The 72,089-nt window shown below is 37.6% G+C and overlaps 1 protein-coding gene across 1 annotated transcript; it reads left to right on the forward strand.

Annotated features, from left to right (window-relative positions):
- The first annotated feature begins 10,218 nt into the window (after nucleotides 1-10,218).
- On the forward strand, nucleotides 10,219-53,076 carry nsg2 (neuronal vesicle trafficking associated 2). Its single transcript, XM_082141479.1, has 5 exons — nucleotides 10,219-10,441; nucleotides 10,914-11,072; nucleotides 14,603-14,722; nucleotides 49,962-50,072; nucleotides 51,901-53,076. Exons 2-5 carry the CDS (start codon nucleotides 10,944-10,946, stop codon nucleotides 52,090-52,092), a joined length of 552 nt encoding a protein of 183 aa, XP_081997605.1. The 5' UTR covers nucleotides 10,219-10,441; nucleotides 10,914-10,943; the 3' UTR covers nucleotides 52,093-53,076.
- The last annotated feature ends 19,013 nt before the right edge of the window (nucleotides 53,077-72,089 follow it).

Here is a 72,089-nt window from a genome sequence, read left to right on the forward strand (position 1 = left end):
ACTCACCCTCAAGTCATCCTTGGTCTGCATGACAGGGTTCCCACGAGTCCTTGAAATCCTTGAAAGTTTGTGAATCTAAAAAAATTATTTCAAGGCCCTGGAAAGTTTTTGAAAATAAACATGCATAGATAAAACAGGCCACATATGTGTCCCCACATTAAGTCCTTGAATTTCAGGGTATTGGACCTGGAAAGTCCTTGAAAGGTCCTTGAATTTGAAGTTAACCAAGGTGTGGGAACCCTGGTCTGACTTTCTTCTTTCAGCGAAAAACACAATTGGACTTCTATTGAAACATGTCCTGGCTCTTCCCAGCTTTATAATGGGAGTGAACGGTACCATTTTTTTAAAGCCCCAAAAAAGTGCATTCATCCATCCATCATAAAAGTAATCATGGGTCAAGTAAAAAAATAATCAAGTAATCAAGTAAAAAATGCGATGGAATATGCGGGATTTTTATGTGATGAAATTGCGGGAACTTGCAAAAATTGCGGTTTGATGAAAAAGAGAAAAAAAAAAAAGATTCCCCCAACACCGTTCTCACTAGGCTACTACCTTAACGTAAAGAGTCATTTAGTATTACTTCCTATGATAAGCAAGCATATACATCACAGAGAGTGCAGGGAATATTTAAGTTCTCATCTTGTTTTATTTCAGACCTTAATAAACACATGGCTCAAACTTACAAAACATTGATGAGTCAAACAAGGTCTGTAGCTTAACAAAATGAATATGCTACAACTTCTGTAAAAATGAATAAATAAAATATAAAATGTGTGCTTCCTGTTTTACAGAGGTATCTATACAAACCAGACATCTTCTGGTAAAATAAGTACTTCCAATGCGTAAAGTGCAATCTCTTACTGTAACGTAAATTTACATACTACTAATATACTTACAATTGTAATAACGTCACTTCATGATGTTCCCATGGCAACAGGGGAAAATGGCTGCTCTTGTGTGAAGTAAACGCAACATTTTTCAACTTTCTGCTAAGATATATGTGACTTTTTTGCAACAAAAATGCGGGGATTATGAAATCATGCAAGCCCCGCATATTTTGCGCGCGGAAATTGGCAATTTACGCGGCGAAAGTGCGGCGTATTTGAAAAAATGCGGCCCCTGCATAAATATGCGGACTTTGGCTGATTATGCATTGAATTATGCGATCGCATAATCGCGTTTTTCTGAAGGGGCTGATAAAGGCCTTCTGCTGCAAGCCATGCGTTTGTGTACGAAAAATATTCATATTTATAACTTTATAAACCATAATCACTGGCTCCCGGTAACGGCCGTACGTGAGTCTAGCTCCGGCGGAGGAGTGACCTCTGACCCCTGACGCGATGTAGGAGTAGCGTTAGCTTTGACGCCTCTCACAGTTCAAACTCAAGCTCCTCCCACATTTCTCTTTACAAATTCTCCTTTTAGACTTTTCATTCGTGACCGGTGTTTTGTTTTGCTCAATCCTCTGCGCTTCTGCGTTCATCAATACGTCATGGGTCGGGTCAGGGGTCACTCGTCATGCGTCGGGTCAGGGGTCACTCTACCACCGGAACTAGACTCGTGTACGGCCGTTACCGGACGCTAGTGATTAATATGAGTATTTTTCTTACAATAATGCATGGCTTCGCTTCAGAAGGCCTTTATTAACCCCTGGAGTCGTATGGATTACTGTTATGATGCGCTTTTTTTGGGCTTCAAAAAATTGTACCATTCACTCCCATTACAAAGCTTGGAAGATCCAGGATATGTTTTAATATAACTGATTGTGTTCGGCTGAATGAAGAAAGTCATATACATCTAGGATGGCTTGAGGGCGAGTAAATCATGGGATCATTTTCATTTTGGGGTGAATTAACCCTTTAAAGGAGCTGCCCCTTAAAAACAGATCATTTCAGGCAAAGGGTCAAAATGAAGGTAGAAAATAATCGCTTTATGGATATATATATTTTTTTTTGTGCATTTTTTTAAAATGAACATTCAAGGAAGATATTAAAATAATGAAAAAAAAATCTTATAAATGTATATTGCTTTAGAAATGTGGGTGTAGTTCTAAGAGCATCAGTAAACTATGTCTTTTGTTCTATTATTAGATTGTGTTGTAATTGGTCGGGTTCTCAGTGGCTCCCTCTGCTGTCTCTGCGGTCACAAGCACAGCTCTTTGTCTCTTCAACTTATAAGCTTTGTATTTGTCCTTAGTCTCTTTGTCTTAGTCATTTTCTTGAGTCCATTTTCACATTTACATAAAACATATTTGACACTCATGTAGATTTGCCATTTTGCGTGTCTTATGTCTTCATTTATGTCAATTCTACAATATTCTCTAAACACAGTGTCTTCTAGATGAGCCAAATAAATTATTCAAATTTCATCAAATCAAAAGCAAATGTCAAGCAGGAGGAAAAATTACTGATATTTTATTATTGATAATTATTGATTGATATTATTATACATTTTTGATAATTAAACTATTGATAGCACACGTTTCTGTTGTCAAAATCAGTTTTTATTAACCATTATTTTAATTCTCAGCTTTTTTTCACTCAATACTCCACAGGAGATCAAGTCTCTCAACGCGTTGTCATTTTACCGGTGTCCATTTTACCATTTCATCAGTTTCAGTGAAGTTTCTTTGTCTAGGTTTCACGCAGGTTGTGCGGTCTCGCTGAGGTAATGAATATTCTGATCTGCTCTAATAAAACACTGAACATGCCTCACTTGTTCCCTGATATCTATCCAGCGACAGGATCAGTGGAATAATAGAAAGAGTGAGATGAGATCACCCTCCTCGTCTCTCTGGAACAGAGGTTAAGCACTGAGTGTAGTCGGGTCACAGTCGGATGATCTGCTCCCCGTGAGACTGTGGGACAGGAACCGAGAGGTTTCAATCACAGAACTCATCTGGAGTCATTTGGATGATAAACAGGTTGATGATCCGTTGAACATGTGCATCAATGCCACACCCTTCTGCAGGAGTTTCACTATGAATAAGGCTTTTTTCTGTGGAGTCCCTTGTGAAAAAGAAGTACACTTTAGCATACTTTAAAAAGAGTGCTTTTTACAGGAATAATAAATTATTTTTTTTACAAATGTTTTTGGACACTTAATTGCATGGTATTTGCAACTAAATAACAATGTATTGTAGTTTACATTTATAATAAATTAAATTAATTGAACTTAAGAGTGCTTTTTTTTCAACCCACTTACTGTAAGTAGGACTTAAGTTCATCTTTATGTGTAATTCCGTAATCATTTGTCATTGAAATGTTAAAGTGTACTGTTGAATGTACTTTGAAAATCGACTTTAATGCCATTTATATTGAAACTTGTACATGTAGTATATTAGATATTGTAATTACACATTCATATAGATGAAGTTGCAAAATATATTAACTTATTTAAATAATATATTATATTATATAATATATTAACTGATTTAAATGTAATATCAGAAAACTTAGAATCAAATATAGGCTACTTCACATGTGGTGGACTGGTAGTCAACACAGCTAAATAAGTGTAGCCTACTTTAAAGCACGACTAAAGATTATTTAAAGTCCCCCTGTGGTGAAAATCAAGTTTTTAATGTTGTTTATATGTCTATGTGGTGTTTTTACATTTACATTTAGCTTTTGTCCAAAGCGACTTACAAATTAGGACTAAATTAAGTGAGTCATCGTGAAGAGGCAAGAAACAACGCAAGAAGTGCTCAAAATACGAAGTTCAGGCGTTGTTCAGAGTAGCATAAGCCCGATAAGCGAGGATTTAAAGGAAAAAGGAGTTTTTTTTTTTATGAGGTTAAGTGCTCACGGAAGAGATGGGTTTTCAGCTGTCTTTTGAATGTTGCCAGGGTTTCTGCATTCTGGATGAGGGTGGGGAGAGCGTTCCACCAGCATGGAACTGTGAATGAGAATGTTCTGGAAAGTGATTTTGTGGCTTTCTGCGATGGAACCACGAGACGTCGCTCGTTGACCGATCGAAGGCTTCTGGTAGGGATGTAGGAGTGAGTGAAAGTAGGAGGGAGCGGAGCCTGTGATAGATCTGTAAGCTAGCGTCAATGCCTTGAACTTGATGCGAGCAGCGAGAGGTAGCCAGTGTAGAGAGGTGAACAGAGGAGTGACGTGGGCCCTCTTGGGCTCGTTCAAGACGAGCTGCAGCGTTCTGAATCATTTGTAGAGGTTTAGTTGCACATGATGGAAGTCCAGCCAGAAGAGCATTGCGGTAGTCAAGCCTAGATATGACAAGGGCCTGGATGAGAAGTTGTGTTGCATGCTCAGTTAGGAAAGGCCTGATCTTCCTGATGTTGTGCAGTGCAAACCTGCATGATCAAGCTGTCTTTGTAATGTGGTCTGTGAAGGTCAGCTGGTCATCCAATATTACTCCAAGATTTCTAACCGACCTTGATGGGGTGATTGAGGATGAATCTAGCTGGATAGTGAAGTCGTGTTGTAGAGACGGATTGGCAAGGAGGACGAGAAGCTCAGTCTTTGCCAGGTTGAGCTGCAGGTGATGTTCCTTCATCCATGTCGAGATGTCCGCCAGACAGCTTGAGATCCGTGCAGCTACTGTGGGATCATCTGGTTGAAATGAGAGGAAGAGCTGTGTGTCATCAGCATTGCAGTGGTAGGAGAAACCATGTGCCTGTATGATGTGTCCCAGTGATGTGGTGTAGATGGAGAAGAGGAGGGGTCCAAGCACTGAGCCCTGGGGAACCCCTGTGGTCATTTGATGTGCTTTGGATATCTCGCCTCTCCATGCGACCCTGAAGGACCTACCTGTGAGATAGGACTCGAACCAGTGTAGAGGAGTACCTGTGATGCCCAGTGATGAGAGGGTGGACAGAAGGATCTGATGATCCACAGTGTCGAAGGCAGCAGACAGATCCAGGAGAATAAGAACTGATGTTTTGGAAGCAGCTTTTGCGATCCGTAGGGCTTCTGTGACCGACAGTAATGCAGTCTCGGTTGAATGCCCTTTCTTGAAGCCGGATTGGTTGACATCCAGCTGCTTGTTCAGAGACAGGAAGGATGTTACTTGGTTGAAAACAGCTCTTTCAAGTGTCTTCACAGTGAATGGTAGGAGAGAGATAGGTCTGTAATTCTCTGCAAAAGATGTGTTTAGTGTTGGTTTTGTAAGCAGTGGAGTAACCCGAGCCTGCTTGAATGCTGTAGGGAAGGTGCCAGTATGGAGGGATGAGTTGATGATGTGTGTGAGTGCTGGAAGAAGTGTGGGAGAGATGGCTTGTAGAAGGTGTGAGGGGATGGGGTCTAGAGGGCAGGTGGCAGGATGACTGGAATATTTTAATATGCTTTATGACTAACCATGCGCAAATGTATAAAAAAAAAAAAACGTAGTGAACCAAAGACGGTCTCAAAAACGCGGTTTAAAATCACTGGTGTTTCTGACGTCACACACTAGGGGGGAGAGCGGGGCACAGAGTAACATTTTTCCCCAAATTAATTTCACACGTCTAGTACAATTTTGTGGTTTTGTTTTATTAATACAGTATATACTTTTTCCTTGATATACCACGAAAGAATGGAAGTGAAATGTGACAACATGCCCCATAGGAGGGGCACATTGTAACATGACCATATGACAGCTTAAAATGTTATCTGATCTAATCAAACAAACATACAAGACAAACTAAAATATTTTCTCAATAAAATACAATTATTAACTTTTTCATATAAAATAATGCCATTTTTTAATAATTAAATATAAACTCATTTTTGAGTTTTGACTACGAACACAGGAAAACACAGCTATACAACATAGTTCAAAACATATCAATAATTAGTCATTTCTGAACATTGACTCTCAGTCTTTATTCACCTTTTTCTCATGTTTTCTCAATATAATTCATAAAAGTATAGAATATAATAGCATATTTCTAATAGGGGCTCATTGTAACGCAGTGTGACAACATGCCCCCGCCTGCACAACTGGGATTTAAACCCTGGGCTAGTGTCTTTTGCTAGTTAGCGAATAATTAAAGAACTATATCAACTGTTAAATAACATATTGGAGATTCAAATAATATCAGATTTGTCTAATTTTAAATTAACACAAAAAATAGAGGTGAAAAATTAACTTAAGAAATTGCTATGGTTTAATAAATGTCTATAGATATGTATATTCATCGAACGCGTATACTAAATGAGGCAAGGGTGTAGTAGAGTTACATTCAAGATATTTGAAAGCATGAATAATGTTTTTTTTCACAGGAAAAACCTTTTAAATATGAGCTTTAAGGGATATAATTATTGACTACAGGGGGACTTTAAACATGATTTAAAATGTTCTTTGATTTACAACTTTTCATTTTAAATTACCGGTATTACAAAGTGTGTTAGGGAACATTGTCATGAAACTCTACACATGAGTGGTATATTTTATTTCATTAAAATTCTATACTTACAAGTGTACTGTGGTTCATTCATCTGTAATATATAACAAAGGAACATGTATGAATGTTGGTGTGTTGCACCCCATCCACCTTCAAGCATTTCTAAATATGAGTCATTTCAGTGCCACGCCATGACCGAAAGTATCACTATTAGTTCAAGGGCAGGTAGAGTATATTATATAATGCCCCCTCGTGGCTACAGATGTAATTGACATGGTATATAATTAAATTAAGGAGGCTACAAATATCCATGCAGACTGTGCTGAGTAGTAAAGATTACATTTAATCTGGATTGCATAATCCGATTCCAAAAATTAAGTACTTGTAATTAGATTATATTACATTCTAAAATACTCCATTATCAGACTATACTTTTTGATTGATCACATGATATTATTCACACAATGGCCAATACTATATTGATTCTCTCTTTTTTTTTTTTCCATCTTTTAAATTTTTCCTTTCTAAAACGTAGACTGTTTATTGGAATTGCACACACAGACCAGCCGCTTGTCGTGAGCCGATCACTGAAAACCTTTAAATCACTTTTTTAAATCAATTTAAATCACTTTTAAGAAGAGTTTTTTTCCACCTACAATTCAACATAGCATCTACCATAAACTACTGATGAACACATTATTAATTATCTCTCAATAATTGAATAATTGAGTCATTTTACCATGTGTATGGAACTTTCTTTGGAAGGCTTTTGTCTTTCAAATGCACAAATTCACATAATTTCTTGTTTTCATGAATGCAGTGATTTGCAAATTTTTTTTGTCAATCCTAAACTTTTTGACCTAATATATTTACTTGAAGATATGTTAAGATAAGTAAGTTAATGAATAGTTAAGTCAACAATCTAAATACATTTGCATGTTCACAGTTCTCTGGAGTCGGGTAATGGTCACATGACAAGGGTTCCATTTTGATTGTTTTTATATCAAAATTATTTATTTTAATTTTAATGTTTTATGATTTAATGAATTAGCTCTGGAAAACCCTGACTTAATGTTTAATACACTTCATGTTGTTGATAAATAATGAAATATATTTTCTTTCTCTTTCTATTTTTATATCAATATGGTACAAGATTATTAAAATCAATGTGATAAACGAGTTAGGTCAAAAGTAATCTAAAAGTAGTCCGATTATATTACCTAAAATGTGTAATGTAATGGATTACGTTACTAACTACAATTTTAGTCATGTAATCTCAGCACTGCCTGCAGAAAACGATCCGACAGCGTAATCTTAAAAAGGCAGTGGCTCCTTTTGGCCATCAAAGCCGAGAAGTGCTCAGATTTTAATAAGCGCTAATCATGAAACAAATTAAACACAAATAATATAAAAGAAAATTCTTTATTCACTTTACTGTTTATACTGTTATGCTTACGACTCAAGTTTAAATTGGTGAGTTTTCACAGCACATAGGGGACAACGGGGCAAAAGGCTCCTTTGATTTTATTTTCCTCTAAACCACTAGATGGCACTAGAACTTTCCGTAACTTTCCAAAACATCCGCTTTTCAAGATGCACGTGGACATTTGTCTGATCCTTGACGTGATCGCGGACAGCAGCAGCAAAGCTGATTCTGCACTAACTTTATCTAATGTTTGATGTTTTTTTTAAATGTTGTAGATTTAAGTAGCAAATGAGAATCGTTAAAATTATTGAATATAGTTTGAAGTAAAGTTTTTTAATTACAGAAGAGTATGTAAAAGTATGGGGGTAAAAGGCGCTCCTGCTGTCGGGGCGAAAGACACAATAATTAACATGATAATAAACTGATAATAAACTGGCTGACTTTTCCATTTTTGACATGAAATGGTAAATGTTATTATATTAAGTTGGGTGTCCACCTTAGAGATAATCACCATATTTATAATGAAACCATCATATTTAAAAATATGATATTAATAATATCATACAATAAAAATAATAATTTATTGCTGTAAATCTATATTCAATTATTGTGGGATCTCCTTCAATGCTTTCAGAATCTTTACTTTTTAAAATAGTTTTCTGTATTTTGTAAATATATTTTTTATATTAATATATTTTAATGACATTATATTTATTGAACAAATATGAATTATTTTATTTATCTAAATAAACAGAAAATAATACAAACTTTGCTAAAGTGGTTGTTTTGAACAAGTATTTACTAATGTGTGTCTTTATGCCCCATGCTGGTTTACCCCATGTGTCTTTGGGGTAAAAGGCCCACCTTGTCACCTCATATTTATAAGAAGTTTTAAACAAGATGAACCACTTTTATGATTTATTTTCACACAAGTTTTTTGCTCCATCAATGTTCATTACAAACACACACACACACACACACACACACACACACACACACACACACACACACACACACACACACACACACACACACACACACACACACACACACACACACACACACACACACACACACACACACACACACACACACACACACACACATACACACATATACAGTGTATATATATTCTGCAATCATACACTATGGGAGTAGTGAAAAGCCCATTTTTCTTAAGGGTATTTTTCTTATTGGTACAAAACACAGTAGCCTACGGTCTCTAAAATCTGATTGGATGATTAAAGGCCAGCTGTGTCTGCACATCAGTTCAATTCTGTATTAATGTGTCAGTTTTGCTTGGCAACAGTTAATGACCTACAATAATAGGCAAATAAACCAAATTACTCTGAATTTATTGCGATAAATAGTATTGTTAAGTAATACATGTAATTGTTTAATGAGTGTTTGTGTCTTTTATCATAATAAATATAAAAATATAAAAATTTAATAAAAAATAAATGGTAGGCTAATAATAATCATTTTAATTTAGTTAACAATTTTTAAAAAGTGTTAGTTCACCCAAAAATGAAAATTCTGTTATTAATTACTCGCCCTCATGTCGTTCCAAACCTGTAAGACTTTCGTTCATCTTCAGAACACAAATGAAGATCTTTTTGATGAAATCTGAGAGATTTCTGTCCCTCCACTGACAGCTTTGATGCTTCAAAAAAGTTCATAAAGAGATCGTAAAACTATGAATTGAGCGGTTTATTCCAAATGTTTTGAAGAGACTCGATCGTTTTATAAGATTTAATTTAGGCTTTGAACACACTTTGAACACACTACAATTGTGGTAAATAAGCTCAATCATGTTTGCCTGAGTGCGAGAACCAGTGAGGTTCATTCTCGTGTTACGCAGCAGGTTTGAGCTTCAGCAAGAGGTTTGTTCTCGCGTGTCAAGCAGGTTCGGTTGAGTTTATGTTTATGTTTGCTGATCAATGTTTATAAGCCTAAATTCAGCCTGTTATTAAAGCGATCGAGTCTCTTCAGGAAATTTGGACTAAACCGCTAAAGTTAGATTCGTTTTACAATCTCTTTGAACTTTTTGAAGCATCAAAGTGGTAGTTGCGTAGCTGTCAACGGAGGGATACAATTCTCTCAGATTTCATCAAAAAGATCTTCATTTGTGTTCTGAAGATGAACGAATTCTTATGGGTTTGGAACGACATGAGGCTGAGAAAGTTACAGAATTTCATTTTTGAGTGAACTAACAAAGTTTTAGCCTATTTAGTTATTATCATAAAGACCGTTTGTGTCCTCGGCCTTACTGCTTTTTGACAAACAAAATGTATTAGCCTACTTGAACCCTAAATGAAAATGCTTCATGCACTTCTCTCAGTTTTTCACTAGATGGCAAACAAGTCAGCTAAAGTGTGTAGGCATTGAGCTTCAGGGTTTCTAAGGGTCGGGCAAGACAAATGTAGGGTTTCTTTTAGATCCCCCCTAGTGGCTTGAGTGTAAGCGAGGGTTTGGATGCTGCGCGAGGCCGTCAGTATCTGCATCTCTCGCATCAGCGCCACACACACACTCACTCACACACACATACACACACTCACTCACTCACACACATACAGCATCTCCATCTCGACGCTCCACCTGCCCTCATCAACGACCCGTATTTGAACTGTCTTTGAGCCCGTAAAAAGCGTGAAAGTCGACCGCTTTCGGTGAGTACGCGTTTATAAAACATCTTTTCATCGAGCGCGTGTGTGTTTGGGTGCGAGATAAATTGTTGTGACTGGTAAACCAGCCATAAAAGGGGCGCGGAGGCTTTATTTGCGCTGTGTGGCTGATGTTCCGGCACCTGGATTTTAGACAATATAGTTAAACTGTGCTGTGTTTTCCCTTTTAATCTCAAAGATCAATGCACAACCCTTTACTTCTCTTTACCAGCGCGAGGTTTGTGTGTTTTAAAGCATTGGCGTGCGGGCTGCCGTCAGACAGACATGCGTGAGGTGTTTACCAAACGCTTTGATATATAACGTGTGCGCTGAAGCTCTGCGCGGTTTATTGATGTGCCAGAGGTGTATAGATTTTTTGTTTTATTATTAAAGGTGGTCGATATATGATTTAGAGCCAAGGCTGTGCTTTTCCAAATTGGTATTTCACAAGTGTTTTCAAAATCCTCTGCGTTTATAGGCTGGTGAAAAGTGCAATAATCCTTTAAAGATGGTTAAACTGGGGAGTAATCTACAAGACAAAGGAGCGAAAGCTGTTAGTGTTGAGGACGGCTTTCAAAACGTCCCCCTCATCACGCCCTTGGATGTTACTAATCTTCACTACCAAGCCCCAGACAAGGTAAGGACATCTTCTTTTCTTTTTTTAGGTATTATATATTATAGGTCATCAGACCTTGCCTTTCATCAGGTCATAAAAATATATCCTTCACCTAATGCAAAATGTCATTTAGACTTCCAAACAGGCGTCAGTGCCAAGAACAAATAATAATGTATTAACCCAATGTGCTGATTTTTAAAACATTTTTATGACGCTGTTGTTTAATTTGATCTTTTGAGTATGTACAACACAATTGTATAATTTAAAATCCCGATTGTGTGTGTGTGTTTTTCTACTCAATATTAAAAGCTTTCACTGTTTTCTCCAAACATGCCGGTACAATCCTCTGCTTTTCTGGTTGTGTTGCCAACCGGTGTGCATCAGGGCTCGAGATGTGACACTTTCTGTGAGTGGTGATTCGGCCCTCATTTGGGATTCTGCTGAGGATGGCGCGATCATTCTTTGCACCTGCTAAATGAAGGGACCTGTCACTCTGCCCAAAACCTGTGCACAAGCCAGTCATAAAAGCACAGACTGTTATATTTTAAGGATCGCACCCCATGCCAACCCCCAACCCCTTTGGGTGGTTTATTGGCTTGCATGACAAAGAGAAAAAGCCATTTTATCTTTTATCTCGGCTGTCATATGGAGGCTCTGTTTAATGCCGGCTTAGAGGTGAAGAGGATGTGTTGGATTACTAACATGTTTATGCCACCTGGTGAGCCTTTCCGTTTCTCCTTGCGGAAGCTAGTGGCTTTCAGAGAGACTATGCATTAGTAAACAGGCAGAAAATTGTGTATTTATGTATACTAGATCATTACTGTGGACAAAAATGTCATGCAAAATTAATTTTTCTCTTGTAAATAAATTAGTTATATTTGCAGCTTCATTTTTAGCTACAGTTGTGAATGTAAGGCGCTGAAATTAATTACTAGATGGAAAAAACAAACAAATATTGGTTTTAATCTTTTTTTTTCTAGACCACCATATTTCTAAAGGTTGCTGAAAGATCTTTGTAATTTTGTCAATGACCATATTTCAATATAGTTCATATGTAATTAACAAAATTGAGATTGCAATTATGAAGAGGAATAAATAAGAGGAATGAGAAGGGGTATTTTAACAGAATAATGGCCCTAAGCCTCAGTCAGAAGATGACTGATTTTGACTTAAACAAATTTTTCAAAGCGTTTTATCAACACCCAATAATATTTTTTTCGAAAAGAAGATCATTAACCAATAACCATAGTCTCCTGTATATATATATATATATATATATATATATATATATATTATAAATGGAGCCAAAATGGTTCTTAAATGACCAAAATAATACCTCTGAGACAGTAAGATTAATCGATTGGTAAAAATGGGAAAAAAGCATGGAATAATTTGTTCAGAAGGTCGAAAGCAAATTATAAGCATTGTAAGCAGAGAAGTTGCTGTATTGTATGCAATTGATGCAATTCTGTCACATAAACATAAACAATGTAAAAATCATTAATTTTTCATGCTGACATTAAAGTCTTAAAGCAGGACAAGGATCAGCCCTACGGGAAATCATTATCTTTCTCTAGAGGTCTGCAGATAGCAATCAGGCAGTAATGACTGCAAATTATTTGAAAGCTGTCTTAGCATTATTTATTTTAAATGAGCCAAGTTAAGAAGACACTCTTTGAAGAATTACATTTATTTACTGTAATGAGGTGTGTAGATTCATTAAATGGATACAATAGTGAGTTTTTCTCAGTTATCGGGCACCATAACCGAGGAACAAAAAATATGGATTTAATTTTCCGATATTTAATTTAGGATGTTTCGAGTATAAGGCAAACCGTGCATTTAGTTGTGGGACCACTGCAGATGCTTGTTTCCTTTCTTTTCTTAATTTTTTCAGCTTTTAAAATTGTTTCCCAAGGGGACTTATGTAAGGAAACATTTGGTCAGGATGTCTTCTTGTTATCCAGAATCTCGAAACCATTCCATTATAATCTGACCACCAAATTCATCATCTGATATTTGCATGCATAAATCACAAGCTGCATGCTGTCAGCATCTCATCATTATTCAAAGCATTTTTCATTCAAGGTTGTCATATCAGCATACCAGTACAGCACCCATGTTGGAGTGGATCAATCCATTCGGATCCGCAGTAGTCCCTGGTGTTGACACTATCGATGGCTTGAATCAGCAGCTAAAAAGACAATGCGCAACCTTGCCTGGAGGCAGAGGTTGCATTCTGGGGGAGTGCAAAAACCGAATAACAATCCTAGCGATAACAGAATGCCTCACATAGATCAGGAGAAGGAGAGAGAAATGGAAGCAGACAAGATGGTTATTCAGGGGGAAAATGAAATGTCAGAGGGTTTGGGAAGGAGACAGATAAGCAGTAATTGCAGAGTTCATGACAAGTGGTTCAGCTTCATCCAGTGGACATTAGACTTCATCAACTTCAGGGTTTTTAGAAAGTAAGGTGGCAGGAACGGAGGTCAGCGCTGAGACGTGTTATTCCTCCATCTGTCATCTCACATCAGACAGGGTTGCCTCCATTCATTAGTGGGAATTTAAATTGTAAGACCGAATGAGGAATTCACTGAACTGCAGTTAAAAAATATGCACATCCAAGTCAAATCCGCTTGAAATTTGAACACTTGAAATCCAACCCAGTTAGGGCACATATGACAGCACTATGTGACCCTGGACCACAAAACCAGTCACATGGGTAAATTTTTTGAAATTGAGATTTATACATCACCTGTAAGCTGAATAAATAAGCTTTCCATTGATGTATGGTTTGTTAGGATATGCCACTATTTGGTCGAGATACAAATATTTGAAAATTGAGGAATCTGAGGGTGCAAAAAAAAATCGAAACATTGAGAAACAAAATTGAAACTTTAAAATCATCTTTAAAGTTGTCCATTTATGTTCGCGATTGTGCTGCATTCACTTTTAAAAATAAATGTTTTATCTTTACGGTAGGAAATGTACAAAATATCTTCATTGAACATGATCTTTACTTAATATCCTAATGATTTTGGCATAAAAGAAAAATCTATAATTTTGACCCATACAATGTATTTTTTGCTATTGCCACTATCACCCGTGCGACTTCTGACTTTTTTGATCCAGGGTCACATATGTGGTTTAAAATCAGATACATTTTTTTTATTTTTTTATTTTTGTTGTTTAGTTTGGTCTGAATGGATTTTAAGCAGGTTTTTTCTTTTTTTCTTTTTTCATCATCTGGGATGCAAAATGATCTACCCAGTCTGACTGACTCTGCTGTTGTGGGAATAGGCTTTGATTTTGGAAAGGCCAATTGCGACTGCGTTATTGGAAGTCATTGCTATCTCAGAGTGTCTGTAGGATCAGAGATTAGGAGCGATTTAAGAACCAGCATGTAGTTTTATCATGAGGGAGGCCTAACATGATTATGGACATTATTGATTGGAAGGCACTGGCTTCGTGGTACAGTTATCAAACTTTGATCTTAAGGGAATTTACTGTTTGCATTAAGTGGTTTTGATGGTTACACCCTCTCTTCGCAGGTGGTGGTGAAGACACGAACTGAGTATCAGACGGAACAGAAGAACAAGGCCAAGCTGAAGGTGCCGAAGGTGGAGGAGTTCACTATCAGTGTGACTGATGGAGTTTCTGAAAGGCTGAAGGTACAGCTGAACTTCTTTTTCATTAATGCCTAGACAAAAAACCATTGACCAAGCAGTGTACAGTTGTATGCTCTATCAGTTCTCTGTCAGTTAAAATTGGCTTAGGTGGCTTTTTTTTTTTTTTTACTCATTTGCTGAAAAAAAGAAAGCATCATGGCTGGTCAGCAAGTGTTCTGGGTGCTGTACACTTGGATTCATTTGAAAACCAGATTCACCAGTTAGACCATGCTGATGAACCTGTGAATCCAGTAAAAAACCAGCATTGGAATTCATGCTGGTCTAAGTTAAACAATTTCCAGCGGGGCTGTGTCCAGGGTTAGCATGTTCAGAATATTCCCTCAGTAGAACATGGTTAATGTTCTAAAGATCGATTATTTCAAGCATCATTAAAGGGATAGTTACCCCAAAAAATAAAAATTCTGTCATTAATTACTCACCATCATGTCGTTTCAAACCCGTAAGACTTTCGTTCATCTTCAGAACACAAATGAAGATCTTTTTAATAAAATCTGTGTGATTTCTGTCCCTCCATTGACAGCTACGCAACTTCCACTTTGACGCTTCAAAAAGTTCGTAAGATCGTAAAACTAATCCAAATGAATTGAGCGGTTTAGTCCAAATTTTCTAACGAGACTCGATAGCTTTATATGCTGAACAGATTGAATTTAGGCTTTTATTCACATTTAAACATTCATCAGCGAACACATCAGTAACGGAAAAGCTCAGGTAAACGGAAGCTCAAGCATGTTCATTTGATGTGCGAGAACGAATTCAACGGTTCATTCTTGTGTTTCTTAGCAGGTTTGAGCTTCAGCAAAAGGTTTGTTCTCGCGCGTCAAGCAGGTTCGGTTAAGCTTCTGTTTATATTGGCTATATTGTGTATAAAAACCCTACATTCAATATGTTTGTCATAAAGTGATCGTGTCTCTTCAGAAAATTTTGACTAAACCGCTCAATTCATATGGATTAGTTTTAGGATCTCTTTATCTCTTTTTGAAGCGTCAAAGTGGTAGTTGCATAGCTGAATATCTATCCATGAAGGGATAGAAATCGCTCAGGTTTCATTAAAAATATCTTAATTTGTTTTCCAAAGATGAACGAAGGTCTTACGTGACTAATGACATTGAACTATCCCTTTAATGCTGTAAAAACAATGCAGTCTTTGTTCCAACACTCTTTGCTTCAACTGTTTGGAATGAATCCCAGAAGCACTTTAAGTGGCTGTTGGGTGAAAGAGAGTTGTCGGCAGTGTTAACTTCATGCAGAACTGGAGAGTGTGGAGGCACGTTTTATTGTAGCAGTGAAGGTCGTTGGAGAGGCAGATGAAGACGACAGCAAACACTGGTATAAAGACTGACTTCCTTTGTTAAATAACACTGAATGAAACTGTCAGCAGTCTTGGAATCACAATGCACTATGAAAACATTTACTTTGACATACCGTACACAGAATGTTTCCACAGACACAATCAAGATGTTCTTGTCTGAGATCCTTGCTCGCTATTTTTTGAGGCACCGAAGGAAAAATCCCGGAGCTTTCTTGTATGAGCTTGTTGTAGGAAACTCTTCTGGAGGTTGTTGTCTAGAACGAGTCATTGCGAGGACAGAAAGCTAACAGCGGGGGGATCTCTGCTGCGCAGACTCCCAGTTGGATTTTTATCATATCCCCTGCCGTCGCTCCACTAGCAAGTAAAGAAGGAATGTTCCCCCTCATTAAATGTTCAAAACAAAAGAGAATTGTGGTCTCTTGGTGTCGTATGCAGCCAAGTGGAACATATTAACATATCATGTTAAACTTTTTTTTACTATTAAGACAACTTAATTAAGCAGGGAGTTGGTCTTGTGATTTCTGTTTGTTCTTGGTTAATTTGGGTGGGAGGTTTGGCAGATGAAGTGTGGGGAAAAGAGTGATTTTGGCTTTGATTTCCCACAACACATTACTATGTATTTCATTGTTGTTAAAAAAACAAAAAACATTACTTATGTTGAATTTGTTGCACTGTTAGTTTTACATTATATCAGTGTTACATTGTGAAAAAGAGTATTCAGTGGGAAATAGTGCAGGACGGACTTTATTTTATCCATTAGGATTTGATTGAATCTTGGGAAATAGGTTGTGATAATTGTTACTAAGTACTAAGTGTAATCCCTAATCCTATGTATTTAATTTAACACTTTTTGATTTTGATATGTTGGATGATAAAACTGCTGAAAATACAATTACATTGAATACATTGTACCAATGCTATTCATTACATTGAAAGAGGGAGTCTTTTTAAAGACTTTTTTGGGCTCTTTTGACTTGGAGCAATAGGCAGCTCACTAGCAACCACTTAGGCTCCTAACAACCGACTTGCTATGTGGTTGCTAAGGTGTTCTGTGTGTTTTTAGCATATTGCAATGTGTTGGCAACCATCCCAAACACTGTAGTTATCAGGGCGGAGACTTTTGCATAAGTAAAAAAAAAAAATTAACCAGTAAAAATCTGTCTACTTAATATTATTTTTCCCTGTCTGTGTAGCATTGATTGCAAAATCAGAATTGTTGTTTCAGAGACCGAATGTTTTTGCATTCAGATCAGGTTAGAAATGATGCTATTCTTTCTTCAGAATAATGTCCGCTGATGAATTGAACTCAATAAGCTTGTAAAGGACTGATGTCACAGACAATAGCACACACACGTATTTTGAGGGGCCGTTTACACGACACCGTTTTCAATTAAATCGGAAAACTTTTTATGCGTTTCAGCCGTTCATTTACACGACAACTGCTTTCTGGGGGCCTGAAAACGCAAACTTTTGAAAACGGGTTTCAGAGTGCAAGTTTTTGAAAACGATACTGTTATCGTCTCCATGTAAAGTACAAACACGCAAATTTGTGAAAACTGTAGCTCAAACAGTAGAGCGTTGGCGCTTGCAACGCCAAGGTCATGGGATCGATTCCCAGGGAAAGCAAGAACTGAAAATAATGTAAATGTGTACCTTGTAATGCAATGTAAGTCACTTTGGATCAAAGCGTCTGCCAAATGCATAAATGCAAATGTAATGTGAATGTAAAACGGTGTAGTCATGCGTGTGCATATTACGTGTTGTCTATAGACGCATAGTTTTTCTTTACAAAGTCACATCGCCAACTACTGGCCTGGCAGCAGAATACACCGCTTTTTATCGTTTTTGCGGATCCGTGTGAAAAGGAATCGTTTTAAAAACATTGTCATCTGTACACAAGAGATAACTTGTCAATCCAGGAATACACCCCTGCAGATCCTCCAGTCAGTGCTGCAAACCAATTAATAATCTGCCAGGAAAATAATAACGCTTCCTAATGGAGAGCGTCTGCGCACACAAAGACGCATAAATTCTAATGCGCAGTGCAAAATAGATACCCAGCTAATCCTTAGACGTAGCTGCACAATCCTCAGTTCAGACACACATCCCATAGCTGAATGGATGTCAAGCCGACAGTAGACATGAGGGACGGGATGAGAGCGAGAGAGAGAGAGAGAGAAATAGAGGACATTGAGCTGAAATGCTGCCCCGTCAGCCTCGGCATCTCTGGGAGAGAATAAGCAGCAGAATAAGAATGAAGGAGACGTGCTCGCTTGAAGGACCACTCACACCCACACTGCTCTGCCTAGGCCCTTCGGCTCTTGTTTAGTCTACCATTTTAACATCTCTGGAGAGAAAATGAGAACAAGAAATAAAAAAAAAAGAGGGTAAAAAAGGACCGCTACACCAGAGGTAGCTAGTCAGACAGAGGGAGAAAAGCACCTTAAATGCACAGTTAAGTTATGAGACCAGAAATATAGAGAGATGGCGTATTTGAAATTGTGCAGTTTCCACTGTGTACCGTAGACAGACTACACACTTTAATCAAAGCTGTATGTCATCTTTTTTGCAGTTTTAACAACAGCTGTGTTCTTGTGTGAGCCATTCAGTGTATTTCCAAGTTACTTTAAAGGATACCAGTGTACTGCCATGGCACATAAGCCAAAATATGTAATACAATGGCATGTTTTGGTACTTTTTGTTAGTGTGAGGCCAGTTGATTGGCATATTCATATTAATGATATTTGCATGGCACTCCAAGAAACTTCAAATAATGCAGTGCTATTACTGTGGTATATGTCCAAAAGTCAGTGGTAAATTTGTTACTGTTTGACCAATTTGGCCAATTGATTACTGTATTTATTTACATGGTATTCCATGTTTCCAAGGTCCTTTAAAGAATGCTATGGCAGGGATCTGTGTTAGGCCCTCTGTTATTTTCAATATATATGATGCCACTTGGAAATATTATATGGAAACATGGAATTAGTTTCCATTGTTATGCTGATGACACTCAAATATATATTTCATCAAGGCCGGATGAAAACGCTAAATTTTCCAAATTGACAGAGTGTGTTAAAGATATAAAAGATTGGATGACGCGTAATTTTCTTTTATTAAATCCAGACAAGACAGAGGTAATACTTATCGGTTCAAAAAAACGCCCACAAAACCTCGCACAATACAACTTTAACATCATAGGATGTCCTGTTACTTTATCCTCTACAGTAAAAGACCTGGGTGTTATACTCGATTGCAACCTGTCTTTTGAAAATCATATTTCAAACGTTACAAAACAGCCTTTTTTCACCTTAGAAACATTGCTAAGCTACGTAATATGCTATCAGTTTCTGATGCAGAAAAGTTAGTTCATGCATTCATGACCTCGAGACTGGATTACTGTAATGCTTTATTAGCTGGTTGTCCTGCATCCTCAATAAACAAGCTACAGTTAGTCCAAAATGCCGCCGCTAGAGTTCTTACGAGATCAAGAAAATATGATCATATAACACCGATTTTATCATCACTGCATTGGTTACCTATAAAGTTCCGTATTAATTACAAAGTATTGCTTCTGACTTATAAAGCCCTAAACGGCTTAGCTCCAGTCTATTTAACGGATCTTCTATCGCCCTATAATCCATCGCGCTCTTTAAGATCACTGAATTCAAGGCTTTTGGTCATACCTAGGATATCCAGAACCACCAAAGGAGGGAGAGCATTTTCACATTTGGCTCCAAAACTCTGGAATAGTCTTCCTGATACTGTTCGTTGCTCAGACTCGCTCCCCCAGTTTAAAACTAGATTAAAGTCGCATCTCTTCAGCCAGGCATTCATATAATCCCACAGTTCAAACTACAATCCGGCCTCTAGCTCATAAATGCCAGAGGAGAACTGGCCCCCGACTGAGCCTGGGTTCTCCCAAGGTTTTTTTTTCACCATTAGGTCACCTGATGGAGTTTTAGGACACCATTAGGTCACTTGATGGAGTTTTTCGGTTCCTTGCCACTGTTGCCTTTGGCTTGCTCAGTTGGGGATATTTTGGGGATATTTAATTTAATTTTATCAATCAATAAATTCCTCTTGAAACAAACTTTGTTGTATTATTTAAATTTAATACTGTGAAGCTGTTTTGATACAATCTGTATTGTGAAAAGCGCTATACAAATAAACTTGACTTGACTTGACTATGGTACATAACCAAAATGTCACCATGTACCATGGTGACATGTAAAAAAACTAAAACAAATAACACTAAGTGCAAATTAGAGCTTTGAAACGATAAATCACATCTAAAATAAAAGTTTGTCTTTACATAATAGATGTGTGTTAACTGTGTATAGTTATTTTGTATATATAAATACACACACATGCATGTATATATTTAAGAAATATTTTCATATAAATATATAAATATACAGACTGAGGCTATTTTATATATACAAATAACAGATTTTTCTTAAATATATACATGCAATGGTGACACCAGCATAAAAATAATCATGATTCTGAAGCTGAAAGTACATAATTATTTCAGACGAATATGCTCACACTCTTTCACTGACTAGATATATTTAAAATAATGTAGGCCACATTTTACTGGTAACATAAGATATTTGGCATTATCAGGACCCACAAATATTCCCAGATTGCAGCATTATACATTATATTCAACATTATTAATGTAGTACTGACACTAAAACTCTGAAAACTGTTTTTTTTTCTCACAAAGTAATTTGTATTTTGGGTGAACTATACACAATACATATTGTCACTATCCAAGATACATATTGTTGCATTTTTGTATTGGGATATACTGTAACATGATATATTGTCACACCCCTAGTGTGGGGCCATTTGATTGCCATTTTCATATGATATTTTAATTTTTTTAATTAAAAAATTAAACGTATAATACCATGCTATTTACCATGGGACATGCCCAGAAGTCAACGGTAATACCATGGTATTTTATATTACGCAGGGTTTGGTTAGTGTGAGGCCTGTTGATTACCATATTTATGTACCACACATGTGTAAAAGGTGATGTTTATTGGAACATTTATTGAAATCAATGCTTTCCCTTGAAGAGCATTGAGCACATTTATTCTGTCCCTTTAAAGGACAAATCTTTATTTGAAAGTCTGCAAGCGTTCAAGCTGAAATGCCTTTGTTGGGGCAACGTAACTCATACTGTCATTGACAGAAAGGAGACCGCCATACACAGAGATGCATTTGAGGGCACACAATCCATTTTTGTATTACGCTGCCAATACATTCTCCCTAGTCATGCAGTAAATTGTCACTGGGCTTTCGCTCGATGACAAAATAAAGTACCCAATCATGTGGGAGTGCCAGGAAACAGAGACGATTGTCTCCCACCCTGAAGTCAGGAGACCATGCTATGCTGAATTGCTCCTAGCATCCCCCTACAGATGATGGCCATTCATTGGATTTGACAAATCGTTTGCTTGGGCAAAAGCATATGTTGTCAAGCGGTGACCCCGGGTAATGTAGGGGGCCGGTCACTGTCAGAGCGATTGATCGTGTTGAGTGATGGTGATTATATTCTCCAAAGACAAGCTGGAAAACACTCAGCCCCAGTTTTTACATGTTCTCTCCACTACCAACCAGAAATATGTACAATCAATGTTACATATAGTCGAGATTCTGTCGTCATTTACTCACCTTCATGTCGTTCCTATTCTCTTTCTTCTGAGGAACACAAAAGAAGACATTTGAAACATCTTTCAGCTGTTTTTGTCCTTATTAGTCAGTCGGGTCAAAACGTTTCAAGCTGATGAAAGCAACTGAAAGATTCTTCAAATGTTTTATTGTGTGTTATGCAGATATTTTGTGTTATGATAGAAGGTCAACTATCCTTTTAAGACTTCTTGTAGATCAAAATCTGTATTGATTAAAGAAACATCAAGTGACACATTCAATTAAAAGAGAGTTTTTGAAGTAGACAAGCTGAAATTGTATTTTCGTATTAAACATACTCCAATAATCTCTATTTTAACAATAATTCACTGTCATAAACTGGTCAGTATTACATCACACTTTTGTATCTCAGCTGCAGTCGTCGTATTCTGTGAAGTCAGAGACGTCATTAGAGGTGAATGAAAAGCTTAGGCAATAGCCTGGAGTCATTTGTCACGTTAAATGCGACAGTGTATTTGATCTGCAGCGGGACGTCCTGTTCTCTGTTCACAGCGACAGAGATGATTTATGACACCAGATGGCTTTTTGTTTGAACCCTGATTAATCTCACCTTCCACCGCTGCTAGAGAATCATTCATCTCTTTTGTCTAGCTTTGTAGATAGAAATATCACCCGCTTATTGACGTAGACAGCTAGCACGTTTACACGCTCGGCCTAATATCTCAACATCGTGGAAGATCACGTTTGAAGGCTTTTCTTTTTTCACGCTATGAGCTCATGTCTACACCACACAAATATTTGATACACCTAGATTTTCTGTCCTGATTTCATTTACCATATTTATTGGCATGCTGATGGATTTTCTTTTGAGAGCAATTCGTGAAATTGGGGGCGGAGCTATCAAGATAGGGGTGTGGTCCTTTTGGGAAGGAACGTGTTTGTTTTGGTGATTTCAAATATCAACAGCGTTTCTCAGAAATCACTTACAGCAACTTTAAAAAGAGATTTTTGTGTATCCGGCCTCTGATTTTTGACAGTCATCAGTGTATTGTGCATATGAGCTGTTGGAAAAATGTGTTTCTTTGGCCCATAAGTGCCTGGTGTCAGGGATGAGGGTTAAGGGTGGCCAGGTTCCCTGCCCAATAGAAATGAATCTGGATTGTGTCTAATCCACAATGCAAATCTCTTTCTCTTGAGTCACACATTTCCTGTGGTGTCCTGATGGAACACAGGCTATACCCAGATAAAAGATGTGTTTTAATACCAGACATTATTACTTATAAACCTTGCATAATCAATATATATATATTTTTTTACAAATAATTTATAAAGGAAGAAAAGCAAGTGCGGATCTTTTTTCTATTTGAAAGCATTGGCATTTTTACGGATCTACACACCTAAAAAAAAACGGTTGAGTGCAGTGATTCTTAACAGTCAAGGACATGCCATATTTCACTTTCAAATCAAAATAAATATGTGATAAAACATTTTAACAAAATTATTTTTCTTTTAAGATGTATAGTATTAGTATATAATTTAAAGTAGTTGCAAAGTATTTACACATCATGTTTATCCAATGTCTTTATACTGATGTAAATAAAATCATTGTATTACAGTAAAACATTGAAAATAATTTAATAATATAATAAAAATCGGAATGCTGTAAAAAAAGGTCCAAAAATAGCTATTTATTGCAAAAGTATTTTTAATTTGATTTTGTTTTGAAATATAGAAACATTAAAACACTATTCATGTAAGCTACTTTTCTGGAAGGTTCACTGTGTTTCAGTATGACATATTCTTTCAAGCCATATGACATCATACATTTTGAGAGCTTTTGTTTTTTCCCGTTTTGATACAACTTTACAGGACATGTCAGAAAAATTTGCCAATGCTGGCAAAAAAAAAATTCCCTGCAAAGTGGCAAAACATGCATTTCTCTGTATCTGATGACTACACAGCAAAATGAGTTCAGGTTATTCTACGACACTGTTGCCTCTCTTGAGCAGAAGTCTCTTACCTGTGCACCTATGGGGTGCATGGGGAGCAATTAGTTTCATGGAGCAGTTCTCCCTCCTGCCCTGCTCTCTCTCTCTCTCTCTCTCTCTCTCTCTCTCGGTCTGTTAGCAGGGCTAATGGCCAGAATGCCCACAGGCTCACTGGTGTGAGAGACACGGCCCTGGAGAGGCAGGCTTGTTATTCTGCCGTATTGTTGATTACCCCCCACAGAAGCCTTCTAGCTCTGCGGTGGATCTGAGAAGCGGTTTGCACATCGCTAGTTGAATACTGTACATTTGAGAGGAAGTCAGATTAACACTGCAGGATTACTGACAGGTACAACCTTTCATTTGAGAGGAATAAAAAGTCTAGACTAGAGCATTTTTTTTTACTTTTTGATACACAGGGCGAGGGCACCCAAAATATTATGATTGTGCTTCTAACTGGGACTGGTCACAGTACTTGCATATTGCTGATCTATTGTTGGTTTGACTGCTTCTATTGCTCTCCTTATTTGGATAAAAGCTTCTTCTAAATGATAACATTTTCCCTAAAATAATGTTTTTTTATTTTTTATTTTTTATGTGTGTGAAGATCCATTTATACAATGTGGAAACATATTAATTGTGATATTATTAAGGCTAAATATTTGTACTAATTAATTTGCTTTTTATTGTTATTAAAAAGAGAGAAAAAAACAAACAATTTTATGTCGTGTTTCCCCCTCTGCTCTATCAAAAACATATCGAACTGTGACTTCAAAACCAAGATACGCACCAAACCATCAGTTTTGTGTACCATTTTTATTTATTTTTTTGTCTTGCTGTAAAAGAAATAGGGCTGTAAAAAAAAACAAAAAAACATTTAATCTCACGATTTCCAATCAGAAAGCATACATGATAATAATATCATATTGGGTAAGTGTGTTATTATTTACTGCATTAAACATGCTTAATTAATATCTTAAAGTGTTAGTTCACCCAAAAATGAAAATGATCTCCTTCAAGCCATCATAGTATATGACTTTCTTCTTTCAGCCAAACACAATCAGAGTTATATAAAAAAAAAAAAAGTAAATCCTGGCTCTTCCCAGCTTTATAATGGGAGTGAATGGTACCTGAGATTTTGAGGTCACTCTTCCGGAACTAGACTCGTGCACGGACGATACCGGAAGCCAGTGATTAATGTTTATGAAGTTGTAAATATGGATATTTTTCTTACAGAAACACATGGCTTCACTTCAGAAGGCCTTTATTAACCCCGGGAGCCATATGGATTACTGTTATGATGGATGGATGCGCTTTTTTTGCTTCAAAATCTTACTATTCACTCCATTTATAGAGCTTGGAAGAGCCAGGATATTTTTTAATATAACTTTGATAAAAAAAAAAAGAGCAGGTAGCCAAATGTTGATACTGTGAAAGAACAAATACTATGAGATGTTTGTCCCATACGATGCATTTTCTTGTTTCTTAGAGCTGTTAAAACGTGAAATGTCTTTAGAACTCAGCGATAAAAGACGAGTTCAGAAGGCTCTGGGTTACATGTTTTTTAGCTGCTCTCTTTTCTTTTGGGCTTAAACACTTTGAAGGATTCTCCGATGAATAGTTTTGTCTTTTAGATTGTTCTTTTGTTCAGTTCGGGTATCTCCAAACACACCCATCCTAATTGACTCATATTAAGACAGTAATTGGAGCTGAACTTGACATGTCTGTCCTATCCCTGAGGAGAATTCTTTCATTCGTGTCACTTCTCCTTCTCACTTTTTGTGAAATGGAAAGGGATTTCTATTTGTGTTGAAAGCCACACTACCGAACAGCATTTCTGTGTTAATAGTTGGTTGGTTTTGGCTGATTCAAAACATTTATTATGGATATGGAATGTTCATGGTAATTAGGCCATATTCAGATTGAAAAATTAGCAGCCCAAAGCCTTTTAAAAAAAAATATGCGTAGGATTTATTGCATCTTAAAGAAAATGCTGAAACACACAGTTTCTGCTACCCTGGAAATCCAGAGTTCTTGTGAGAGCACAAATTGAATTTGCTCAGCGAGTTTACTCTGGCGTCGAGTAACGATGCTCATTAAATATGCCCTTGGATCCGAGCTGCACCAATCACATCGGGTTATCTGATATAGGCGGGCCAGAGGTGAGCTAAACAGATGACGACAGCGCTGTAAGTCATTAGTAAACATTGCAAGATGTCTATGGATGAACACCAGTTGTTTGAAACGGCTTTGGCTGCTACAATGAACGAGTTAGACTTGGCTTTTTATCTAAAAGAGGAACAGAAGACGGCGCTCGAATCATTCCTTTGCAAGAAGGGTGTTTTTGCTGTTTTGCCGATCGGATACGGCAAGAGTCTAATCTACCAGTTAGCTCCTCTGGTAGCTAAGCGTATGGGGCTTGTTGTGATTGGTCGTAGTGTTATCCAATTGCGTGCAGTGAGATTTTCAAATGCATGCGTGGTGCCGCCCCTCGAGCTGGCCAATTTTCATTAGTCGATGCCAGACCCTTAATCTTTCAGATTTGGGTCTGGATTTCCAGGCTAAGTTTCTGCAGGAAACACCAGAGGACGACCGATAGTGGATTTTGCAGATGCTGTTTTCTAAAATGGGGAAATATGGCCGATAACCAATTAATCGCATAATGTGAACTTTCCATTTAATGTCAAATAGTGCTAACCTTTATTCGAAAATTATCAATATATAATAATGACTTAATCATGAGAATGTTTGCAGTTATTAAAATAATCAGTAATTAATTGGTAAACACACCCCCTTGCCTCTGATTGGTCCACTGTTTTGAAAGGGATGAGGTGCGCTACATCAAAACTTCTTTTAACTTCACATGGCATTCATGCAAGATGCATTGCATCGGTCAAAAACACATTTCCATCCATAAAGTATGTTTACATAGGATAATGTTATAAGGATAATGTTATAAAGTAGCGCAATGGCATGCCAAAACATGTTCTGTGTGAATTGTCTGTACGACACCAACGTTACCTCATGGATTACAAACATTCTACATAAACCGAAACCTTAACTCAATACCAATAGAGTTTGCTGTTAGCATGTCGCTAAGCTATTGGTGCGATACTGTAACAAAGCAAAAAAATTATAATATTGCACACGGAAATATTGCTAACAATATTCAATATTTAATTAAACAGATCAGTTTTATTGATGCTTCACAGAATTAAATTGTGTTTATTTGTAACTGACCTTACTCTTTTGATTCCTTTTATTACTGTTTTAATTTCCCTTGCTTTTATTTTGTGATTATTTTCATTCCTTTCTGTGTAAAGCACTTTGAATTACCATAGTGTATGAAATGTGCTATATATATAAACTTGCCTTGCTTTACCATCTTGGATTTAATTTTTGCCCTACATTCTGGGATTGCCTTCTCTGGAAAGGACATGCAATTCTGTCTTGAAATTTCCAAAACAAAATATCTTATGTTGTCTAACTGCTGGACAACATTGGCATCACGCATCAACATTTTTACGTGCCTATGATTCCTTAAGCTGCTGCCTCAGGCAGTGAACCGAGCGAGGCCGTATTTACGTCCGAGGAAACAGACTGGCATTGACTCTTCACAGATATTGAATAAACACCCTAGTCTTTTCTGTTCCCCTGACATCTAATGCGTCACTGTGATTTTCCCAAGCCTCTCCTCACCCTGTTTCACCGCTGTGTGTCTGTAGCAAATGCTTAGGAACAGATGAAGCTTAAGATGACTAATCCCACAACTGTTTTTTTTTTTCTTTCTCAAAATGTCTCTGCTGTTTCCCTCTGTTCTAGGCTGGAGATGAGGTAATTTTGAAAGCAGATGTCTAAGGTATTATTTATCTAATAAAACTAAAATCTGGATTTCTTTTTTAATGCTCTCTGTGGTTAGCCTTGGTTCACATCTCATAACATAGTTACTCTGGGGAAAATGAGTCCTCCGACATCTCAAGCTCAGGGATGCATTGATTTATTTATTGACTGGCATTCACTGCTTTGTGGGAACCGCTGTTATGCGGCAAGAGTAGATGAAACTGTGAATCTCAGAACCCCTGAGGAAATTGTGACAGATGGGTTGCTCACACATATGGAGTGGAAAGTGGCCTGGCTGTGTTTGTGGGCGATTGTTGCAGTTGCAGAGGCAGCAGGACAAGGCCAGGAACAAGGGAGTCTTATTGAACCAAATCTACAGGATCCCAGAATCCTGGTGCCTGTATACCAAGGTTACATTATTCATTAGGATGTTCGGATTACAACGTCATCCATCTCCTTACAAAATATAGACAGTTGCTATAAACCAGCAGGTTCAGGTGTGTGGGCCAAAGACTCAGTTGAAGACCTATAAGAGACTGTTTTGAGAGTATTGGCTGGGATCTATTTTTTAATGATTGTAATTGTTGCAGTAATCATGAATTATTGAATGGTACGATAACGATTACTTGTTATAATTTCTGTGTGAAGGCGGTGGTTCAAACAAAAAAAGGGTCGATTTTTTTCCAAACAAACCCTGGATTAACAAAGATCTAAAGCAAGCGTCTTCAACCAGAAGTCTGCCAATTAATGTTTGATCACAAATAATTTTGTCTTAAAGTCCCCCTGTGGTGAAAATCAAGCTTTTAATGTTGTTTACAGTGTATGTCTATGTGGTGTTTTTTATTATGCTTTAAAGGGATGGTTCGGAGTAAAATCAACCTAGGGTCCTTTGCACCATGACCTCGAGCCAAACAACCCCCCCCCAGAAGTCTTTTTTCCCTTGTTCGAACATTATTAAAGTTAGAGCTTATTTAGAGATATCAGCCGGATGGCTTAGTGCAGGCGCCAATGGATCCAAGGATGTATCTCGTATATCACCCCACTAATAATGCCCAGAATGGTACCAAACTTCTACAGTAGTACAAATAGGTTCTGTACTCATAAAACGAGGCATTGGAAAGTTTGTAAGTACATCAGGAGTTTATTTAAATAACACTTGCCTGACAGCTCATGCTGCCGCTAACCCGGACGTCGACGTCACTTCCGTGATTAGGGAAAAGCACGTAAAAGTCCTGGCAGAAAGCGATGCGTAAGGATGTAGTGTAACGACGAATTAATGTTTTTTCCGAAGTGTTGACAACTTAGTGTCAACTAATAATTGTTGCAAACTGGTTCTACCAACAAAATATTAGTGCATTCTTGGAACTGGGCGTCGTTACACTACATCCTTATGCATCGCTTTCTGCCAGGACTTTTACATGCTTTTCCCAAACCACTGAAGTGACCTCAACGTGCGGGTTAGCGGTAGCATGAGCCATCAGTATTTACGTGTCATGTTATCATAAGAGTCCTATTCATTTTTAAACATTGTGGTTATCGCCAATACCGGTATATTGTCACACTCTAAATTAACGCAATGTCAATATTTCATGCTTTCCATGTCACGATTATCGTCAATAATGGTATATTGGTATAATGGTATACACACCTACTATCATAATATGGTTAGTTTCTTTTAATATCAAAGGCTATATGCTTAAAGGGGACATATCATGCTAAATGCACTTTTTTAGCCCTTAAATGCATTTTGTTGTATATTTGGAGTGTTTAGAAGTACAGAAAAGATTAAATTATTCTCTTCAGGTGCTTCGTTGATATCTTTATATTCTGTTTTGGTCATATTTTTCAACCGGTTCAGATTTTTCTGTTATCTATGACGTTTTTTGAACTATCACGTCACAGTATTTGCAGCGGAACTGCCAAATAAGGACATTGACTTCCGGCCCAACACTTCGAGCAATCCGCCATTATTATTTCTCGCTGCAATTTTGTAGTCCAAGCTAAAGGATGCAGAAGTTACGAGAGGGTAAGTTAAAATGTTCGGTTGTTGGATGTAGTAACCCACACGCTTCATTGCACCGTCTAATTTAGATGAACTGCCGCGCTTGAGAGACCCGGTCGCACGCGCGCTCACTCTCTCTCTTCAGAGCCAGGCGAAAGTGTAAACAAGACATCACCGTCTCCAAACTAGACGCTGTCTTGCTCTCTCTCCCTCGGACATATTAATCAAAATAAATCGACACGGTGGTAAAAGGTCGGAAGACCAAAGTTTCATGTGTAAATACAGTACACACCATTGCGATACATCCATATGAAGACGTTGTTCTGCAGGTTCGTCGTCTTCATTTTCATCTCGCTCCGGCTCTGGCTCGAACATGTAAGGCTGGCTGGACAAGTCTTCCGTTGTTGACATTTTGTTAATAACGTGTGTATAAAAGTTTCTGTGCGCTAGATAATCCTATCTCTGCTACCAGACTACAAAAATGGCCGAACGGGGTGGAGTTGAACCGAGTGTCACCGCTACAACCTGGAGAGGGGGCGGGGTATGAAGTGTCTCAATATTATTTAAAGAGACCGCACCAAAACGAGTTGCTTTCAGAAGCACATTAGAAAAGGGGTAGAAAAGGGGCCTGTGGAGCTATAATAATGAGGAATTCAGACCCAAGCATTGCAGTTCCGCTTTATATAGACTACAAATGTATGATTTATATGTAAAAAGGAACAATTTAAAAGCATGATATGTCTCCTTTAACATGTGTCTCTGTTTGACACATTTTGAATCAGGGGTTCCTGCTCTGTGTCTCTATCACCTAAAGGGTCCTTGTCCTGTATAATGTTGATGACCCCTGATGTAAGATGTTAAAGAGGAAGTTGAGAAGAAATTAAAAAACAGCAATGCTAGAGACCATAAACACAACGATGGCAGACGACGGAAACAGGTTAAACTGTATGATGATGACCCACATAGTTTTAAAAATATTCACAATCTGATAATATTGCAGGTGATTTGAATAATGAAACACTGACCTTGATACCATCTGAAACCAAATAACCGGTCCAGATGCTCTAAAGGGCATTGTTTTAAAAGAGTGTTCATAACAACTGGGCTTTTGTTATATGACACCTCTGGACTTGTTAGTTACTTCCTGTCTGGTCTCCTTTTCATAGTCAGTTTGTAGTTTTCTTGTTGATTAGTTTACAGGTGTGTCTTGTTTGACATTTACCTGTTGTGTATTTAAACCCCAGTGTTTCCTGTGTTCTTTTTTGAATGGATGACGACAAATTCACATTTCAGGATAACGTGTAACACACGCATAAGAAGGCAAGACAACGTCTAGGTCTACGCAGGAAATTAAGGAGTTTTAATATTGACAGGTGGACATGACCATGATTTTATAGATCAATGATTCAAAGCATTTTAACATATAATATAGTTTTGTGGTATGGAAATGTAACAGTGACAATTGCCTGCCAGTTCCATCAATTTTGATAATATTCACAAGTTTCATGGCCCCCAGAATATGTTGTTGTATGAATATCTGAATATACAATAAATCAAAAGAAAGAACAGAGCCCCTGCTCTTAAAAAGTTTTATTTAATTTTTTTTTATCAACACTTGAATCTGGGTAAGTTTCTTTTGCGCAAAAAAGCTGAGAAAATCACGTTTTTGTCAAATATTTGATCCAGACCAGATTCAGAACAATGATCAAAACATAGATGGAGTAGATCTAGTCCATCAACACCTCTAAAGCTTCACAGTCCTGTAGCTCGTCCTGGTCGACATTTCATTCAGTAACTTTCATTCAGGCAGTTTTGATTTAAATGTCGTTTAATGTTGATGATCGCGTTATTTTACATATGCATCTGCTTACATATGATATCGCTTGTTTCTGGTTCTTCGCCAGTTTTGATCATTCTGTACTTTTTCAGAAGATTTGTAATAGCGCCCCCTACCGCATAACAGTGAAAACACAGAAAGCCGGGAAATTCTGTCAATGGCGGGGAAAGAGTTAAGGAAGCAAACATGTTCAGAAACCGAATGCATTGCAGGATTTTATATATATATATATATATATATATATACAGTCGTGCCCAGAATTAATCATACCCCTGGTAAATATGATAAAAAATGGCTGTAAAAAATAAATCTGCACCGTTTATCCTTTTGATCTTTCATTAAAAAAAGTGGCAAAATCCTAACCTTTCATTTAAGTAAAAGAATTGAAAGTGGGGGGGGAAATCACATTATAAAATAAATGTTTTTCTCCAAAACACGTTGGCCACAATTATTCATACCCTTTTATTAAATACCTTTTTGCAATCTCCTTTTGCCAAGATAACTGCTCTGAGTCTTCTCCTATTCGGTTGTTAAGTCGTGACGTAACCACTCTCCGATAATACTCTTTCCGGGTCCAAAGTCCAGGTCCTCTCTACCGCTTTCGCTAGTGTTTTGGTTATTATTGAGTGTTTTTACAATGCCGCAGTGCTGTGTCCCATGTCCCGAGCTAACTCACTTCAACCTCGTAAATCTTCTTTTTCATTGATGCCTGGACTCTACCCTTAATTATGCCACCTGAGTGATGAGCTTCACTAACCACTCTGTTGGTGTTAAAGGAATTTAAACCCTTTTTGACCGCCAAGGGTGCCTCACTAAGAAGGACGTGATCGTAAATAAATTTACAGGTTCCACCATTGTTATTTCTGGACGAGAGGAGCGCTTGGACCCGGAAAAGGCTAAACGTCACGCGTGACGTCAGACTTAACAATCGGATAATGCCTGATGAGTTTGGAGAACACCTGACCAGAGATCAGAGACCATTCCTTCATACAGAATCTCTCCAGATCCTCCAGATTCCCAGATCCATGTTGGTGCTTCTTCTCTTCAGTTCACCACACTCATTTTCTATAGGGTTCAGGTCAGGGAACTGGGACGGTCATGGCAGAAGCTTCATTTTGTGCTCCCTAACACATTTTTGTGTTGATTTTGATGTTTGTTTTGGATCGTTGTCCTGATGGAAGATCCAACCACGGCCCATTATAAGATTTCTAGCAGAAGGCGCCAGGTTTTGATTTTTTATCTGTTGATATTTGATAGAATCCACAATGCCATGTATCTGAATAAGAAGTCCAGGACCTCCAGCAGAAAAATAGGCCCACAACATTAAAGATCCAATGGTATATTAAATTGTACACATGGGGTACTTTTTATCCGTGTGTGCCCCAAACCCGTCTAGTGTGTTTGCTGCCAAAAAGCTCTTTTTTTTTTGTTTCATCTGACCACAGAACCCTGTGCAGTTTGAAGTTCCAGTCATGTCTGACAACTGAATATGCTGGAGTTTGTTCTTGGATGAGCGAGGAGCATTTTTCTTGAAACCCTCCCAAACAACATGTGGGGATGTAGGGGTTGTTTGATTTTTTTTTTAATAGGCTTTCTGACCCCAAGACTTAACTAATCTCTGCAATTCTCCATCTGTGATCCTTGGAGAGTCTTTGGCCACTCAAACTCTCCTCCTCACTGTGCATTAAGACAATATAGACACACGTCCTCTTCCTGGCAGATTCGTAACATCTTTAGGTGATTGGAACTTCTTAATTATTGCCCTGATGGTCAAAATGGGGATTTTCAATTCTTTAGCTATTTTCTTACATCCACTTTCTATTTTGTGAAGCTCAACAATCGTTTGCTGCACATCAGAACTATGTTCTTTGGTTTTATTCATTGTGATGGAATTTGGCCTTTGTGTTTCCTCATATTTAAACCCCTGTGAAACAAGAAGTCATAGCTAGACAATTTCATGTTCCTAGTCACCCTGGTGTGCTAAAAACGGTAAATATTAATGGGAATATACTTCAGAGATATTTTATTCATAAAAAATTCTAGGGGTATGACTAATTGTGGCCAACGTGTTTTGGAGAAAAACATTTATTTCATAATGTGATTTCCCCCCCATTTTCAATTCTTTTACTTAAATGAAAGGTTAGATTTTTGCCAATTTTTTTAATGAAATGAATGAAATCTGGATGGATTTAGTTTACTTAATTGTATAAATTTGATATGTTGTGCAGTCATTTTTTTTACAGGTTATTTTAAACAGTAAGTTCAAGATAATCAATTAGGTAAAATTTCCTTTGACAAAAACTCATGATCAAGGCAAAATGTCCATGAGCATGGCCATAAGATAAGGATGTTGTCCTTTTGTCTTTGACAAACTGAAATTGTGGCCTCAAATTAATATAATACCAGGAGTGAATATTGCTGTGTCTCAATACGCCTACTTGTACTACACCCTAAAAGTATGTACTCTTTCTTTTGTGAGGAAAAAGTAGATACTTTTGAGTGTGTAGCAAAAAGTAGACAAGCTTTGGGACATACTATCACGTCATACAATTGAGTCTTTGACGGTTGCTCTCTGTCGCATCCTGTCACAGTAAACTGGCCTGTCAATCATCTTGTCACAGTTAAAATCCTCCACATTTCATTTCATTTCCTACCGTATCGGAGTGAAATGCAGAAGCACGTTGATCTGCAGTCGCGGGTCTTTCATGCGGAGACTCTCCTCATATTAATGCATAATGATGCATTTAAAAGTTAATGGCCAAATGGATCATTATAAAAGTCCACATTGTTATTGCAGATGGAATATAACATGGATAACATTAAGGGCCCTATCTTACACCCAGCGCAATGCAGTGCCAAGCGCGACACAAGTGTTTTTTGCTTGTTTCAGCCCGACGCAGTTATCATTTTCATGTCCTGTGTCACGTTGTTTAAATAGCAATTGCATTTGCGCCCATTTGTGAGCCCATGGGTGAGCTGGTCTGAAAACTGCTGTTATTTTGAGGCAACAGAAATTGACCAACTGAAACCTGGTCTAAAGTCAATGGCGCAGTATATACTGTATATACACTCACCTAAAGGATTATTAGGAACACCTGTTCAATTTCTCATTAATGCAATTATCTAATCAACCAATCACATGGCAGTTGCTTCAATGCATTTAGGGGTGTGGTCCTGGTCAAGACAATCTCCTGAACTCCAAACTGAATGTCAGAATGGGAAAGAAAGGAGATTTAAGCAATTTTGAGCGTGGCATGGTTGTTGGTGCCAGACGGGCCGGTCTGAGTATTTCACAATCTGTTCAGTTACTGGGTTTTTCACGCACAACCATTTCTAGGGTTTACAAAGAATGGTGTGAAAAGGGAAAAACATCCAGTATGCGGCAGTCCTGTGGGCGAAAATGCCTTGTTGATGCTAGAGGTCAGAGGAGAATGGGCCGACTGATTCAAGCTGATAGAAGAGCAACTTTGACTGAAATAACCACTCGTTACAACCGAGGTATGCAGCAAAGCATTTGTGAAGCCAGGGCTCCAGACTGCGACCAAATGGTCGCATTTTGCGACCAAAATTTGAGAGTGTGCGACTGAATTTTTCATCCAGTCGCACATGTGCGACCAGTAAATTTGTTTTGTTTTTACACGTTAAACGGAAGGGGCGCGTCAGTGAATCCGGAATGTGTGGCAGGCCAATGAGTGTGAGAAGAATTTGGAATGGCCACTGTAACTGGCTAATGTGTGGAGGGGGAGGGTCCTAGAGATAATCGAGCGCGCGTAAACGTCCGTGGGAAGGAGACGGAGACAAATATCAATGTCACAGACACAGCCGGATGATGATTCAGAATCAGAGGTTTGTGAGGTGATAAAGGCCCGAACCCACCATTTTCGGGAAGACTGGCTGCAAGAATTCAGCTGGTTGAGGTACTGTAAGGAGACGAACTTAATGAACTGCGAATGTTGCAGTCGCTACCCCAGAACTGCGGGGAAAATGAAGTTTGCAGACAGTGCAGGCACTTCGCAGTTTAAACACAATATGCTAGTTAGACACATTCTCAGCCTCAAGCATAGAGTATTCCGTAACATGTTAATAAATCAAAACAAAATGAAAGCGGAAAAAAACTGCGCTACTCATTTCTGCGTCACGGACCGTTTAATAGTTCGAACCAATAATAGACAGCGCAGAGCTTCTCTCGCCAGTCGCGGGCGGATCTCGATCACGCAACACCGTCACATCGTGGACATCCAGTGAAGAAATCCATTGAGTTCGCGACAGAATTAATAACATCGTTGCGAGATCCAGTGAGAAACATTCAGATTCAACGCAGAATTCTCTGTTATAAACCATATCAGATCAAACAGCGCTAACGTGGAAACCAGGAGAAACATGTGCCATGAACGAACAAGTTATAGAAGGCTTTAGGTCCACAGATCAGCAACATTCACCATGGATTTAATGTAGTAACACTAACTGTAACGGTATACTGTGGTTATAACAGTAGCCTACACATATCTTTTTCCAGCACTTCAAAACTATAATATCATATTTAAATGTTATTTTTAATGTGTTGACCAAAACATTTTTTGTTCAACCTTTAAAGATTGTCTCTATTTATAAAACTAAAAGTTTCAAGAAGTAGGAAAACTCACACTTATTTAAAAAAATAAATAAAATTAAATTACCATTGTAAACATAGCTGCTGAGGGCGCTTATTGGCTATTTTCAATCCCTAATATCTATTTTGTCACTCATTTTGCTGTTGAATTAATATTAAGACATTATGAATGATAATAGTTCAAGTTAATTTTATCTACACCTCAAATTAAGCTCAGTGCTTTGTCATCCCACAGTGCTACCAGATACTTTCTGTAGAACTTAGTGCCGCTGCCCTCAAATGTTAGTCTGGAGCCCTGTGAACTTAAAATAAAACTGCACATTGTAATTTCTGTACGTTAAGTCTATTTATTATCAAAGCATTTGTCAGTAATACAGTTATTTTTGGGGGAAATGTGAATAATTGCATTGCAAGGTGATTTAAGATGTGCCCCTAAATTTTCTGCTTGCGCTCCTAAAATTTTAAGTCAGGGGCTACAGCGCTCCTAATAAAAAAAGTTAGTCTGGAGCCCTGGAAGCCACAACACGCACAACCTTGAGGCGGATGGGCTACAACAGCAGAAGACCCCACCGGGTACCACTCATCTCCACTACAAATAGGAAAAAGAGGCTACAATTTGCACAAGCTCACCAAAATTGGACAGTTGAAGACTGGAAAAATGTTGCCTGGTCTGATGAGTCTTGATTTCTGTTGAGACATTCAGATGGTAGAGTCAGAATTTGGCGTAAACAGAATGAGAACATGGATCCATCATGCCTTGTTACCACTGTGCAGGCTGGTGGTGGTGGTGTAATGGTGTGGGGGATGTTTTCTTGGCACACTTTAGGCCCCTTAGTGCCAATTGGGCATCTGAGCATTGTTTCTGACCATGTCCATCCCTTTATGACCACCATGTACCCATCCTCTGATGGCTACTTCTAGCAGGATAATGCACCATGTCACAAAGCTCGAATCATTTCAAATTGGTTTCTGGAACATGACAATGAGTTCACTGTACTAAAATGGCCCCCACAGTCACCAGATCTCAACCCAATAGAGCATCTTTGGGATGTGGTGGAACGGGAGCTTCGTGCCCTGGATGTGCATCCCACAAATCTCCATCAACTGCAAGATGCTATCCTATCAATATAGGCCAACATTTCTAAAGAATGCTTTCAGCACCTTGTTGAATCAATGCCACGTAGAATTAAGGCAGTTCTGAAGGCGAAAGGGGGTCAAACACAGTATTAGTATGGTGTTCCTAATAATCCTTTAGGTGAGTGTATATATATATTATTTAAAGAGCGCGTTAGTAATGTACGCTTATAGGCGTGTCCACAACGCGGGTACACTCTGCTTATTAAACACACAGGGACATGCAGCAGCACACAAACATGCCAAATATTTAAAATAAAAGGATTACAATGTAAAAGATTATTATTGTGTACATAAAGATATGGTGGAATCCGGCTTGTCCCGTAGATGTTCTGCTTGTGCACTTTTACCTCACACATGAGCAGATCCGTTTGCGCTCTGGAGATGCGTTCGGTTTTTCCACTATCCAATTCCGTCATGTAAATAGCGAATCCGCCATGGCGCGAGCGCAACTGGCTTTTAAAGGGAATGGGAGATGAGACTCTGATTGGTTTAACTCAGGTAAATCCCAAAACACACCCATTACTCATTACGAGAATAGGGACAACCCTTTTAGACCATGCGCCTGACGGAAAAAGTGTATTAGGACGTCAGTGATACTAAGTGATCTTGCGCCCTGTGCTTTAGACCATGCGTTTAGATCTTTAAAATAGGGCCCTAAATCAATATTTGAACATCTGTTGAACTTCTCACCATCGGTCGCGCATATCCGCCATGTTTTGTAGTTTTTTAACAGTTTGTAGTTCCTCCTGGGGGAGGGCTGTGCAGTGGGTTGTGGGCAGTATTAGCATTTAGAGTGAGCACGGATCCGCACTTTTTGGACACGCTTTGGGACACACTTATTTTAATCTCACATTCTGTTTAGGATGGATAGTATGGACATTGAGACGTCTGACATGGTCGGCATGAAACTACATTTTATCAAAAGAAATCACCTGTCAAGTTTATATTATATATCACATCAGCATATGAGAGTCAAATTAGACAACTACTGGGACTCATCTCAAGATCACTCATTTAACAGTTCATCTATTGCCAAAATTCTGAAAAAAAGCTCAGTCTAGATTAGAAAATGATTGAAAATATTAAAATCAGGAGTGTCAGAATCAGAATGCATAGTTCATGCATAAAAAATCAACTCGTTGAAGGATGTTCACTAACCTGGCGAAATTTGTCAATTGGATTGGCGTTTATTCTCTTTAGCATGCAGTGTGAAGTATTTCACTCAGTTCCCAGATCATTCCTATTCAATTTCAGCATGTGATGAATAAATTGATACTGACGTGCGTTATGTATTATGCACGTTATCGTCTCTGACAGACGATTGAGGACAGTTGAGGCCGCTCAGACCGCCATTTTCTCCCTCTTCTCGGAAAGCGATGATAAAACATTGGGTTTCAAGGAAATGCGTGAACTCACTGGACCTCTGCTTCTCGTATGTATTACCGTGTATTATGTATGTTATTTGTTGACAGTCATCAATGTCGTGATATTCAAATGATGTGGATGAAGTATTCAGTGAACTGATTGATACCCATTAGTGTGTTATATCGATGTCTAAGTTTTTAATAATTTTCTAGTATTCCAACTGACAGACAAGTTTTTGACGGACTTGATAACGTGCGTGAGAGGTGAACTATGTTTCATTTTTGAGTAACTATAAAACATGCTGGAGACATTTTAAATGCTTTTTGCGTAGTTTATTATTAGTTAATTTCAAGTTAATTATGCAAAAGTCACTTTTACATGGTGTTTGAACATAAATGTGTGTTGGCAGTGTGTGTACACAACAACCCTATAATGATCAAAATCCACCCAGATCTTTTTTTTAAATCCCCATAAATCATAAGCACTGTCTCAGAACAAGCCGCTTTCAGATTCGGGGCAATGTGACGTACTTTTGCACAGGCCCCTCCCACGACTGTTGACTGACACTGCTGTATTAGCATAGACCCGCCCTTAGTGAGCTAAACACAGTCCAACATTGTTTTGACGCCGAGTGTCTTCTAATCTAAGCGATTGAGGTGTTTTGTTGTTGGATGTAAGAATGAATATAGCAGTCTTCATTTTCTCTCGTTATTACTCGAGGATGGAACTGTACCAACTGTTTGTGATCCAGCTTATAGTCTCCGAAGCGATACTGGTCACGGCAGTAATGAAAGGGAGAGCGCGCACTTTATTACAGTTCATCTGAGTCGTTTTACGGATATAAAGTTTACCAGTTTATTAAGCACCCCCTGAAAAGGTGTGTGTATATATTTGTTTACTGTTAGTTGTAACGAGTGTTTTGTGTAATTCGCTGTTTATGTTGTTGATAATGAAAGGGAGAGAGTTTATGGATAAGACTTTAATACTCTTTATTGAGCCATTACTGTGATTTTCTGGAGTAAAACTGACGCTTCATCATTTGTGTGATGTTCAATAAACTTCATTGAACTCATCAGTAAATTTTTGGCCATCATTCGGACGGGGTCTGCTACAGCAGGCTTGTATTAATAGTGGATAAAAGCAGATGACAAATACGTTATAACCGTAATTGAACTAAACTTTACCTGTTCTATCTCCATACAGTATATATTCTTTGACTCTGAAGGCATTATTGTCCAACTTCGGGTCAAAATGAACACGCTATTGAGAGTTTCTGTTTCCGTGAGATGAGATTGTCTGACACTGAGCGTGAGCTCGTGAGGCTCCGCCCTCTGTGCCCAGAGCAGCAGCTCATTTGCATTTAAAGGGATACACACTAAAACAGCGCGTTTTTCTGAGCCCCAAAAAGTGACAATTTAAACATGCTGTAAAAAAATCTATTTGGTATTTTGAGCTAAAACTTCACATACACACTCTGGGGACATCAGAGACTTATTTTACATCTTTTGAAAAGGGGCATAATTGGTGCCCTTTAAATAAATTACGTTACCGTACATGTTTGGATTGTCAAAAATGTTACTTTCAGCAGTCACAAATTCGTTGATTTTTGAAAATCAAGTAAATATTTTTAGCAAACTTGTTTTTGTCTCTTATAGAATTTTTTATTTATTTAAACCCATGGCAATGCAGATCCTGTTGTAAATAATAGTGAAAATCATTTTTTACAACTGTTACTACCCCTTAGCAGATTTTGACTCATAAAGATTACGAGGGCACATTAATTTAAATGGAAATAATGATGCTCACAGATAAATCATTTATTGTAAGTACTGTGATATTCCATAAAAAATGTTTTGTTTTCAAGGTGACTTTATGAAAGTTGAGCAGCAGCAGCAGCACTGAGATCAGTGAGAAATGTAACACGCTGGTGAACAATGAGTTTCATTAATTTAAAAAAGTGTAACTTTTTGTAAAAAGTATAACAAAAGTATTCAAGTATCTAAGTATCTTTCAGCTACACAAGAAACGTGTCCTTTATGAAGTTATTTAGAATGTCCTTGAAACACTGGTTCAGTTAAATGCCAGACATATTATAAACTAAGGGGGAAAAAAGCCTTGCGTATCAGGATACAGTGCCTAAATTAAATTGTGCTATGATTATGGTAATTATACAAATGCGTCTTGGAGGAACAATCAAAACCATCAGCAAAGTTCTATCAAGCAAAAAACTCTTTCAAAAGCCCAATTTGGACAGTAATTGTTTCTCATAATAATCATTACAAAAAAAAGTTAATGTCACCTCAGTGATAAAACTCATGCATTCAGATGGTGATTGGTGAAGGAGCGAGTTTTGTGATCCTATAAATGCGCTGCTTACGTAGTCATTGTCTGCTGTAAATAAAATGTCATATGCTTGGAATAATAGAACAAATTCATATTTTATTTAATAAAAGTATCCGATTTATTATTTGATTATTTAAATCTCCGGTTTAAAATATAGGAAAATAGACGCGCTATACTTGGAATGGTTTTCTGTCTTGCATTTTTTATAAAAAAAATGTGGAAATTAGCAGAAATTAGTTAATACAGACTCTTATTTACAAGAGGTAAACATAAAGCAGCTTGGTTTATATTTTTTTATATTAAAATTTTTTATTGCATACCTGCTTTTCCGCTTTTCTTCTTTCCCCTTTTTGTTCATAACAGCTCCCACTCGCTGAGGTGGAGCAGTGATGAAATGTTGTTCTTGTAAATACTTTCCAACATTTTAGTAATAAAAAGTGTATCTTTAAAATGCATGCAAATCAAAGTGAAGAGCAACAGTTAGCGTACAGTGCTCGGCAGTGGTCAAAAATGATTTGAACAGTGATTTTTCTTTAATAGATCTCTTCTTGTCAACTTGGAGATATGGATTCGGATGGCAATTAAATTACCACACGACCTTGGTGTTTGTCAAAAAACAGTAGGTAATTTGGCAGGGGATTTTTTACACTGGTGGTGGGAGAAAAACACTGACATTCTGGATTTGAACGGAAATAAAAATCAACTGTAAATGTTGAAAATACCTTACGTTCCCATGAGAAACAATTACCGTCCGAATAGGACTAAACATGGAGTCACATAGGTTAGCAAATGGTGACCTGAACTGCAGAACATTCAGGTGGGAGAAGGACTGCAGCATTTATTAAAAGGCAGTGGAGAGGCGGTGAGTATTATAGACCGAGCATGATGGAAAGACAATAGAGGAGAAAAACAAGAGGATAAAAGAGGACAGACTCAATGCAAAAATAATAGAATCAAACAGCACTACTTTGTAGTGTCCTTGATGTCTAGAGAGAAGAAAGAAGAAAATCTGTTCCCTTTCGAAGTCGAACTCAACACTGCATCTTGGATTGACCATCAGTGTAACCGGTGTCTGAAGCAACTGTGATCACGCCATTTTTTTTCATTGGCTGACAAGCCCTATAAGAGGGCATGATACTTTTTTTTTGTCTTCAAGAGCCGTTTGTGTAAATATCGTGTGGTGAACGTGGAATTATGAAGAAACCGAGCAAGCGATTCAGGAAGTGTTTGCCTCCGTGTCTCAGCTTTTTGGCACCTGAGGACACACACACAACCTGTGTGTTTTGTGCTTGAGTGCGGAAGCTCTGCTCACGTTTAGCCTTATTCTCGAAGAATTGAGGACAAGCGTCTGCACCTCGCGGCTCGCGGCTGTATGCTGAAGTCATTGGGATCACAGGTTGAGTTTGCTGAAAAAGGAATAGCTCTTTCACAATCCTCAGTCTCTAGCATAATCTGATCCAGCAGATAGCATGTTGCTGACACCATCCAGCCAGGAGGAGGCGGATGTGGTTGAAGTGGGTGAAAATAGCGTTTGTACTGAGCCCTCTCAACCCTGCATACGGGGAGCCGTTGGATGTTATGGCCCACACCGCAACCAGATTGGATCTAGCGTGGGGTGTGGGAGACAGGAAACGGCTCATGGTAGACTTGATGAGCGTTTCCTGTTGGGCCATAATCAACCTTCCCCCATGAGCCTCCCCTTTCTTCCCCATCTCGCACGCAAGTGGAGAAATCGTGGAAGGATTTAGCGAGCGGGGATGTGTGAGGATGCCACCTGTTGAAGAAGCGCTTGTGAGCTATCTCTCACAGGGTAAGTCTTCCTCTTTAAAGGCTCCTGTCCTGTCATCTTAGCCGCTACAGACCACTTTGTGTATGAATGGCATGGCGTATGTGGCAGCAGGTCAGGCCTGTGGGGCCTTACACACTATGGCTGTGTTGCACGCCTACCAGGCATATCTAATAATAATAATAATCATTTTATGTAGCGCTTTTCTGGGTACTCAAAGCGCTTTACATACTGTATGGAAGGTGGGAATCTCCTCAACCACCACCAATGTGCAGCATCCACCCGGATGATGCGACGGCAGCCATATTGTGGCAGAACGCCCCCCACACACTAGCTTACTGGTGGAGAGGAGACGAGAATGATGAAGTCAATCAGTATATGTGGGCTAATTAGGAGGCCATGATGGATAGGGGCCAATGGGCAAATTTGGCCAGGATGCCGGGGATTTTTTTAAGAGATCTGGATCAGGGGTTGTCTGCTGAAGCAGTCGCTGAACTGCTCCATACCACGGACTTAACCCTCCAGGCCACCAATCAAACACCTGCTGCCATTGGTCGTTAAATGGAAGCAATGGGGGTAATGAAGGGGCACTTGTGGTTGAACCTGGTGGACATAATAATTTTCTCCTTGTTCTCTCCCTCTGAACGTTTTGGCACGTCTGTAGAGACAGTGGTCGGAAGGTTTAGAGGTGAGGACGAAAGTAGTGGTATCAGCCAAGGTTGTAGTTTAAAATATTCTCCCTTTGGCGAATACTCTGTGAGGGCTGTGTCGAGCAAGAGGCTGTTATAGCTAAGCCATTTATTCCTTAGAGCTCTGTTCTTGGGGCTAAAATGGCCCGCAAAGAAGGAAGGTTGTAACTTTGCTTGCTGCAAGAGCATAGGAGCAAGGGCATCTTCTATTATTGGCAGATGGAAGCTTAGGGAGTGCTACCACTAGGCGGTCTATGTGAGTTTTTGAATGAACGTGCCCTGGGTTGACGGTCTGACTGGTTAAATAATCCGTTGAGTCAGCTATGCCCACTATGATTTTGCATATTTACCCCTAGTGAGGCAGGCATTCCTTCAGCATGGCAGAGTGGGAATTTGTTCCCCATAGCGTCAATCCAAAATGCAGTGTTCAGTTCCACTTCAAAAGGGAACGTCCGACAGTTACGTCTGTAACTATGGTTTGCCTGAGAAGGAGAATGAGACACTGCGTCTTGTTGCCATTCCTTGGGCCTGCTTGCATATCTCCTTCAGACAAAGAAGTTGATGACGTGTATCTTGGGCACCCTCTTATAAACCCCTTTTCAGTTAATCGTTTCATGGTGAAGTTTTTTTGTGGGCAGAGTTTAGGTGGAGGCAGAACGATTCCCCTGGCCGCTTCACTAAAGCTAGTTTGCAAGTTTTGTTAGCTTGTTTTTTTAACAATGACTGGAGAAAATCAGATTTTATCTTAATGTGTAAGGTCACTCACTGTCCAGGACCGCAATTGTTATTTGCAAAAGTTAATTTTAACGGACAGAACAAGATTGGTACACGCTCACTCAATGGATGGACAGGATTAACATTTAAAACTACCTCGGTTGAGTGGCCTGACATCTACACGATCCGAAGCTCTGCCTAGTCAGCGGCAAGGCCAGAAGACGACCATGTAAAGAGTGACATTACAGTGCAATTTTAATGATGTGAATATTTTCTAGCAATAAAAATTCCAGATACAGCAAATTAATTTTTTAACTATGTTTTTGATAATTTGATATTTTTTTCTTTCCAGGTTCTTCAAAAAGTCTAGTCACAATCAAACTCAACAATGTAGGCTATACAATCATAGATGGTTCACAAATAATCACAATACTTTAGAAAACATTATTTGATAAAATGTCTAATTGGAGCCTGTACTCTGTCGATTCTTGCACCCAACAACACAACAAGGTGACATTTAATTATAATAAAAATATTTTAAGCTCCTTATTATGTAGCCGAATCAGTGCTGGTTTGTATTGGCTGCCTCCAGTTTTGCCTCTAGCTAACGCCGTGACGTAATTGTGACGTCGGCTCCAAACACTCTGCTAATGACGCCACGGACTGATGATGGTTACCATGACCATGGCTACAGTCATAACCTGATTTATGTTTTAGTTTATGAGTTTACGTTTTTTGGATATGCATGATATCAAGTTTATTGGGCATGTAATAATGTGCTATCACATAATTCACTGAAGTTCATTGGAGAACAATGTATACTATATGATAGCAACGTGGTATTTTTACCAGTTGTAGTGTGTATTTTTTAAGTTGTGTGTAATTTATGTCATTAGTCACTAGCAAAATTGCACTATTTTGTTTCTCCCCAAAACTCGCCATTTGCTATTAATTGTCAAACAGATAGTCCCACCCACCCCCAAACTCTAGGCATTGGTTAAACAAATGTCACTGTTCGTCTGATTGCTGTTTACTAAGGGCATTTGCAGACCTGTAGATCAATTTGCCTTTTACTGAAATAAGGAATTCAATTGTTACAATGTTGCAGTTCGAATTGCTTTACTTTCATTGTCAAGAGTGTGGATTTATCTGTAGCTGTCGTTAAACATGTATAAATGAACAGTAGCCATCATTCCCAATCTAACTGATAAATAAGTTTGAGTGCTCAGATTATTGAAACGCATCATTCTTTACCACAATGCGCCTAAGCAGTTTTTCTTGAGCTGTTCTTAAAAGGACTTTTATAAAACAAATTGTTTTGTACAAAAAATGGCTAGTTATTTCGTAAACTTACTTGAAAAGCAACGCTGGCCTTTTTTTCTTTATTTTTTATGCTTAAACAAACAATTGGCAGTTTTGGAGAAGCATTAAAGTATTTAAATGAGATTATTCACCTTCAGCAAAATAATGAAATGCTTTACAGATTTCAATTTACAGCATGTAATCTGTAGTGGAATACATTTTTAAAGGAACACTCCACCGTTTTTTCATATTAAACTATGTTATTCCCTTAACTAAAACGAGTTGATACATACCTCTCTCGTCTCAGTGCGTGCATTCAATCACTCTGGCGCCCGGCGACACTTTGATAGCACTTAGCTTAGCACAGTTCATTCATTAGGATCCAAACAGATATGAAGCTAGAAGCGACCAAACACCTCCACGTTTTCCCTATTTAAATACAGTTACACGAGTAGTTACACAACCAAGTATGGTGACACAAAATAAAACGTGGCGCTTTTCTAAGCGGGTAAAAAGGATAACTACAATGTATGGCGGAATAGCACTTGGGAGCACTTCGACTCGGCGCAGTAATATCATCACTCCTGAAAAATCCTCTCCCCCTCTCCCTCTCACTTCTGTCATTAGAACCAACATGACTTTTTACTGCGCCGAGTCGAAGTGCTCCCAAGTGCTACTGGTCATGTAACTACTCGTGTAACTGTATTTAAATAGGGAAAACGTGGAGGTGTTTGGTCGCTTCTAACGTCATCTCTGTTTGGATCCTAATGAATGAACTGTGCTAAGCTAAGTGCTATCAAAGTGTCGCCACGCGAGAGTGATTGAGTGCACGCACTGAGACGACAGAGGTATGTATCAACTCGTCTTAGTTAAGGGAATAACATAGTTTAATATGAAAAAACGGTGGAGTGTTCCTTTAAAGCACGCACACAACCTTGCTTTCAGGCAGACTCATTTAAAACCCTAGTGTACTGTATACCATAAATTGCAGTCAACCAATCAGATTAGGGCTTTCAAGACAGAGAAAGTACTTTTAAGTTGTGTGCAGTATGCATGAGACGTTCATTTGGAGTGAGGCAAGGTGAAATAGGGGAAAGTATATAACTTTTTTTTGTCTTTTTTTTTTTTTTGTCTTATAGAGGTCTATATACACTATAGTACATGCATAATCAGCGTAAAGCATTAATACTCCTAGCACTCCAGAGAAGATAAATAAATCCACCCTGGGGATTATGGTTTTCTGAACATAGATTATCTACCCCCCCACCCCTCCAAAAAAAACAACAACCTAACAACACTGTTTGTTGTTGACCAAGAAAAACAACAACAAAATGCTCTGCAACCTTGAGGCTCATCAGCAGGGCACAATAATACACTTTGTGGGGGTGATGAAAAAACAAGCAGATGGTGGCATGTCTTGTGTGCCACAAACACGTTGACATTTGAGGCGGAATGACCTCATTTTATGCCGATTCTGTCCTCAGTCTGGATTTGATTTGCCAGAATGAATCTTTTGAGACTCCCTATCTTTCTTTTGCTGGGGACGGTAATGGGGAAAAAAAAGTATTTGAATGCATACGAAGACAGTTAAGCATTAATAGACGTTCTCCTGCAAACCATAGCCAAATTTCATGCAGGATTCCCCACAAAAAAACATAACTGAAAATGTCTCATCAGGGGGTGATTTAAAACACTAAAGTGGTTCAAATCTAGAGCATGAAAGGCACCCAGCCATTTTGGCGCTAGTCCCACCGCTTAGCAACATGGAACAAATGAGGCCAATTTTGGCCAAGGACATCAGGCTGTACACTTGTTTAATCTGTGCTGAGAGAATGAATAAATGGAGATAGAGAAAAACAGATAATGGTCATGTGATACTAAAATCAATCCAGTTGATATTTTGCATTTTGCCTCCTCATCACTATTTGTTCCCATCAGGCATCTCTAGTAATGTCATTTTTTACTACAAAGCTGCCCAACCACAAGGAAGACAACAAAATGGCCATGTTCCAAACCCCGGTAGTCTGCTTAACCGCGTGCTGACATATCCAAAACTGGAATGGACCCTAAGTAACAAGCCTGTTATGCTCTAAATAGGCCAGACAAATAGTGCTTGCGTGAAGTGCACACAGTTGATTTGCAAGGTTTGACATTAGAATGTTGCTAAGCTAACAATAATGAGACAAAACATAGAGTGCTGCAGAAAAGTCACCTTTTTCAAGATAAGTAAATGTTTTCCCTAGTTAAAAAAAAAAAACCTATACCAAAATGTATTTAAATACATTTATTTCATACTATGTATGCTACAAATCCATTAGCATTTACCGACATATCGCTTGAGACTTACTGATATAAATATTATAATTATCTTTCTTTGGAGTGCTTCTTTATTGCACAATGCACATTTCTTAATATTAAGCCTAAAATGTGTTTTTATATCACTATTAGTATGGATAGTAGGATCTCTGTATAATATCAGTCTTTCGATGCAAGATATTTAAAGTGTATTCTGAAGTATACTTGTAATAGTTCCACTTTAGCACAATCAAATATACTTAAGTTATCCAGAAATAGTGCTGAGGTCCAACAAAAGATATACTTAAGTACATTTAGTACAAAATTTGTTGTTACAATGTAGCAGACTGTAAGTATATCAATTTAGTATACCAACAGTACAATTGCAGGGTATTTATATTAAGTACATGCAAATGTATTTGTAGTATGTAATGTATTTCAATGTAATGTATTTCAAATGTAATGTATTTCAAATACATTTTGGTATATTTATTTTTCAATCTTGTTAAAACAATCACAAGGGGGTATTATTGATTTTATGTCATAGAATAAAACGTGAAAATATCTTGAGCTTGTGTTTATGACGGACCTTATTTCAGGTATTTAACTTAAAACCCCTTAAAAAAAATATTGACTTCAGGACAATGGAACCGGAAGTGCAAAAATGCCAAGTCGTTTCTGGGTTTCAGCCTACAAAAATACATTGTCCCTGCAGAACTCTGTTGGGTAAAATAGGCAATTTTAATTAGATTATAACTATTTTTATCTGTGGTTTTATGTACTGAACGAAATACATTTCTTCCAATGTTTATCCAGATGGACCACCCTGCTTTTAAACACTATCCTATTATCTTTTTCTTGGATCCCATTTCGCAAATTCTCGAATATGGATTTTGTCTTGTAGCAATGGTAGATTTTTTTTCACGTGTTTTTCATTTATTTATATGCTTAAAAGTACTGAAAAACAAATCGGCCAGTGTCAGAAGACAAATACTCTTGGCAGTTTTGCTTTTCAAGCAGTTTTGCTGTTCAGTTGAACGTATCAGGATTATGTGTGTGTACATGCACTGCCTTAGATTTTGGCTAAAACAAGGTATTTTAGGAGGCTGCATAATACTGCCTAATTTGAACCATCTTTGTACCTGGTGCACACTTACGATGATGCTGTCTGGGTAGGCAGTTCACTGGTTTTTGCAGCATAACCAAAATAACGAGAAACATTTCCAATCATCTGATATTTACTCACAAACTTCTATTTCAGTTATACGCCCTCTGCATTCTCAAAATCAGTTACTCTTGTGGTAATTTTTATACCAGGTTTGTAGTTTTTTATTGATTTAAGGTACATTTACACAGCAATGATGTTTTCACGTGCAGACGACAATATTGTTCAAACGTTGTCACATGGATCCGCGAAAACGACTAAAAGTGCTGTATTTTTAGGCACCAGTAGTTGGCGTCTTGGCGATGTCACTTTGTAAAGAAAAACGAATACGCCTATAGACACGTAATATGCATGGTTCACATGACATCGTTTTTGTAGTTTACATGGAGACGATAACGGTACTGACCCCAAATCAGCCAAAATGCATTAAAAGTCTATAGTTGAAAACGGTGTCGTGTGAACGGACTCTCAGCGGAGGAAGGTTTGCAGCACTTTGACAGCAGACGTTTCTCAGTATCTGCAAGAGCTCTGAAATATTCAGATGTCAACTGGTTTTCTCTCATTTATCTTTCATTTTCTGTGTCTAGGACTAAAACGCTAAAAGTGGCCTCCCTTTGTACAGAACTAATCACCCCTGACAAATTAATCTGGTCTGGTCGAGAATTGCCTCAGATTTTTTTGTTTGGGCCACATAGATTTATTGTATAAGCTGCTTTGTTGAGACAAATGTAGTGTGACAGATTGAACTGCATCTTGTGAGGTAAATGTACTTGAAGATGACAGTGATGTGAAAAAATTAGCGCTGCTGGGAAACAAAGACAACAGAGATTCGATCACACACCGGACCTTTTAGCCCCAGTTCTGTCTTTCTGTCTTAGGTTTAGAGAAAACACAGCTTGAAGAGCTTGATATTGGCTGTTGTTTTGGATTTGTTTGATTATTGCCATTAACACACTATTCATGTAAGGTGCACATTTGAATCCATTTATTATAATATGTGAGAACAACATAAATGTATATCTTTCATAAATTTGTATCATGCATCCAGCTAGAAATACAGTTTGGAAGTGTATAAATGTTATGACCTTTTTGCAATTCAGCGAGACCTTAAAGACTTCTAGAACTGCTGGAGGAGCGCAGTAAAGAGCTGTGATGAATTGTGTCTTTTTTCACACACAGGTGACCATCCTTATCGTACTGGCCTTGGCTTTTCTGGCCTGCATAGTGTTCCTGGTGGTGTATAAAGCCTTCACCTATGACCACACCTGCCCCGATGGCTTTGTGTATAAGGTAAGAGGATAAACACAAAACCCACGTTCTTCTTTCATTAAACACAACACAACACAACACAACACGCCAGCGCTAAATAAAACACTTCTGTGCAACAAATATCTCAAAACCTTTGGATTTTTTTTTTTATGTCCATTCTAATCTAATTTATAACTGTCAAAATGTTATGAATAAATCCAGTTATTTAGTGATGAACATTAATTTCAAATTTTGCACATACGTCGCTGCAAATAGTTGTTAAAAGTGATACTCAAGTTTGTGGATGAGTTTGTGGACAAAAATTCCACAATATATTTCTTTAAAGGGATCCTATTATGCCTTTTTTACATTTTTCAGCTTTCTTTAGTGTGTAATGTTGCTGTTTGATCATGAAAAAGTTCTGCAAAGTTACAAAACACAAAGTCCCTCCAGCGGGAGTTATTCTCTATATCAGTGTCAGAGTTTCTGATCTCCTTGAAACTGTAGGATTGAGTTTTTCGGGAACGAACACGTCCAATATAGAGTGCAACAATAATTCTGCCCGTTGGTTCCAGAAGTATTTTTTTCCATTAATTTCTCCCCTCGGAATTTAAAAAAAGTCTTTAAGTGTTATACCACGTGTTACACTATGAAACAAAGCCAACCAGCTGCAAGGTGAATCTTAGCATTACAAACTTTGATTTGAAGCAAAACATTATTTAAAAATAAGAGGTACAAGATTTTACTTAACAGCTTTAATGAGTGGAAATATATAGAACTACTCATTAAAAATGTTGACTATATATGAAGAGTTCAGATGCAAAAGCCTCTAAATGCCATCTGAAATTTTCTCATAGAATGATCATTTTTATCAAGCTTGTATATTTAAGTTCAGTAATTTCACTTAAATTACAATTAATAGGTAATCTTCATTGCCATTTGAGTGAAATTATTGAATTTAAATATACAAGCTTGATAAAAATGATCATTCTATGAGAAAATTTCAGATGGCATTTAGAGGCTTTTGCATCTGAACTCTTCATATATATATATATATATATATATGTATGTATATATATATGTAAACAATATGTTAAGTTTATTGCAATATACACACGCACACTTAAATATTTTGAGAGGCCAACTCGATTACGTGCTTCATGGGAGTGGCCGGAGCTAAATAGCTATTTTAGCGCGCTTTGGTAATTTAGACAATTTGATTGGTGGAATTTCCTGTACAGCATCATGGTGTTACACGTGTGTGCAGGCAGACAGACGAAGACACAGAAGAATAAAGTTCCAACACAAAGGGAACACAGGAACATATAATACAAAAGATAATGAGTTGAACACAGCTGAACCAAACTAATAACAGTGAGCATAGAAACTAAAGAGTGGCGGGAATCTAAACAAAGGAACATGTGACAAATGAAAACAAACTAGAAGTCCATGAAAACAGAACATAACGGTGACACGTGGGTAATATATTGTTAAACATGATTTATTATTATTATTTATTTTTTATAAGTTGAAATAATGCTGGCTGATGGCTTCAACAGAAGTGAAAACCGATTAACAACCGCGTAGATAACAGTAAGGCTTTAAAGGTTTTAAATTATTGTTAAAAATCCATTTTTGAACATTCAACCATGAGTAGACCCCAAAAAACTAAATCAAGACCTTAAAAAAGGGTATAATAGGTCCTCTTAAACAATGAGTACATTAATCTATGACAGTGACAGAATATTAGTGATGTGTGTGTTGCACATTTGTCATGTTGAGGAATTGAAAATGATAAAACTGCTTGTTCAACAAATGCAGGAGTCTAAATTCACAGTTGTAACGTTTCACATTTACACTTTCTCAAAAGCATAATCGCTGCATCCCTGCCTCTCTGGAGGCCTACTACACGGCCCAGGACGCCAACAGCCGCGGGCGCTTCTACACCGTCATCAGCCACTACAGCATGGCCAAGCAGACCACCTCCCGCTCGGTCTCTCCATGGCTCCCTGCTGGCAGTGCCCAACATGATGCCAAGCCTCCCAACACAGACAGCCAATGAGATCTCACACACTGCTTTTTAAAGGGTTTTCATCACGTCCGCCTGCATCAACGCCATTCCCTATTTCCCTAATATTTCCACAGGCCCATTTGTTTTTCATATGTCCATTGTTTATTTTTTTAGCTGCGTAGTTTTAATCATATGCTTGTTTTGAATTTTTTATTATTATTTATTAATATTTATTTTTGTTGTATTTCTTATTTTATTTTTGTATTTAATATTCAACTATTGTTTGTACAAAGGCATGACTCTGAAATCTTGTCAAGCGGTTTTCCCCACAATGTCTGTGAGTGTCAATGACCCATTATGGAAACAGAATACCCATAAGCCCCTTACAGTATGTAGTTAGGTAACAACAATCTTGAACGGCATGATAAAACAGGGAGTTTTGTGCTTTTATTTCTGAAACGGCAGAAAATACACATACATGCTCTCACATTAGAATATGAAAACACAAAACCAACTCGCTAGACTCATTTTTATGTACGAGTACGACCCATTACAGCATATTAATGAAACATTGATATAGGCCAAAAATAAAATGGCAAAAAATACATATTGCAAATGTACAGAATGTTATGGTTCCTACTTTGAACCTCAGTGTAAATAACTCATGAGAGCAATTACCATGGTGTGTATCTCCATATGATACATTGTAATATTCTCACTGTTTCTCAATGGATGGAGGTGTCTAGAGCTTTGCGACTTGCTTTAGCTGGTGTCTATGCTTGCATTTAACCAGGGGCGAAACCTTGGATTCTGAGATGATATGGTGAAATGTCTCATCTGAATTCCTGCCAAAGCTTGATTTTCTGCTATGTTTGGTCACAAGTCTGCTCTTTTTTCCATTTTTATATTCGTTGTCAGAAAAAAAAGGGATTTTTGAAATCTTGTGCTGTTGTTAGTTGAGATGTAGCAAGCCTTGAGTATTTTTGATTGTGTATCCTTTAGGTTGAAAATAATAAAGATATACAAGGTGTTCAATTGTGTCTTTTTGCTCTTGTTTGTGTCTTTTGGTTCTTGCTGGGTAATGGATTTGCACTTGTAGTGTACTTCAAATATTGGTAATGGATTTGCACTTGTAGTGTACTTCAAATATTCAAAGTATATTAATAAAACTGCAAATAATATACCATTAATGAATAAAAAAATCACTTAATGGTACTTAAAGTAAGCACACTTCAACTATAATTACACTTTTATAAGTAACTTTGTAATAATGTCAAATTAAACATTAACAATATGTGTCGTTCTTTGATGAAGTACACTTATTTTGATGTGTTGACTAACATAGTATATGTAAAGAACATGATTATAGATTTAACTAGTGCGTTATTCAATATTTAAGCAATATATTTTACATACTAAATTGCAACTTCATCATTAACAATGCAATTGCAAATGTATTTCAATACATGACATTTTGACCCATGTTTTAACAGAAATATCATTAAAGTGTATTTTCATTTACCTTAAATGCAGTACATTTTTACCATATTTCTAACACAATAAAAGTCATTTAAAAAACACTAAAGTTCAGCTAATTGTATTTAATATATTATACATTTTCATTTAATTGTAATTGGCATGTAATTAAGTGTCTGAAAACAGTTATATAATATTGTAACGCATATTACTTCCATAATAAGTACTTTTTAAGTCATTTTTAAAAGTTATCTAAAGTGTACTTAAATTTTTTCACAAAGGGAAATAATCTCACCAAAATAATTTAGGAAAAACTGCTAATAAATGAAACAACTGAAAACTCAGGTTATACTATAAATTAAAACTAAATAAATAGATAAATAAAAGGGTGATATCATGTACTATTACATCATCACTGACTTAAGTTTGGTCTGTTCTTTCTTACACATCATCTGACTTACAGACTAGTGCTATGCACTACTATTAGGATAGTTGTTACTATATGGAAAGGAACAACATACACATTTAGCTAAATATCTCAGTTTGTCTTCCACAGATCATTAAGGATTCAAATGAGATTGCAAGATGATGATAGAATTTTCCTTTTTGTGTAGCCTATCCATTCTGAGTCTTCTGAGTTTTAAAATTGCAAAAGAATTTTCCTCTATCATAACTGATACCTGGGTAATTAATATTTGTGTAATAGCAACACACCAATAGCCTCGTAAACTACATTTCAAAAATGCAATACTTAACTGCTTAAAACCACATCCAATGACTTGATGAATCGGACTGACTTGAAATCATTCCGCTGACTCAATATGTTCACAATTCCTCTCTTGGAGTGGGTGGGAGTCTCATATGAGTGAAGCACAGCAGTCACACATTAGACTGACAGCTGGTTTATTTCTGCTTGGCTAATTAGCAGCCCTGATCATCTTGTCTGCTCAAACTCTTCTCCATCTCATATTCTCTCATGCTGAGAAGACTGAGCCACACCCTGAATGTCAAGATACAGATCGAAACACAACTGCCATGGAAATAGTGATTTAATCAATTGGCTATAGATGCGAAATGAGAATAAAAAGATGAATAAATACTGAGCATTTAGATTTAATATTATTAAGAAACAGAACATTATTATTTTAATTATTTAAACTACCATCAACTATTTATCCTACAATTATGTTAAATAGAGAACATTAATAATACACCTTAAATTCAACATGAAACAGCATTTAAAAAAAATCTTTACAAGATGTAGTTTTGAATTATTAAACAATCAAAAGCAAAAAAAAAAAAAAAACAGGAATCGATGAGATCATTAAAAAGTTGGCTATTGGTTATTATTTATAGGTCATGTCAGTTAAAGAGGAAAGTCATTTTAGAGGCAAATTAGCAAGTTATTGCTGAAATGTTACAAGACAAACATTTTTCCCCTTTAAATTAACATGCACTCAACTTTTTGAGCAATGTTGCTGGGAAATGTTGCCGTCAACAGGCAACCAGGCGAGACACAGGGCCCATGGCCGAGCTAAAGCATCCTTGTGTATCATAACCTTTAGATCCATTTTAAATGTAATTTTGTTTACTTCAAATCCCCTAAGCAGATTTAAGAGAAACATTTCAGATGAAGTTTTAAATTAGGATTAAATAATGATTGAGAACTCCTCATTGAAGTCTCCTGAGCAATGAAAGAGCAATATATGAGCAATGATATTTTCTTTAATTATCCTTACTGTCACGTACAGTATATCATACACTCAATGAGATGCATGATGTGGAATTAACAAACAAATATACTTTAATAAACACTTGGAGAATACACAGATAATTATTAATTTACCATTTAACGTAAGAACGAGAACTGACAAAGGACTGAACAGAACAGGGATCATACATACACATTGATAGCAAGGAAACTAAATTGGAGACAGGTGAACATAATAATTAACTCATGAGTAACCAAGGTAAATAAGAAGGGTAACGAGAACACTACACACTATACAAGAAACCACAACACATGAACAAAAGTTGCGCATAGACTTCAGGTGAATCCATAAGTTCGTTTGGATAGAAGCTAGTTATTTTACTTTATAAAGTTTTAAATATGGATATTTTTCTTACACAAAAGCATTGCTTCACTTCAGAAGGCCTTTATTAACCCCCCCCCCCGGAGCCGAGTTGAGCACTTTTATGATGGATAGATGCACTTTTATGGATTTAAAAACAGAAACGGCCATTCCCTGCTATTATAAAGCTTGGAAGAGCCATGACATTTTTTTATAGAACTCCGTATTCGTCTGAAAGAAGAATGTCATATACACCTAGGATGGCTTGAGGGTGAGTAAATCATGGGCTAATTTTCATTTTTCGGTGAACTATCCCTTCAACACAACTCCCACAAGGCGTCCCCCTCCCACAAGGCGCCTTGTGCCGTAAATGACAGTACAATGGTGAAAAGAGCGGGCTTTGGTGGAGGACAAGGAAGATGTGGAGCAGGCGAAGGATAAGGCATGTAAGGAGCCGGCTTGTGCCATGCTTGCTAACGGAGGGAGGAGCTAAGTCGTAGTCCTGATGATTCTATTTGATGGAGCCCTGGGGCCAATCGCCAGAGGATGAGCTGGGCGAAGCAGAGATTTCAGGGAAAGCCACTGGGACAATAGCCCAGGGTGACATCGCAGGTGGACCTGGAGGAAGGAGGGAGACTGGTGGATCCATAGTAATGGCGGACAACAGTGCAGCTAAAGGAGTGCAGAGCCAAGGCATAGCAGAAGGAGAGACAGGCCGAGGTCCAACCAGGAGATCCACCGCACAAAACTGAGCTGGTGGTGAAGTGGCCCGAGGTGGCACCAAAGAGCTGGCGGGAGTCATTGGCGACGGCAGAGCCGAAGAGCTTCGAGACAGTGGAGCAGGTGAGTGACTGTGACTTGATGGAGCCAGTGGAGATGATGGAGACAACAAGGAGGGACGGTAACAGAGTGGGACCGGATCGTCAAACAGGTGACTTGGAGCGAGTTCAGGGGTGGGAAGCGCTCCTCTACTGTCTCGGGAGTGGAATACCCCCACGGTGTGGACTCCAGAAAGGACCTGGTGGCAGGGTGTGGATTCCAGAAAGGACCTGGTTGCAGGGTCTGGCCTCGGGATGGAAGTGGCATCCGGCTCCAGCTCTGGGACAGATGCGTTGGCTGGTTCTGGCTCCGTGGTGGGAGGCAGCTCTCACACATGGTCTGTGGCGGGCATTGGCTCAGGCTCTAGATTTGTTGCGGGCTCCGGCGTCGAACTCAGGTCTGCAGTGGAAGATCTCTCATGTTGTCCGGGACTCTCCGGGCTAGGATGATGAATTCTATTTGGTGCGGGCAGAGAGATGACTGCTGGTTATGGAATATGTGCTGGGGAGTGGGAGTTGGTGATGGCGTCGTTCTCGATGACTTCATCACAGTGAGGGAGCATCCGCATACCCCGCATAATCCGCATCTGACAGAGCCCAGTCAATCTTCAGCCATGCCAGCAGTGGAAGAGCCTGAGCCCACCTTAAAAGATGAGCCAGAGTGATCTCCAGAGGCTGCTTTCGTCCTGCAGCCTGAGCCCAATGCAGAGTGTGTCCAGGAGTGTGAGCTGGCATCAGTGTCTGTCATCGAGGGCATATTGGTGGAGTTCGTTGGAATTGATTGGAACCTGCCCACACTCCCTGTTGAATTATTATATGATGAACTGGATTATGATATGATGCTTCCTGATCTACTGTCTCCACTAGTCCTGTCCAGTACCAATTCTTCATCTCTGCTGGATAAGCCCAGTTCCAAGTCATCTTCCTCAATGCTAGTTAAGCACAGTTCCAAGTCGTCTTCAACACCACTGGATTAGATCAGTTCTAAATCGTCTTCGCATAACTGGTTAAGCCCAGCTCCAAGTCGCCTTTGTTGCCACTGGATAAGCCCAGCTCCAAGTCGCCTTCATTGCCATTGGCTCTGGCCAGCTCCAAGTCACTTTGTTGCCATTGGCTATGCCCAGCTCCATGCATCTACTGTTGGATCATCTATTCAGCTCAACTTTTACAAATGACACTTAAGGATATTTGCAACTCCTTATGAGGTTTTAGATTTAAGAGGATTTTCTCTGAGTATAAGGTAGATCAAGCCATCTCTGGGCTAGTGGGAAAAAAAAAACCGTTCAAGAGACAAAATCCCACAAAGAGCAGTGGGATTATGGGATCACACACCCTGTCTATAAACAGCCTGAGGTGGTTGGCTAGTTTAGCTTGGCTAAACCGACAGGCTGGTTGAAGCTGGCTTTCCGTATAAGCATAATTTTCATAAAAAACAACAACACAGATTTACTAACATATGCCATGTTAGATGGTTTATATACACAGTAGAAATAAACTTTAAACAACAATAAATCATAAAATATATGCATATTTGTATTGTATTGTATTGTATGAAACAATTTGTACATTTTCAAAAGGTTCAAAATACATATTTTGTGTTGGAGAAATATGAAGTGTAAAAAAGATATGCACACTACAGCCATTCAAAACCCTTCAACAGAACACAATAATAACATTCAGAGAAAACACAAGAGCATGGAATTGCCTGGGAGAAGCAGGTCTTGTTAAATTAAGGTTTAGCAAATTGTGATGTTTTACTGTTGCTATGGTGGCAGCTGAAGCATCAAGCATTCGTGTCTCACCACAACCTGTGGCAATGCACTCGTGACGCATGTGCTGAAAAGCAGAGTGGAAAACAACACATCAGTATTTGTGTTTGTTTGAACACTATGTGACAAACAAAAAGTACCTCAGTGTAAATCAGTCTAATGGCATTAAAAGCAGTGATTGGATCTTTATCACTGATAGATTATCTGGCTTTCACTACTCTATAGAATAATAATAATAATAATAATAATAATAATAAAAATAACTGTATGTTAAATATTTCATAGTGGTGCTTGTCATAGTGTCAAGAAATAGGAGTAATGCTGTCTCTCTCGTTTTCATGCATACTTAAGCACTGTGACAAATCCAGTTGGACTTATTCAATCTTCTAGTCAGATTGAGCCTTACAAACATGCATGTCATGATAAATGTCTTTTTCATCTGCATAAGAAGATGAATCTGACTTTCTATGATGGCAGAACCTATGGCTTAAGAAATGGATTGGCACTCAAGAGGTTACAGCAAATGTGTGTGTGTGTGTGTGTGTGTGTGTGTGTGTGTGTGTGTGTGTGTGTGTGTGTGTGTGTGTGTGTGTGTGTGTGTGTGTGTGTGTGTGTGTGTGTGTGTGTGTGTGTGTGTGTCTGTGCGTATGTGTCCTGCTGTGCTCCTGTCACCCAAAAGCTGTTGCTTGGCCACAAGGTGGAAGGCAGGTCACCCGTCATGACTAACTAAAGTAAGCAAGGTTAAAACAAAATCACAGAACACCACAAACTTACTGAAAGCGAAGCTCCAAAACGCCACTTTTGGTTTTTACACAGATGACTCATCTCAACAGGAAGCGCTCGCACTGTGCTGATGCAACCCCCCCCCCCCCCCCCCCCCCCCCCCAACAGGGTCCCAACAGATTTCTGATTGTGACATCTGTCACCTCATTTTAGACGAGACTGTAGTTAGCTGTTTAGATGTAGCACGAGATGTTTCATTTTATATAGCCAAAACTTGACAAATGCTACAGACATTAAAGTCTACATGAGATGACACACAGATATTAAAATTAATGAGGAAAAAATGTGGGAGACTTCTCTTGTGAAAAAGAAATGTGCTTAATTGAATTGAGTGCACTTGTAGTGTACTTAAACCTTAAACACATTGTGTGTGTGTGTGTGTGTGTGTGTGTGTGTGTGTGTGTGTGTGTGTGTGTGTGTGTACTGTATATATACAGTATATATACAGTATATATATATATCGTTTTTTTTTTTTTTTACTGCACTCAATAATGATAAAATACAAGGCCATTTAAGAGTACTTATAGAGAGTACACTTTCATGACTGTTTCTTAACATAGTCACTTTAAAAATTGTACTTTGTAATAATGTCAAATTATTTTTTTTTAATCATATTTTTTATAATCTCTTCTCATGCTTTAAAGAAGTACACTTCTTTTGGTGTGTTTCATAACATGCTAAATCACATGTAAAGTACATGATTATAATTTTAAGTGTAGTGTGTCATTTGATCCATTTAAATTAATATATTTTAAATGTACTAAATTACAACATCGTTACAAACAGTGCTGCAATTCACACCTGTACAGTAGAGAGCGCAGCTCAAACAAACCTTTCAAACTAATGCAAAAAACTAGCATTAAAAAGTGCACTATATAACACTGACTCATACCTTGCCCATTTCCATTATAAAATCAGCTCTTTGATCACATCTCATTGAAAGTATTTAATAGCTCACTCTCCGCCATCTCTATTGAATTTGGCAGGAGTGTTGTACGGTTCTCCCAACTCTTGAAGTGCCCAGAGGTGGGAGAAAAGGAGAAGGGTTCATTAACAGTCGTTTTAATTGCTAATTGACTATGCTAATTAATGAGAGTGGAGCAGGACTATGAAGAGCGGACACAAAGACAACTGCTGCAGTTCAGACACTAAGATGAACCGGTGTCTCAGAATAGATTCAGTGTAAAGAGCTGTACTGGTGATTGTTCTCCCACTAGATTTGGTTTGATAGCTCCTAGGCTCTGATGAAGCAATAGAGATTGGAAAAGTACAAAGTCTATTGAGCTGCATTGGTGTCTGCTGTCTACATGAGCCACTTTCACACATTAAACCTACTAAATTTCAATAATACGCACTTTTCTGGTTCACTATATGCAGTGGCATTCTGTTTTTGAACAATAAAGTCACAAAGTTTCTCACAACTTGTGTTCTTTTTCTGGGCATGTCAGGTTTAACTGCGGCGCTGATGGAGACTCATGAATGTGCAGTCGTTTAATAAAATTATACAGTTTAATCATAGACTGTAAAAAAATATGGTCACCCGTAGGTTCTGAAGAGCATTGATTAAGCCCAAAGTGGGCGGAGCCGGCTGTCGCCATCTTGGCCGCGCGTCACTCCTGGATAAACGAAAATGGTAAAGAGGCGGATTAGCTAACTCGGTAACTTGTTTAGTTCCTGTTATGCTGCGTCCCAATTCACCTTCTTATACTACGCCCTAAAAGTATGTACTCTCTTTGTGAAGAAAAAGTACATATTTTCGAGTGTGTATCAGATAGGCAAGCTTTGGAACATCCTATCACGTCATACGCGCATCCCGCCACTATTAAACTGCCTGTTGTAAATTTAAAAGTAATGTGTTACTTTACTAGTTGATTGAAAAAAGTTGTCCGATTACGTAACTAGCGTTACCCCTAACACTGATTACAAATGTGTAATTACAAATATATTTAAATACAATAACACTTCACTTTACAGTGTCCTTGTTACACATGCTACTATACATGTAGTTAATATAGTAATTTCTATAGCTCATGCATAATTACATGCAACTAACCTTAACCACAGCATAATCCTGAGTAAGTACATGTAGTTAATTATTACTCAGTAGTCAGTACTTTAATGTATAATTGCACTGTTAAGACGGACACCTTAAAATAAAGTGTATAGCATACATGTTTCTATAGAAATTACATTAAAGTTACATTTTGTTTAAGCATACATGCTAATTGCACTGGACAGTACACTTTAACTGTATTTTAAAAACAAGTAATTAAGTCCTACTTGAGTAATATCTAATAGCATTTAAAATAAATAATACCTTTTATGCAAGATATGCAAATTATATGCAAATATTATGCAATTAACATACATATTATTTACATATAAAATATGTCAATAATACACAATTAAGTTTCCAAAATCATTACATTCAGTTCACACTTGTTCAATACTCTTTTAAAAGTATGCTAAAGTATTCTTCTTTTTCACAAGGACTCGCTAATAAAAAGTGGGCATTTCATACCAGCGTTTGTAGTGATAGTGTTCATATGTCTGTGCCATTAAACCAAATATGGTATATCTCATGTACAGCCATTTGCATGTCAACTTTAACTTTCTAACAACTTTACAATAAAACTTAAAAGTACTCAGCAAGGTGCTCTGCCATCACAGCATTGGCCTGAATGAGAAAGAGAAAACTGTAAAAGAAGACAGGAAAGAGAAAACCTGTTTGCTAATGTCCACTATAGCACCCCTTGTGGCAATTATGAGAATGCATACTACAACATGTTATGAAATGCACTTTTCACGAAAAATGTTGCTTTACGGTCAAATACTGGTGAATAGTGTGTTTTGGACCAAGGCCAGGAATGTTTATTAAATAGGGTCAATTATGAATTAAGGTCTGCTAATTATACACACTAATCACACTAGCTGAGATTCATCTCACAGTACTCGTCCTTGACAGGATTTTCGAATGTGCCTGATTCCTCCCACCATTTGAGTAATTCTTGGTTCCCTGTTTTGCCTTTAGGGATCCCAGCAGGGCACACTCATGGCTTGTGTGTAATTTCGGCATGCCCTACTTTTCCAGGGATGTTTAATTGCTTGCCTGTCCGCCTTCTTCCCCATAGGCATTGTATTCACCGGTAGCATTTGGGACTATCATTAAGTTTTCATGCATGCATTATTCAGAATCAGAGGATATATACTTATGCTTTCTTTTTTTTAATGGGTTGTTTTTATGGCCTGAAGTCTGATTTGAGTTCTTTTGAAAAGGGGCAGTGTAACAAATGTAAAATATTTTAAGGTTTGGTTGTTTAATAAGGCTAAAGAAAAGAACTGCATTATTAAACAATATCCCATGTAGTTTCTAAGCAGTCTAAAGGCCCGTTTAAACCAAGGACGTTAACTAACTAAACTATAAAGCCGATCAAGTTCAACGTACAATGTCTTCAAGGAAGAATACTGCCAGTTCTCTGTGTGTTTGGACACGTGAAATGGAAGGCAAACTTGTGGAGCTCTGGCAAAACATGAGTGTTTATTTGATGAAAATAAAGATTTATATTAAACTCAACCTTCTGGTCTCTCTCTTCCGACACGGAAGTGACTTAAACTGCAATTCATCGACTGGCCGCTAGAGATAGGCTCCAAAAGAGAGTCAATCCCATAGACCTCCATGTTAAAATGCCCAACTTTAAAAAAAAAAAGAAAAAAAAAGAGAAAAAAATACAGCATGGTACGAAAAGTGGTTTTGGTCTATATAGCTAATCCAGTAGTGACACGCGGACATGAAAGTGACAGCCGGCTCCGCCCACTTTGGGCTTAAACAATGCTCTTCAGAACCTACGGGTGACCATATGATTAAACTGTATAATTGTATTAAACGACTGCACATTCATGAGTCTCCATCAGCGCCGCAGTTAAACCTGACATGCCCAGAAAAAGCACACAAGTTGTGAGAAACTTCATGACTTCATTGTTCAAAAACAGAAAGCCACTGCATATGTGAATAGCAGATGTGACACTTTACCAGAAAAGTGCGTATTATTGAAATTTAGTAGGTTTAATGTGTGAAAGTGGCTCATGTAGACAGCAGACACCAATGCAGCTCAATAGACTTTGTACTTTTCCAATCTCTATTGCTTCATCAGAGCCTAGGAGCTATCAAACCAAATCTAGTGGGAGAACAATCACCAGTACAGCTCTTTACACTGAATCTATTCTGAGACACCGGTTCATCTTAGTGTCTGAACTGCAGCAGTTGTCTTTGTGTCCGCTCTTCATAGTCCTGCTCCACTCTCATTAATTAGCATAGTCAATTAGCAATTAAAACGACTGTTAATGAACCCTTCTCCTTTTCTCCCACCTCTGGGCACTTCAAGAGTTGGGAGAACCGTACAACACTCCTGCCAAATTCAATAGAGATGGCGGAGAGTGAGCTATTAAATACTTTCAATGAGATGTGATCAAAGAGCTGATTTTATAATGGAAATGGGCAAGGTATGAGTCAGTGTTATATAGTGCACACTTTTAAATATGAAATCTCAATGTGAATGAAGGATATATATATATATATATATATATATATATATATATATATATCAGAGGTCATGTTAGACTTCCACATTGTTGTCATTTTGATGGACAGGGTCGTAAAAATTTCTTCATAACCAATTATTACCCGTCATTTTAATGATAATAAGCCATTTATTAGGCTCTGTTTTTGTTCACATTTTCATTTTTATTCATGAACTTACAGGACAAGCATATATGCTAGATTATACATTTACCGTATTGTTCCGAAAATAAGACAACGTTTTTTTCATGGAAATACATCTGAAAAGATGGGGTTGTCTTATATTCTAGACTTTTACGTCAATTATACACCCACAACAATAGGGAGTGCAAATACATGTAAAACGAGTGTTCTGTAATGCTAGAAGATGGCGAGCGCAAAAAGACCTTCTTAAAAATGCTAACAGTCAAAGAAAAGCTTACCGCGGTCCTTAAAGCATCCGCTTCGAAGAAACTGACAAACACGTGTGTCAGTATGTAGCTGAAAAAAGAAATGAGGGGCTGCCAGAGCCATCATCCAGCTGAAGGCACTGGATATCACCAAAGACCTGAACTAACCCGCCATCGAGGCCCATCATTTCTTATTTCGGCTACTTACTGACACACTTGGCTGTCAATACCCTCGAAGCGCCGCTTTGATGCGGCGTAATGGATTAGTGCTTGCTCTCAGACTTCAGGGAGAAACGGCTGTGTTTTCAGCGCTATGTGATCGGCCTAAAGGAAAAAAAAACATTCATATCCCCTGGATGAGATAATGCGAGTCAAACACTTGTGTTTTTTTGACATGCCAGCATCTGTCACTGTACATAAAAAAAGTGAGTCATCAGTCATAGTGAAATCTACTAAATAAGAACTTCAGGTTATATTTAGGGTAGCTATATGCCATAGATTGTTTATTTCTGAATGTGATTGTTGTTGGTACATTTTACCAGTATTTACCATACTTTAAACACAAAATTCAAATATGAAAATATGCATTTTATATTCGGAACAGTGTGGTATTTATGAAGAGAAAGTTGAATTAAGACTGTGGGTCACTTTTCAGGTTTCATCGTAAATGTTTGTCCAATAAATCGCAATAAGCTTTGTGCTTTGTTACTTTTAATATGAAGTCTTGTTCATAAAATATGAAATTTAATATGTTACTTTCAAATTTTGTACATTTTATCACAAAAATACGTTTTGGTGCTCTCTAATGTGGCATGAGAGATCACTGTAGCGCGAAGCGGGATCGCAATCATCTCTTTCTCTTTACTACGTTACAGAACGAAATAAACATGAATGAGCATCAGAAAATAAGTTGAAAGACACAGTCTGTATCATGTCTCTCGTGTAATCAGTGTTTCAACCACAGAAAGATGTCAATAAAACAGCTTGTAAACAATGTCACATAGGCCTAACTCAGAAAAGCCATTCCATTAACTTTATAGTCCAAGTGGACAGGGGTGACAATTACAGTTACAAGTTACAATACATTACAAATGACGGACGGCTTTCAGATTTTTCCATCACTGCTAAAAGAAAATTCGTCAATGCTGAAAAATGTTCGGTCAATGCTACCTCTATATATGTATTTACTTGCTAATTTAATTACATGTAATGCATTACATACATGTAACCGGTTCTTCACGCTAGACAAACTAGACAGACAGAGAGATAATGGACAAATGTTCAAGTGGTATTAGGCTATACAAAATATCAGAATTCTTGTAATGCCACTTGACCAATATCAGATTAAAGGGACCAGAACAAACTGTTGTACAAAATGATTTTGGTTTATTGCAAATATCAAGATATAGGCCTGGACTTGTAAGCATTTTGAGTGCATGAACACTCGTACATCATCCATAATTTTTGCTGATTTTCACAGTGACTTCTGTCATTAAAGTTGAAATCAGAATGACTTGTGGCTTCTACAAAAGCATATATGATTGCTTGACAACAAACATATATACTTTTAAGATTAAGTACACTACAAGTGCACAATTATGTTCACTTCTTTTTCACAAGGGTAGGGTCAGCGGTGGGTCATAACTGTCGGTCTGGATGGTTAATAAGTGTCACTGATCCAGCAGGGTTAGTGAGCTTGAGAAATAACACACTCCCTTCTCCATCTGTTAATGTTTTTCCTCCGGCATGAGTAGATAAAGAAATACTAGACAAAGAAAACACTTTTATGTCTCGATTTCTTCCTGTTTCTTTAGTCCACTGTGACACGTCAAATGCTCAAACATTCACTTATGCACAAATTATCTTTTAACACCCTTCTTTTCTTCAGCGCACAACATGAACATTTGGCATGTCTGTCACTTTTCTCTAACGGGGAGGAAAGACGTGGCTGGCAGAGCATGTGGAAAACAGGGAGTCAGTCAAGAGTAATTTAAAGGTTAAGTTGAATATGATAAAGGTTGCTGAAATATTAACAATGGTTCCCATACTGTATTGCAGCTGAACACCTATGATCTTATTTATTATAAATGCCTACTGATAATTTAAAAGTGCACTATATGCAAATTATATGATTTATAATTTGAGGTATTAGGGTAGTTTTCAGTTGAAATGTTAAGGTCATTCATCTTCATGTGGTTACATCACATTAATAAAGAGAAGAAGATCCAGCTATTAGAGCATTTATGATGCACTGGGATGTGTCTGATTACCTCTGACAGTCTGTAATCATAACTAACAAGCTACATTAATGGGAAACTTCAGTTCAGTTCAGTTTACAAGTATAAGGGAAAGCGTCAGAGCCCACAATATCAACATCGTATCAACACAAGACTTTCTTTTTTAGAGATGGAAACAAAGTATTGAAAACCAGTGGCCTGACAGGTGAGATATCTAGCAATTGCAGAATGTCAGTTTTGCCTAAATTTTATATATTAACAGTGGAAGACAGTTACCTGCTCAAAAGGAATTATTTACAAATATTCGTCTTTTTATTTTTTTTCTGTTATGTCTTTTCTTTTGGAGGAGGCGAGTTTTTATGTTTCTAATAAAGGGGATGTGCACAAAGCCTATGTTCAGAAAGGAAATGATGCAATATCCCAAAATGTGCATAATGGAAACTAATGAGGATCTGTTGCACACCAAATCATCTGCCATCGTCCTGCCAGTCATCTCTCCATCTCCCCATCTTCACGTGATAAGTGAAGTCATGATGCACTGTAATGTAACCAACTAATACAGCAAGCCTGACCATGTCCCTTTAGGGACTCTGCAGAATGCATTACTCATTTTCTGTGCCTTTCTGAATTCGGATAGGCTTCGGGCACATCCCTACTAATGACATTTGCGATGATAAAATAAGTGCATGTAAGCAAACATGCACAGGTATGCCTCAGCGCATTATATTCATCTCTGCTGAACTGAGCAAAAGCCCAACCAAAACACATTTACCAAAAGAATGAGGGGCAAAAATTGTGTAGTGTACCTTTAATAAGTAATGTTAATCTGTAAGAATTTTCTGAATATTAATTTAGGAATTAATTATCTTTATTTAACTGCATGTTCACTTAAAAAAAAAAAAAAAAAATTCGCGAGTTGCTATTTTTCATTATATATTTATTTTATTTTATTTATTTTCAATTTTTTGTAGTTGTAAGATTTTAATGAAACATTTATTATTATTATTATTATACATTTTTAATTTAATTCTTCATATGCATTTCTCAGATCAAGGATAATTTGACCTTCAGCTTCAATGCCCTGAAAAAAAAAAAAACTCTCTTCAAAAACAATTGCAGTATGGGACCACTATGGGATCACAAATCACAAATCAATAGGCGTGTTCAAAATCATGTCTGACTGAGTGCATACTGGTTCAAAATTTTGTTTGACTTATTTAAATAGTACCTGAGGCATTGTATTAAGCAATATTAAGTATTGAATGAAAAGTGTTTCTGTTTCTATATTAAAATGTCTGTTGACAAATATGTCATCTAATATTCTTTTATCTGTGATAAAGTACACAAACACTGCATTAGCTTCACTACAGTAAGCACGAAGTGTCCGACGTCACGTCTTCGTCTTCATCTCCTCCTCGACTGCAAGCGGCACATCTGTTAAACCCAGCTGAAGTCTAACACCTATTTTTCATCTCATTCTCATTTGCATTCAAAGAAAGCACTCATTTAATGAAAGATTTATAAAGATGAACCAGTGTATTGTATCTAATTGGTTTTTACAAGTCTTTTTTTAAGCCTCTAAGTATAGCGCATGTGTTCCTGCTAGATATGCATGATACAATAAAACCACATGTAAATGTAAACGTATGCATGCTGTGAAATCTGCAGCTATTCATGAACAAAAACTGATCACAAGTTGTCACCTTCTGCTCATCACCTAACACTCTTCAGCAGCGCATCTCACCTCCACGTCTGCTTCACACACTCACACACTGCAGTCTTTATATATCCCACAGCCGCTGGTGAACAAGAGTCAGACAACTCTGGAGAACATGTCGTCTGCACTCCTGCCTTCTGTTTAGTGTAATGATGTTGAGATTTATTTTTATCCATGTGTTCTGTCTTTTGTTTTTAAAGGGCTTGCTTGACTAATCCAAAATGTAGATGTTAATATTTAAAATAGAAAATAATTGTATCCGTATAGTTTAATAATGACAACTCTTGCAACACACATCAGCATCTTAACGTGCCCCTAATATGCTACTTTAAAGGTTCCTAACTTTGTTTTGGAGGTCTCCTACAATAAATTGACATGCATAAGAGGTAAAAAAACACTTTCATTTTCTCATAATATACATTGCACATCATCACCTTATCAATCAAATGGTTTGTTCGAAGATTCAGTCTGTCTAAACCACTCCTTTTGCGAGCCTAATCTGCTCTAACTGGTCAGACGGCCCAGTTGTTTTGTTGCACGTCAGAAGCCAAACACCCGTTACCATGTCTAAATTTCAGCTCAGAGGCTTCCTCAGCACTTGACACACAGTTAGACGAACAGTAATGATGGTAGTAACATTTATTTGCATAGCGCTTTTCACAATAAACATCATTTCAAAGTAGCTTTACAGAAAATCAATAAGTCCACAGTATCATTTAGAGTGATCTGTTATCAGAGGTAACTGTCTAAATTATGTATTTCAGAAATGTACATATACAAAATCACTGTTAGCGAAAAAGGTATTAATTTAAACAATGCAATAATTTAATGCAGAAACAATGAGCTCATTGAAGTAATGAATACTTGTTTGTTAGAAAAATGTAGCATTGCATAGCAATTTCAGCACGAGTCCTCATCCCTTTGAAGTGCATGCAGAGTGGATTTCCAGTGCAGAAAACAGCGTCTTCTCGACATGTCGACAACATGTGCAGAGGCGCCTATACAGGTGTGTGTGTGTGTGTGTGTGTGTGTGTGCTGTGTGCTGTGTGAACATGATGCTTATTGTAGTTCTAGACTAAATGTGTGCATTTACTCATCGCACTTGCACAAAAACAGATTCAGTGAAACAGTGAAATGCAAACTCAGAATACTTAGCAAATGTGCAATTATTAAATGTTTAATTACACAAATATACTTTATGTATTTAATCTTACTTTATTAACCAATGTTTTTGCTTATACAAATAAGCAAAAATGACTTTAGATAACCATCACATTTGTGTTAATTATATATATATATATATATATATATTTTTTTTTTTTCAGAAGTAAGTGTTGAACTTTCTTCTCCTGCATCCTATTCTTCCGTTCTCCAGAAATGGCATCAGAGCTGAAAGGTTTGTTTGAGCGGCGCCCTCTACTGTACAGGAGTGAATCTGCATTTCCTTCAGCCTGAGGCTTATTATTTCACTTTTGGTGTGAAAGAACCTTTACATTTGGCAACAATAGAACTTTTTTTAATTGTTTTTATTCATTAATTTATTTTTGTTATTTAAAACAAACAAGCAAGCCCAAAAATAACATTACTTTTCCCCCCCAAAAAAAGAAAAGAAAAAAAAAGTAGCTAAGTAATGCAGTTAGTTATTTTTGTAGGGAGTAAAGCAATATTGTAATGCATTACTTTTAAAAGTAACTTTCTCCAACACTGTCCATGTCACATTTGTTTTTCCTTTGGTTTTCTTTTATTTAGAATTTTGTCATAGTCATGTGATTACCAAGCCCCTCATGTGATTCCTTAGTTTGTGTTATTTTTCTTATTGATTCCTTGCCCTGTTTGTCTTATTATCAGTTCAGTCTTTTCATTGGTTCATGTTCATCAGTTCCACTTAGTCATCGGTTGTTGTTAGCAAGTGTTTCCCCTTGTCCATGTATTTAAACCCTCATGTTTGCCATGTTTCCTTGTTGTGCATTGTTGATGTAACCTGCTAATGTTTCCTGCTGTTGTCGAGTCTCTTGTTTCGCTGTCAGGTCAAGTCTTTGATTATTTTGTTCATACAGTAAATAAACCTGCACATAGGTTCGAAATACTCTCCTTCTGAAATACTTATTTATTTGATGTCAAGTCCTTTCTCTGTGTGCTTGTGTACACATCATGTATAGATGACCTCATTTACCAGATATGGCATAGTCATAACATAAGTTATCTAAAATCCAGAGAAACACAAGTCATCCCCTTCCTAAAATAATTGCCTAAGTCATTTTTTGACAAAAATGTTTTTTTTTTTTTTTTCTAAGTCATCTCCTCATGATGCTGGCCACCTCTGGTAAAATCGGCCACATCCTCAGTTGAACAGATCATGCAATTCTACCGCTGTGGTATAATGGCCTATGTCAAGAGTGTGACTTAGGCCGTTTTATTTTGCCTAAGTCAAAAGACAATGAGACTTAGGCAATTTTACAAGCTTTTCAAGATGGCAAAACTAATTGGTTCAGTTTTTTGTATTTTCTGAGAAACCTGAAAAAATTACTTGGGCAATTATTTTAGGAAGGTGACAAAGTACTGTATGTGTAATGGTGCTATGCGCTAGCAACATGCATTGCGTAAAGTGAGAGTCTGGCCTAAGTTATTGAGCCTATACTTTTAATATATATATATATATATATATATATATATATATATATATATATATATATATATATATATATATATATAAATAAGGTGTTGCTCTGGCCTCTATTTATTGCAGGTAGCTTTTGATGAATGTGAAGTGAAGTGGATAGCATCCTCTTCAGGGAAGCAAGTCCCAAGGCAATGTTTTCTTGGCAATGCAAGAGTGCTCAATTAGGGGACATTAAATAGTAAGAGCTCTCGCCTCATGAAAATGTCAACAGTTAGACCTTGGCAAAATGTCAGCCTTGTGTAACTAGCGCAGGCCAGAAGATCCTTGGCCTGTACAAGCGGTGAGTTCATGAGAGATCTCTCTCATGTTCACCTGTCTAACAGGGAATGAAGGATGTTATAAATGATAGCTGTATTGTTGGGTTATAGATGCTTCTCATACAAGCAGTTTCCTTATAGTTGAACACATTTGCAGGTCTAAAGGCGATAAAAGTAATGTATATAGTAGCAATAACCTGATTTGACTGCATTAAAAAAATAAAAATAAAAAAAAAAGAATCCTGGAGGACACAATGAATGTTCTGTTGCACCCTGTATAACGCTGTAATATTGAGGTCAGGCTCAACAAATCCTTCAGACATGGCAAATGGCGTGGGATTAAGGCTATTGTTGATGCAGTCAGAGCACTAGCACTTTTCATGCCATATCAGCAGAGCAGCTCAGTGTGTTTGATATACTCCACATACAGTACAACGACAGCTGACCTTTGCAATCTATTAAACACGAGCCTGTTCAGCTCAGTAAATGTTAGGCTATTTGTGCAATTTTGTGTATTAAGTCTGAAGTCAACTTTGAATTCGAAGACATGCTCTCATTCATTACATAGTTATCTGTGATTCATTTTGAGAAGGCCTTACAAAAAAGCACTGTGGCACTCTGGCAGAATCACATGGTACGGTGAGTGTATCACATTTTCCACAATGTAGCACATTTTCCAAACTCACTAGAAAGGGAATAAAGGAGTAGTTGACCCCAAAATGAAAAATATCCCATAATTTAAATACTTGGTAACACTAGAATAACTGCATGCTATGAATCATTAGTTAAGTATTAGTAAATACTATTTACCACCATTACCAATGTGGCAATTATTTTAGGAAGGGGATGACTTGTGTTTCTCTGGATTTTAGATAAACATCCATTTACTAAATAGTTAATTCACAATTTATAAATCATTAATAGACATTAATAGGCAGTTTATAAATACAAATATAAATGCTTTATTCTTGATTTATAAGCATATATATAATGTGTTTAGTAATTGTATTTTCATTCTTTACTAATGATCAATTTATAATTTCTAAATGATGTATTACATTATTTACAAACCAGTTGTTTAAGAGTTGTCAGTGGTTCATAAGGTTTAAACTGTTTAAACCTCTTATTATTTAGCCATACTGTATAGTAATAGTTACTCAGTGTGTTGATAAATGCTTTATTAACATGTATTCCTACTGTAATTCATGATTAATTCAGGTAGTTATAAAGCATTTAGTAGTTGTCAGTTAACTATATTTGTGAGCTCATCTAAA

Source organism: Leuciscus leuciscus (genome assembly GCF_965113295.1).
Source record: "Leuciscus leuciscus genome assembly, chromosome: 16".
Lineage (NCBI taxonomy): Eukaryota > Metazoa > Chordata > Actinopteri > Cypriniformes > Leuciscidae > Leuciscus > Leuciscus leuciscus.

Coding starts and splice junctions, on each gene's coding strand:
- nsg2 (XM_082141479.1), top strand. CDS start 10,944: ATGGTTAAACTGGGGAGTAATCTACAAGACAAAGGAGCGAAAGCTGTT. Junction 14,723..49,961: donor GAGTTTCTGAAAGGCTGAAG/GTACAGCTGAAC, acceptor TTTCACACACAG/GTGACCATCCTTATCGTACT. Junction 50,073..51,900: donor CCGATGGCTTTGTGTATAAG/GTAAGAGGATAA, acceptor CTTTCTCAAAAG/CATAATCGCTGCATCCCTGC.